Genomic DNA, 57,097 nt, shown 5'->3' with positions numbered 1-57,097 from the left:
CCTCCTGAAGTAGCTGGGACTTCGGGAGTGCTCCGCCGCACCCAGTTAATTTTTGTGTTTTTAGTAGAGACACCGTGTTTAATAGTTTCACCACGTTGGCCAGGCTGCACTCAAACTCCTGACCTCAGGTGATCTGCCTGCCTTGACCTCCCAAAGTCCAAAGTGCTGGCATTACAGCACCTTGTAAACCATCAGGCCTGGCCTACATTTTTTTTTGAGACAGAATCTTGCTCTGTTGCCAGGCTGGAGTGCAATGGCGTGATCTCAGCTCACTGCAACCTCCGCCTCCTGGGTTCAAGCGATTCTCCCGTCTCAGCCTCCTGAGTAGCTGGGATTACAGGCATCCGCCACTACGCCCGGCTAATTTTTGTATTTTTAGTAGAGACGGGGTTTCACCATGTTAGGCTAGTTTCGAACCCCAGACCTCAGGTGATCCGCCTGCATTGGCCTCCCAAAGTGCTTGGAATACAGATGTGAGCCACCATACCTGGCCTATATCTTTTAACTTTTTGAGACAGGGTCTCGCTCTGTGGCCCAGACTGGAGCTTGGTGGCGCGATCATGGCTCACTGTGGCCTCAACCTCTCAGACTTGAGCAGTGTTTCTGCTTCAGCCTCCCGAGTAGCTGAGACTACAGTTCCGCATCACCACGCCTCACTTTTTAATTTCTTGTAGAGATGGGGTCTTGCTATGTTGCCCAGGTTGGTCTTGAACTCCTGGCCTCAAATGATACTTCCCCTGCCTCGACCTCTCAGAGTGCTGGGATTACAGGCATGCGTCGCCTTTCCCACCTGGAAAATAATTTTTCTGATGCTTTTTTTTTTCAGACGGAGTTTCGCTCTCGTTGCCTAGGCTGGAGTGCAATGGCGTGATCTTGGCTCACTGCAACCTCCACCTCCTAGGTTCGAGAGCAATTCTCCAGCCTCAGCCTCCTGAATGGCTGGGACTACAGGCATGCGCCACCATGCCCTGCTAATTTTTGTATTTCTAGGAGAAACGGGGTTTCACCATGTTGGCCAGCATGGTCTCGATCTCTTGACCTTGTAATCTGCCTGCCTTGGCCTCCCAAAGTGCTGGGATTACATGCGTGAGTCACCAAGCCTGGCCCTAATTTTTAAGAGATGAGGTCTTGTTACATTGCCTAGGCGGGTCTTGAACCCCTGGCCTCAAGTGATCTTTCCTCCTTGGCATCCCCAAGTGCTGGGATTACAGGCTTAAGCCACCACACCTGGCCAATGATGTACTTTGTGAGCCTTTACAGAATTGTGAGCCTGGCCTTTACGAGCTCTTGCAAAATGGACTGGAAATCTTGGGATCTTCATGAGAAAAGCAGTCAGCAACAGAGTCTGTGGCTGTGTGGCGGGGTGGCTGTGTCTGTGGCCTGAGCTCCTCCCGGCGCTCAAGCAGGCACCCCTCAGAGCCCAACCCCTGGGCTTCACCTCTGACCCAGTTTCAGTGGCAAGAATTTCCTGGGAGCCTCTTGGTGGGGCACGTGGTCTAGGACCTCAGGTGACAGTGACTTGCTCAGATAAAGGCCCTGGCAGGGCGCCTCTGGGAGGGCTCCCTGTGCCAGTCCACCCTGGCGGGAAGGACACGGAGGACGCACGGGCTACAAATGCCTGCCAGACCCCAAGCAGTCTCAGGTCCCAGGGCGTTAATTAGCGACCCCATTGCTATAAGGTTTGTGATCCCATTTACGTAAAATGTCCAGGACTTGCCAATCCACAGGGGCAGGAAGGGGAGGACTGGGTGCCAGGGGCTGGGGTGGGTGGGTAGGGATGATTGTTGCTGCTAGGGACAGATTTACTTTTGGGGTAATGGAATATTCTAGAATTTGATAGAGGTGGTCTTTGCCAAACATTGTGAAGGTAGGAAGTACGGAAGAATGTACTCTTAAAAAGGGTTAATTTTGGCTGCATGTGGTGCTCACACCTGTAATCCCAGCACTGTGGCAGGCCGAGGCGGGCAGATCACGAGGTCAAGAGATCAAGACCATCCTGGTCAACATGGTGAAACCCTGTCTCCACTAAAAATACAAAAATTAGCTGGGCGTGGTGGCGCACACCTGTAGTCCCAGCTACTCGGGAGACTGAGGCAGGAGAATTGCTTGAACCTGGGAGGTTGTGGTGAGCCGAGATTGCGCCATTACACTCCAGCCTGGGTAACAAGAGCGAAACTCCATCTCAAAAGAAAGAAAAGAAAAAAGGTTAATTTTAGCTGGGTGCGGTGGCTCACGCCTGTAATCCCAGCACAATGGGAGGCCGAGGCAGGCGGATCACCTGAGGTCAGGAGTTTAAGACCAGCCTGACAAACATGGAGAAACCCCAACTCTATTAAAAAATATAAAATTAGCCAGGTGTGGTGGCGTAGGCCTGTGATCCCACCTAGTAGGGAAGCTGAGGCAGGAGACTCACTTGAACCCGGGAGCCAGAGGTTTTGATGAGCCGAGATCATGCCATTACACTGGGCAACTTCATCTCAGAAAAAAAAAAAAAAAAAAAAGATTAATTTTGTGTTAAGTGACTTTCATCTTGATTTAATAAAAAAGTGTTTGTTTGCAGTGGCTCACAACTGTCATGCCGGCAGCTTAGGAGGCCAAGGTGGGAGGATCAGTTGAGGCCAGGAGTTCAAGACCAGTCTGGGCAATGTTGTGAGAACTTTGCCTCCTCGCCCACAACTGTTTCTACAAAAATTAAAAAAAAAATAGCTTGGGAGGCTGAGGCAGGAGGATCTCTTATTTCTTTTTTCGAGTCTAACCAGTATTTATTAATCATCTACTAGGTACTAGGAACTGTGCCCTGAACATTGAAGGCTCTGAACAATCTCAGGTCTCAACTTGTTTCAGTTTTTAAATTTTTAAATTACATTTTTAATGTATAATTTAGATACAGTAAGATGCACAGATCCTAAGTGTACAGTTTGATGAGTGTTTTAACTTTACTTCAGGTGTATTCTGTATCCAGCGTTTCTCCCCATGTTATTCCTCCGTGCCCTCCCCACCGGGCAGGAGGATCTCTTGCGCCCAGGAGGCTGAGGCCTGCACTACAGAGGAAATCCCTGATTTTTTAAAAAACAAAAAAGGAGGATGGGCGCGGTGGCTCACGCCTGTAATCCCAGCACTTTGGGAGGCCAAGGAGGGTGGATCACGAGGTCAAAAGATCGAGACCATCCTGGTCAACATGGTGAAACCCCGTCTCTACTAAAAATACAAAAATTAGCTGGGCATGGTGGCGCGTGCCTGTAATCCCAGCTACTCAGGAGGCTGAGGCAGGAGAATTGCCTGAACCCAGGAGGGGGAGGTTGCGGTGAGCCGAGATTGCGCCATTGCACTCCAGCCTGGGTAACAAGAGTGAAACTCTGTCTCCAAAAAAAAAAAAAAAATACAAAAAGGGCCGGGCACAATAGCTCACGCCTGTAATCCCAGCACTTCGGGAGGCCAAAGCAGGAGGATCACTTGAGGTGAGGAGTTTGAGACCAGCCTGACCAACACGGTGAAACCCCTTCTCTGCTTAACACAAAACTTAGCCAGATGTGGTGGCAGATGTCTGCAATTACAGCCCCTCGGGAGGCCGAGGCAGGAGAACCGCTTGAACCCAGGAGGGGGAGGTTGCAGTGAGCCGAGATCGCACCATTGCACTCCAGCCTGGGCGACAGAGACTCCGTCTCAAAAACAAAGAACAAACAAAAACTTAATAAAAAGAAAGTGACCAGGTGACGGAGCCCTTAATTTAGTCCTGGGTTTTTCTGAAACACTGATGACAGCTGATCTGGCCGCTGGGTCCTCTCCGGCTGCCCAGCTCTGTCTGCCCCAGGCCTTGTCCCCGTGGGTCGTTCTGCTGGGGACACCCCTCCTTCCGCTGGCCTGGCTGATGGCTGATTGTGCGTTGTTCCTCTGATCATAAAGGCCCCTTCCTCCTGGTGCCATCAAGGCCCCAGGTCCCTGGGTTGAGCCCCTCCACTTGGGCTGGGAGTGGCATGAGGGACTAAACCCCCAGTGCCCCTAAATGAATGAAGGAGTGAATGAGTGAGGTTTTCTTTTCTTTTCTTTTTTGTTCTTTTGGAGACGGAGTCTCCCTCTTTTGCCCAGGCTGGAGTGCAGTGGCTCGATCTCGGCTCGCCACAACCTCCGCCCTCTGGGTTCCAGCAATTCTCCTGCCTCAGCCTCCCGAGTGGCTGGGATTACAGGTGTGCACCACCATGCCTGGCTAATTTCAGTATTTTTAATGGAGACGGGGTTCCGCCACGTTGGCCAAGCTAGTCTCAAACTCCTGACCTCAAGTGATCCACTCGCCTTCGCCTCCCAAAGCACTGGGATTACAGGCGTGAGCCACTGCGCCCGGCCTGCCACTAGAATTGAAAAAAGAGCAAACCTCCCTTCTCGATGATGGTTTATTTATTCCACATAAAAATTCCCCCAAAGCTCATGGAGACGATGTGTTCCCATCACGACAGTCATCAATCCCAATCCTAATCTCATTTCTGTTCTGAAAAACCACAAAACTCGTCGTCGTCGGAGGGACGGGCGTGCTGACCGCGCTTGGGGAGGGTTTACGATGCATCCCATGTGTCACCAGAGGAAAATCCAACGTCCTTTTACGAGGAGGGTCAGGGTCCGTTGCATTTTGGCCAAAACCACGGCCCCCACCCTGATACAAATCCATCGCCAAGCTGATCTGTGAATGGGGTGGGGGCTGCCGCCCAGCTGGGAACGGCGGCCCCGGGTGTTCGAGCCTCATCACGCCTGCCAACAGCTGGCCTCACCGGGGGGCCTCTTTTGCTCTGGAGGGTCCACTGGGACTGGGTTGGGGTCTTCAGTTTCGCCTGCCTGTTGTCTGTGACTGCTGGTGATCCAAAGGGGTGGGTGGGCCACAGCCTAATGGGCGGTCCCCCAGAGTTTCTGGTGGGGGCAGAATGTTCAGCCGGCAGGCGCCTTCCGGGTCAGCTGGGCCTCCCTTGTCACTTGGTTGCTGCCGTAGACACTGGATGATTCGTTTTCTGATCGGGTGGAACGAGTTCCTTCCTGTCCCTGTCTCCTGTCTGTGACTTGGAAGAGGCCCCAGTCTTCCATGAAGATGGAGGTCCGGGAGTTCCAGTCACTGCGGAGGGGGGAAGGGTTCATGCGGAAGTCACATGCCTTGGGTCACCGGGGACAAATCGTGGCAGCCGGGCCTGGCTGGCATCGATCTGCTGGAGCCTCTCCCCTCAGGGCAGTCTGACAATCAGGCTTCTGTCACTGTTTTTTGTTTGTTTGTTTGTTTTGAGTCGGAGTCTTGCCCTGTCGCCCAGGCTGGAGTGCAGTGGCGCAGTCTCTGCTCAATGCAACCTCCACCTCCTGGGTTCAAGCAATTCTCCTGCCTCAGCCTGCAGAGTAGCTGGGACTGCAGGCACGTACCACCACACCTGGCTAATTTTTGTATTTTTAGTAGAGACGGGGTTTCGCCACGTTGGCCAGGCTGGTTTCGAACTCCTGACCTCAGGTGATCCACACGCCTCAGCCTCCCACAGTGCTGGGATGACAGGCGTGAGCCCCCTCGCCCTGCTGAGACTTGACATTTGGGAAACGCAAATGATAAAACCCTACCACGTCCCTACCATGTCCCAGCCTCCCCAGGGCAATGCTGAGACCCAGAGAGGTCCCGTCACAGCCAGTGGCTTCACGGCAAGCTGCAGGCCTACGCCCGCTCTCGACAGGAGCTGCTGGCATAGGACCCTGTCCCATGGGACAAGTCTTTCTGCATCGCTGCCCCTCAGCACTGAATGCCACCAGGTCCGTCCCATCCATCACTGGAATAACCCAAAATGCACTTCTTTGCTGTCCCAGGTCAAGATGCACTGGACGCTTTCACGGAGGCTCAGTTCACTGTGGGTCCGGTTGGCCCAGCCTGGACTCTCAGGCAGGAAGGAGGGCCTGGAGAATGTGCCCTTTTACTCGACGTCTGCTCAGATTGATAGACGGGAAGACGCCTAGGATTAGAGGGAGCCTCGTCAGCAACTCTGCAAACACCGTCCAGCCTTTTCTTTTCTTTTTTGGGACAGAGTTTCCCTCTTGTCACCCAGGCTGGAGAGCAGTGGCATGACTTTGGCTCACCACAACCGGTGCCTCCTGGGTTCAAGCAATTCTGCCTCAGCCTCCCAAGTAGCTGGGATTACAGGCGCGCACCACCACACCCGGCTAATTTTTGTATTTTTAGTAGAGACAGGGTTTCACCATGTTGGCCAGGCTGGTCTCGAACTCCTGACCTCAGGTGATCCACTCACCTCAGCCTCCCAAAGTGCTGGGATTACAGGTGTGAGTCACCACGGCCGGCCTATTTTTGTTTCGTTTTGTTTTGAGACAGAGTCTTGCTCTGTCCTCCAGGCTGGAGTGCGATGGCATGATCTTGGCTCACTGCAACCTCCACCTCTCAGGTTTAAGTGACTCTTGTGCCTCAGTCTCCCAAGTAGTTGAGATCACAGGCACTTGCCACCACGCCCGGCTAATTTTTGTATTTTTAGTAGAGATGAGGTTTCACCACGTTGGCCAGGGTGGTCTCGAACTCTTGACTTCAGGTGATCTGCCCACCTCGGCCTCCCAAAGTGCTGGGATTACAGGGGTGAGCCACCACTCCCAGCCCAGCCTTTTCTTGAATGCCTCCAGAGACAGGGAGCTCGCTGCTTCCGGAGCCCGTCTGACCGGGGACAGGCGTTTGGACCGCATTAGAAAAGTCTTGTCTTTTTTTTTTTTTTTCCAAGTGAAATTTACCTCCTGAAGAAGAACCCGCGGGTCCAAGCTTTGAATGCAGGTGGCTGCAGCCAGCACCCTGGACTTATCTTCCCGAGTGACTTCTGAAACACTCCGGTGTCTGATCCCCGTATCTTCCTTTTGCTAGGTCTGCCTGTTTCAGAGCTGGCTTCTGAGCCTCTTCTGTTCCAACCTGGAACAGTGTTGCTGTGTCCCAGCCCGATGCTGGGTCGGGGAAGCAGTGAGGTCAGCATCTGTCTCTCTCTCTCTCTCTTTTTTTTTTTTTTTTTTTTTGAGACAAGAGTCTTGTTCTTGTGGCCCAGGCTGGAATGCCATGGCACTATATCAGCTCACTGCAACCTCCACCTCGTGGGTTCAAGCGATGCTCCGGCCTCAGCCTGCTGAGTAGCTGGGATTGCAGGCGCCTGCCACCACGCCCCGCTAATTTTTGTATATTTAGTAGATACAGGGTTTCGCCCTGTTGGCCAGGCTGGTCTCGAACTCCTGACCTTGTGATCCACCCGTCTCGGCCTCCCGCAGTGCTGGGAATACAAGCGTGAGCCACGGTGCCCGGCCAAGGTCAGCGTGTCTCATTCCTCAGTGGGACGTATTGACTGGGTTTGCCCTGTGGCTTGGCGTCTGAATTAAAGGGGCTTGAGAATGCTCTAGATGACTGGGGCGTCATTTTGCAATCGTAGGACGAGGATGGCTGGCAGCGGCCCTTCTTGTGAATGGGCTCTGAGCGTCTCAAAGAGCTGGGTGTCATTATGAGCGAGGGTAGACAGGTTCAATGAAAAACCACTGACGTGAATTTTGGATATAAGGTCGGAGCCCAGGAGGGAGCCCAGGTGGTACCCCAGGACGTGACTCTCCTATGGGGGTTGAGTTTCCAGGTCCAGGGCCGCGTTCTGGGGGGAAAGGCACAGGAAAGGACGCAGACCCAGCTGGGGTGGCGGTGGGTGTCTGTGGCTCTACCCTGGAGCAGGTGACAAGCAAGAGAAGGGTCTTGAATCTTGTATCTGGCTCTGACCGCAGGGGCTGGGAGCAGGAGCGGAGGCACCCCCTGCACTTCTTGCTCTTCTTGGCCGTGAGTTCATAGGTGTGGGAAGCTGCGGCGCTCGGAGGTGGGCCCTTTTCTGGAACGCACAAATACTGCATCATTAAAAAAAAATACAATGTTTTCAAGCAGCGAAAAAGGACGCTGGGTTTCAGAGATGAACGGAGGGGCTGGCACCCTTGGAAGAATTGGGACTCAGGAGGAGGCAGGATGAGATCTGGGGCCAGTGGGCGTCTGACAGCGGTTTCCTGGCATCTGGAATCTTCTTCCATGTCCTTCGTTACGCTCATGTCACCTCAGGACATGCTGGGGGGAAGACACACAGGCCAAGTTATTACTGTTAATGTTAAAAATGCAAAATGCTGTTCCACACGTATGGGAGCTGAAAGAATGATCCCACCCGGTGTGGGTGAGCTCCTAGCAGCAAGAGCGGCACTTACCCCTCAGGACTAGGCTCTCGCCACCCCACTTTCTAAGTGTGGCTCTGAGGGCCTCCTTCCTGGTGCCCACAGGCCTGGAGACTTGTAACCTCAGTCAGCCCGGAGGGAGGCTTCAACCCATCCCTTCACCCACCCATCCACCCACTCACCTACTCATCTATCCACCCACCCACCCCCCCTCCCACCCCTCCATTCATCCATCTGCCCACCCATCCAGCCACTGACTCATCCATCCAACCACCCATCTACCCACCCACTCACCCAGCCGTCCAACCCACCCATCCGTCTGTCATCCATCTGTTCATCCACTCACCTGCCCACTCATCCATTCGTCCATCTGTCCATCCATTTACTCACCCATTTATCTACCCCACCATTTATCCAACCAACCATTCATCTACCCGTTCACCCATCCACCTGTTCATCCATCCATCTTTCCATCCCTCCACCCATCATCCATCCATCCATCCATCCATCCATTCACCCCATCATCCATCTCTCCTCCCATCCATCCACTCATCCATCCATCCTTCCACCCATCCATTTATCCATCCGTCCACCTATCCACTCATCCATTCATCTGTTGCTCCTTACAATTCCTTCTTTTGTGTTTTTAATCTTTGAAAACACGCTTATTCTGTCTTCTCCACCTAAGCATCTCCAGGCAGGATCCAGTTCTGCCGTTTGCTGTGTGCTGTCTTTTGCTCATGGTGGATGATTTCCTCGTGTTTGCTGTGTGTGTATGTGAACTCATCTCCAGGTGGGTTCACAGAGCGTGGGGTGAGGTGGTCTTTCAGAACTGCACATCGAGAACTCGCTTTTACTCAGCGCCCCGAAGCGGCACTGGTCTATGACCGTTTTTGATGTTTGTCTCTTAGCTTGGAGCTTCCTGGGTCACATGGGTAGTAAGGCATGCGGCCAGCCCGTGTCATAGATTTGGATGAGACTGTGCGGTCAAGGATAAATCCCACACATTCTAAAGTCTTGGAGCATCCCGCCGGGACTGTCTTTGTTTACCTGGGGACCTTGGGTCATGCCGGGTAGTCTGTGCTAACTGGTGTGGTTGGGCTGTGTCCTTACCCGGAGCTCGTCTTGGATTGTAGTTCCCATAATACCCACGTGTTGTGGGAGGGACCCAGTGGGAGGTGAGTAAATCATGGGGGTGGTTTTTGAGATGGAGTCTCATTCTGTCGCCAGGCTGGAGTGCAGTGGCACGATCTCGGCTCACTGCGACTTCTGCCTCCCGGGTTCACGTGATTCTCCTGCCTCAGCCTCCCAAGTAGCTGGGACTACAGGTGCCCGCCACCGTACCCAGCTAATTTTTTGTATTTTTAGTAGAGACGGAGTTTCACTGTGTAAGCCAGGATAGTCTCGATCTCCTGACCTCGTGAGCCACCGCGCCCGGCCAAGATCTGGTGCTTTTCTAAGGGTCTTTTCCACTTTGCTCAGAGCTTCTCTCTTCTGCTGCCCTGTGAAGAGGTGTCTTGTGCCATGATTGTAAGTTTCCTGGGGCCTCCCAGCCATGCAGAACTGTGAGTCAATGAAACCTGTTTTCTCTTTAAATTACCCAGTCTCCGGTTTTTCTTCATAGCAGCATGAGAACGGATTAATATACTCACAATGTGACTTAGGGTGGGACGTGGGCCACGTGGGACCAGCTCGATCTGTGGAGGGGCTGGAGGCTAAGGGCGGCTATGAAGACGGTCAGCCAGGTGCATGTCGTTGACTCTCCGTGAACACCCTAGCCGCTATGTTAGTCTCTAACTAACAGCACGTTGTGTTTGGCCACACAGTCCCACTGGGAGAGGACACTTGGCAGCTTCGGCCCGGTCTCTCCTGGATCCTTATCTATGCACCTCTTCCTTTTGTTGATTTTTTTTTGGAGACAGAGTCTCGCTCCGTCGCCAGGCAGCAGGCTGGAGTGCAATGGCCCCATCTCGGCTCACTGCAATCTCCGTCTCCTGGGTTCAAGCGATTCTCCTGCCTCAGCCTCCTGAGTAGCTGGGATTACAGGCCCGCGCCACCACGCCCGGTTAATTTTTGTGTTTTTTAGTAGAGACGGGGTTTCACCATGTTGGCCAGGATGGTCTCGGTCTCTTGACCTCGTGATCTGCCTGCCTTGGCCTCCCAAAATGCTGTGCCCGGCCACAGGGTGGCTTTTCCTGGCATCCACAACCAAGTGGAGGATCTGAGGTGGATCATGGACAATCCACCATTCCGTGGGGTCACATCCTGGGCTTCAGGGAGCCTGGCTCTGAGCCAGTTTTTCCTTTAGGGGCGTCTACTGCATAGCTCTGCGGCATCGTTTGTGTCCTGGTTTTATGTCATGGCGCCCCCTGGAGTTGTGCAGGATGGCCTGACTGGTTAAGGGAACACACCTCCCTGCCTCCCCTGTGCCGTATCCCCCACTCGCAATAAGTCATGGGCCAGTTTTCCTGGGCTTAGGCTCTCTGCCTGCTTTGTATTCGCCGGCGGCTGATTCTGTTTTCCGTCCCTCTTGAGAACCCCAACCGATACAGGCTCCATGTGGGAGATCCTGAAAACAGCACCAAGACCCCCCTGCCCCACACCCACCTTGTTTCCTGATCTTCTTCTGTGACTGGAGCAGACCTGTGGAGGACAGATGGAGACGGGGCATTATTTGCCTATTTTGGGGAGCCTGGAAATTTTCCTTTTTTTCCTTTAACTTACTATATTTTTAAGATACAGGGTCCATTAAATGAAAGTTTCCAGGAAAAGAAATTTAAAATTAAAAAATAAAGAGTAATAATAAGATACAGGGTCTTGGAGGACGGTGGCTCACGCCCGTTATCCCAGCACTTTGGGAGGCTGAGGCGGGCGGATCACCTGAAGTCAAGAGTTTGAGACCAGCCTTGCCAACATGGCGAAACCACATCTCTACTAAAAATACAAAAATTAACTAGGCGTGGTGGCAGGTGCCTGTAGTCCCAGCTACTTGGGAGGCTGAGGCAGGAGAATCACTCGTACCCGGGAGGCGGAGGTTGCGGTGAGCGGGATCACGCCCCTGCACTCCAGTCCCTGGGCGACCAGAGTGAAACTCTGTCTCAAAACAAGTAAATAAATATATAAAAGATACAGGGTTTGTTATGTTGCCCAGGCTGGAGTGCATGGTGGGACGGTGGCTCACTGCAGCCTCCAGCTCCAGGGCTCAGGTGAGCCTCCCATCTCAGCCTCCCGAGTAGCTGGGACTCCAGGTACACACCATCATGCCTGGCTGATTTTTAAATTGTTTGTATCTCACTGTGTCACCCAAGCTGGTCTCGAACTCCTGGCCTCAGATGGTCCTCCTGCTCTGGCCTCCCAGAGTGCTGGGACTATAGGCGTGAACCACAGTGCCCACTCTTGGGCATTTTCTGCTTGTGGATGGAGGCTGTAAGCCGCATGAGGACCAGCACGGCTGTCTCGGGTAGAAAACAGAAGTCAGCCTGCATCTGCTGCGTAACAAATGAGCCTGAACAGACGGTTTTGAGGAGCTTGGCCAAAGTCTTTCACGAACACAAAATGAAAGCAGTCATATTGCTGAGGGTCTGCTGGACTTGGGGAGTCTGAATCTACCTGCCGGGACTTGGACACAGGTCACCTTTCATCACTATGATAACGTTGAGATTACCATAATATGAGAACATCAGGATAAGTTTTTTTTTTTTTTTTGAGACAGGGTCTTGCTCTGTTGCCCAGGCTGGAGTGCAGTCAGAGCTCACTGGTCTCCAGACATCTGCCTGCCTCACCCTTCTGAGTAGCTGGGACCACAGGTGTATATCACCATACCTGGATAATTTTTTTTTTTTTTTTTTGAGACGGAGCCTTGATCTTTTGCCAGGCTGGAATGCAGTGGCGCGATCTCGGCTCACTGAAACCTTCGCCTCCCGGGTTCAAGCAATTCTCCTGCCTCAGCCTCCTGAGTACCTGGGACTACAGGCATGCACCATCGTGCCCAGTTAATTTTTTTTTTTTGAGACAGAGTCTCGCACTGTCACCCAGGCTGTAGTGCAGTGGTGCGATCTCGGCTCACTGCAATCTCGACCGCCTGGGCTCAAGCAATTCTCCTGCCTCAGCCTCAGGATTAGCTGGGATTACAGGCACGCGCCACCACGCCCAGCTAATTTTTTTGTATTTTTAGGAGAGACGGGGTTTCACCATGTTGGCCAGGATGGTCTCGATCTCCTGACCTCGTGATCTGCCAGCCCTGGCCTCCCAAAGTGATTGGATTACAGGCTTGAGCAACCATGCCCGGCCTTTTTTTTTTTTTTTTGAGATGCAGTTTCACTCTTGTTGCCCAGGCTGGAGTGCAGTGGCATAGTCTTGGCTCACTGCAACCTCCGCCTCTCCAGTTCAAGCGATTCTCCTGCCTCAGCCTCCCAAGTAGCTGGGACTACAGGCATGCGCCACCACGTCCAGCTGGTTTTGTATTTTTAGTAGAGATGGGGTTCTCCATGTTGGTCAGGCTGGTCTCAAACTCCCGACCTCAAGTGATCTGCCTGCCTTGGCTTCCCAAAGTGTTGAGATTAAAGGTGTGAGCCACCGCACCCGGCCGATTTTGTATTTTTAGTAGAGACGGGGTTTCACCATATTGGCCAGGATGGTCTCCATCTCTTGACCTCGTGATCCACCCACCTCAGCCTCCCAAAGTGCTGAGATTACAGGCGTGAGCCACCGCGCCTGGTCCATACCTGGATAATTTTTATTTTTACGTTATGTTATTTATTTATTTGAGATGGAGTCTCACTTCTGTGTCGTGGGCTACTGCAACATCTGCCTCCCAGGTTCAAGTGAATCTCCGGCTTCAGCTTCCCAAGTAGTTGGGATGGGATTACAGATGTGTGACACCACGCCCGGCTAATTTTTGTATTTTTAGTAGAGATGAGATTTCGCCATGCTGGCCTGGCTGGTCTCGAACTACTGACCTCATGTGATTCGCCCGCTTCAGCCTCCCAAAATGCTGGGATTATAAGTGTGAGTCACTGTTCACACTTATAATCCCACTTAATTCAATTTTCTGTTCCTGAGTGAGGGCCCTCCCTCCTCCCCAGCCTCCCCCAAGGGACTAGGCAGCCTCCCATGGCTGCCAGCTCTCCGCCCCTGGTCCCCTGCATACCTACCTGTTTTCCACTGGGGCCTCCTCTGGCTTCTCTTCACACCTGGGCAGCAGGAACTCCGGCTGGGGCCTTGTGCTGTGGACAGAGAGAACAAGGTGACAAGGGCGACTGGCTGGGCCAGGCCAAGGGGCTCTCAGCTGCCACCGGCCTCTCTGCTTTCCTGTCCCTGGGACCTGTTTTCCAAACCAGTGAGACGTTCCCCACCGTTGCTATTTGAGAAAACTTCTGGGACCAAGACTCTGTCTTATTTGCCTCTGTTTCCCCACCTGGCAGGATGAAGCCCGTTCTTTTGTTTGTTTTGTTAGATAGGGTCTTGCTCTGTTGCTCAGGCTGGAGTGCAGCCGTGCAGTCATGGCTCACTGCAGCCTCGGCTTCCTGGGATCAAACCATCTCCTGGATTCAGTCTCCCCCTGCGTGCTGGGTGCATGCCAGCACAACTGGCTAACTTTGTTTTTTTTTGAGATGGAGTCTCACTCTGTCGCCCAGGCTTGAGTGCAGTGGTGCCATCTCGGCTCACTGCAGCCTCCGCCTCCCGGGTTCAACTGATTCTCCTGCCTCAGCCTCCCAAGTAGTTGGGCCTACAGGCGTGCACCACCACCCCCGGCTAATTTTTGTATTTTTGGTAAAGATAGGGTTTCGCCATGTTGCCCAGGCTGGTCCCAAACTCCTGACCTCAGGTGATCCTCCTGTCCTGGCCTCCCAAAGTGCTGGGATTACAGGCGTGAGCTCCCGAGCCCGGCCTGACTCTTATGCTTTGTGGAGCCTGAAGTACATGCTCATTCTTTCTGCCAAGGGTCCATCATCTTCCACAATAACCTCCAAGGCAGTTGTTAGCTTTTTTTTTTGAGTCGGAGTTTCGCTCCTGTTACCCAGGCTGGAGTGCAATGGCGCGATCTCGGCTCACCGCAACCTCCGCCTCCTGGGTTCAGGCAATTCTCCTGCCTCAGCCTCCCGAGTAGCTGGGATTACAGGCACGCGCCACCATGCCCAGCTAATTTTTTGTATTTTTAGTAGAGACGGGGTTTCACCATGTTGACCAGGATGGTCTCGATCTCTTGACCTCGTGATCCACCCGCCTCGGCCTCCCAAAGTGCTGGGATTACAGGCGTGAGCCACCGCGCCCGGCCAGTTGTTAACTTTTTATTTGCTTAATGTCACTCTGTAGCTGAACGTGGGAGCCGGGATTTGAATGCAGGTCTGAGTTTAATGTCCTTGGCAGAAGGGCAGCGTCTTGAGCCCTGCCAGGGACAGTGGTCCCTGCTCAGCGGAAGTCGCCAGGTTGCCCCAACCAAGAGGCAGGCTCAGCCCTGTTGCCCCGACCCAGCCCCAGCAGAGGCCACTCGGCACATACCTCTCCCTCCTGGCCTTCAGTCTTTCCTCTTCGTATCTGAAAGAAAGAAAAAGACGTCAGACGCAACCTTCCTTTCCCCTGAGATACACTTTCTGGGGGAATTCCCTTCCCTTTTCCTTTTTATTTTATTTATTTATTTGAGATGGAGTCTCACTCTGTCACCCAGGCTGGAGTGCAGTGGTGCGATCTTGGCTCACTGCAACCTCCGCTTCCCAGGTTCAAGCGATTCTCTGCCACAGCTTCCCCGAGTAGCTGGCGTGCACCATCATGCCTGGCTAATTTTTTTTTTTTTAAATTTTCTGTAGAGATGGGGTTTCCCTATCTTGGCCAGGCTGATCTTGAACTCCTGACCTCATGATTTACCCACCGAGGCCTCCCAAAGTGTTGGGATTACAGGCGTGAGCCACTGTACGTGGTATTCTTTTCCCTTATCAAGCAGAGAAACAAGCTCTCTTTTTTCCGTCTTTTCTCTCTCTCTCTTTTTAGACAGGATCTCATTCTGTCATACTCCAGGTTGGAGTGCGGAGGCGCAATCTCACCCGTAGCCTCCAACTCCTGGGCCCAAGCAATCCTCTGGCCTCAGCTTCCCAAAGTGCTGGGATTAAGGGTGTCAGCCACCGCACCTGGCCCACAGATGCATTTTTGATTATAAATGTTTGTGTCAGCTGGGCATGGTGGCTTGGACCTCTAATCCCAGAAATTTGGGGGGCGGAGGTGGGCAGATCACCTGAGCTCAGGAGTTCGAGACCAGCCTGGCCAATGTAGTGAAACCCCATCTCTACTAAAAATACAAAAAAGTAGCTGGGCGTGGTGGCGCACACCTGTAGTGCCAGCTCCTCCAGCGGCTGAGGCAGGAGAATGGCTTGAACCTGGGAGGCAGAGGTTGCAGTGAGCCGAGATAGCGCCATTGCACTCCAGCCTCAGTGACAGAGTGAGACTCCATCTCACAAAAGAAAAAAATTATTCAGCCATGAAAAGGAAGGAAATTCTGACACTGGCTACAGGGTGGATGCACCTTATACACCTTGAGGACACCACACTCAGTGAGAGACGTCAGACACAAAAAACAAATCCTGCGTGGTTCCACTCCCAGGAGGTCCCTAGAGCTGTCAGATTCCCAGTGCACAGACAGCATCTGCAGAGACAGAAAGTAGGATGGGGGGTGCCAGGGCCTGGGGAGTGAGTGTTTCATGGGGACAGAGTTTCAGTTTGAGAAGATGAGAAGGTTCTGGAGAGGGCCAGGCACAGTGGCTCATGCCTGTAATCCCAGCACTTTGGGAGCTTGGGGTAGGTGGATCACCTAAGGTCAGGAGTTTGAGACCAGCCTGGTCAACATGGTGAAACCCCGTCTCTACTAAAAATACAAAAAAATTAGCTGGGCACGGTGGCGCGTGCCTGTAGTCCCAGCTACTCGGGAGACTGAGGCAGGAGAATTGCCTGAACCCAGGAGGCGGAGGTAGCGGTGAGCCAAGGTCGCGCCATTGCACTCCAGCCTGGGTAACGAGTGAAACTCCGTCTCAAAAAAAAAAAAAAAAAAAAAAAAGAACAGGACTTGATGCTGTTCATCCTTCCTTCCCCAAGCTCCAGGTGGTCCCTGAGGGGCCCCAGGAAAGAAAATGGGTGTGTTCTAGTGCCCCTGTTCCAAGTCTGTGTTTCCCTTCTTTGCTGGCTCCTGGCAGCCAAGGGGACCAGGTTGTTGGGAGGGTTGGGGGTAATATGGTTTGGGTGTGTCTCCACCCAAAATTTTTTTTTTTTTTTGAAACGGAGTCTTGCTCTGTTGCCAGGCTGGAATGCAGTGACGTGATCTTGGGTCACTTCAATCTCTCCCTCCCGGGTTCAAGCAACTCCCCTGCCTCAGCCTCCTGAGTAGCTGGGATCACAAGCGTCCGCCACGACACCAAGCTAATTTTTTGTATTTTATTAGAGACTGGGTTGCACCGTTGGTTAGGATGGTCTGGCTCTCCTGACCTTGTGATCCACCCGCCTTGGCCTCCCAAAGTGCTGGGATTACAGGCCTGAGCCACTGTGCCCGGCCTTCTACCCAATTCTTTTTTTTTTTGAGACGGAGTTTCGCTCTTGTTACCCAGGCTGGAGTGCAATGGTGCCATCTCGGCTCACCGCAACCTCTGCCTCCTGGGTTCAGGCAATTCTGCCTCAGCCTCCCGAGTAGCTGGGATTACAGGCACGCGCCACCATGCCCAGCTAATTTTTTGTATTTTTAGTAGAGACAGGGTTTCACCATGTTGACCAGGATGGTCTCGATCTCCTGACCTCATGATCCACCCGCCTCGGTCTCCCAAAGTGCTGGGATTACAGGCTTGAGCCACCGCGCCCAGCCCCTTCTACCCAATTCTTATCTTCAATTGTATCCACCACAATTCCCACGTGTTGTGGGCGGGACCTGGTGGGAGGTCATTGAATCGTGGGGGCGGGTCTTTCTTGTGCTAGTCTCGTGATAGTGAGTAAGTCTCACGAGATCTGATGGCTTTAAAAAGGGGAATTTCCGGTCCCAACTTTCCTTCTCTTGTTGGCAGCCATGGGAGACGTGCCTTTTGCTTTCCGCTATGATCGTGAAGCCTCCCCAGCCACGTGGAATTGTGAGTCCCTGAAACCTCTTTCGTAAATTGCCCTGTCTCAGGTATGTCTTTATCAGCAGCCCGAGAATGGGCGAATCTGGCGGGGAGGGGTGCGGGGCCACTCACTGCAAGACGCAGTCTGGGATCTGGACGTGTTCCATGGGGATGAGCTGTTCCAGGTCTTCCAAGCTGTGCACGTACTGGATCTTGTTGATGAACTTGACGCTGGCAGTGGGAGAAGGAGGGAGAGGTCTGAAAAGCAGCCCGTGGGTTGGGGGTGGGGGTTACCCAGGTCCAGACGGAGCCGTGGCGACAGGGATGCCCACAGGACCTCACTCCAGGATGCCCCAGTGCAGACGGCCTCATCTCCCTCCCACCCAATGCCAGCCTAATTCTCCTGCACCTGTGGGTGGGGTGGAGACCCCGGCTCTGCCCCGAAGCCTTTACAAGAAGGGCGGTGCACCTGACATGGGTCCCTGCAGTGACGATCTGGTTGGAAGGACGTCAGGAGGGGAGGAGATATTCTCCTGCCTCAGCTTCCCGAGTAGCTGGGATTACAGGTGCCCGCTACCATGCCCGGCTAATTTTTTATATATTTAGTAGAGACGGGGTTTCACTATGTTGGTCAGGCCAGTCTTGAACTCCTGACCTCAGGCAATCCACCGGCCTCTGCCTCCGAAAGTGCTGGGATTACAGGCATGAGCCACCGCACCCGGCCTGTTGGTTTTTTTGTTGAGACAGAGTCTTGCTCTCTCACCCAGGCTGGAGTGCAGTAGTGCAGTCTCAGCTCACTCCAACCTCCCCTTCCTGGGATCAAGTGATTTTCCCTGCCTCAGTCTCCGGAATAGCTGGGATTACAGGCATGCACCACCACTCCCGGCTAATTTTGTATTTTTAGTGGAGATGGAGTTTCACCATGTTGGCCAGACTGGTCTTGAAGTCCTGACCTCAAGTGATCTGCCCACCTCGACCTCTCAAAGTGCTGGGATTTACAGGTGTGACCCACCACGCCTGGCCTCATCCCATGTTAGCCAGGCTGGTCTTGAACTCCTGACCTCAAGTGATCTGCCTGCTTTGGCCTCCCAAAATGCTAGGATTACAGGCGTGAGTCACCACACCCGGCTGTATTTCTTTCTTTTTTTTTTTTTTTGTAGAGACAGGGTCTCATTGTGTTGCCCAGGCTGGTCTTACACTCCTGGGCTCAAGCGATCCTCTCCTCTTGATCTTCCAAACTGTTGGGATTACAGGTGTGAGCTGGGGCGCCGGGTGAAGGGGGACGGAATTATTGGGTTGGTGCAAAAGGAATTGTGGTTTTTGTACTGAAAAGTATGGCAAGAACCTCGATTCCTTTTGTACCATCCTAACAGCTGCATTAGAGGCCAAGGTGATCTGTGCTACTGAATCCTGCAACATGGAGGAGAAAATGCGAGACTCTTAGACTGAAATGCGAGACTCTTAGACTGAAATGCGAGACCCTTAGACTGAAATGCGAGACTCTCTTAGACTGAAATGCGAGACTCTTAGACTGAAATGCGAGACCCTTAGACTGAAATGCGAGACTCTCTTAGACTGAAATGCGAGACTCTTAGACTGAAATGCGAGACTCTTAGACTGAAATGCGAGACCCTCAGACTGAAATTCGAGACCCTCAGACTGAAATGCGAGACCCTCAGACTGAAATGCGAGACTTAGACTGAAATGCGAGACTCTTAGACTGAAATGCGAGACTCTTAGACTGAAATGCGAGACTCTCTTAGACTGAAATGCGAGACTCTCTTAGACTGAAATGCGAGACCCTCAGACTGAAATGCGAGACTGTCTTAGACTGAAATGCGAGACCCTTAGACTGAAATGCGAGACTCTCTTAGACTGAAATGCGAGACTCTTAGACTGAAATGCGAGACTCTTAGACTGAAATGCGAGACCCTTAGACTGAAATGTGAGACCCTTAGACTGAAATGCGAGACTCTTAGACTGAAATGTGAGACTCTCTTAGACTGAAATGCGAGACCCTCAGACTGAAATGCGAGACCCTCAGACTGAAATGCGAGACCCTTAGACTGAAATGCGAGACTCTCTTAGACTGAAATGCGAGACTCTCTTAGACTGAAATGCGACACTCTTAGACTGAAATGCGAGACCCTCAGACTGAAATGCGAGACCCTCAGACTGAAATGCGAGACCCTCAGACTGAAATGTGAGACCCTTAGACTGAAATGCGAGACTCTCTTAGACTGAAATGCGAGACCCTCAGACTGAAATGTGAGACCCTTAGACTGAAATGCGAGACCCTCAGACTGAAATGCGAGACTCTCTTAGACTGAAATGCGAGACTCTTAGACTGAAATGCGAGACCCTCAGACTGAAATGTGAGACCCTTAGACTGAAATGCGAGACCCTCAGACTGAAATGCGAGACTCTCTTAGACTGAAATGTGAGACCCTTAGACTGAAATGCGAGACCCTCAGACTGAAATGCGAGACTCTCTTAGACTGAAATGCGAGACTCTTAGACTGAAATGCGAGACCCTCAGACTGAAATACGAGACCCTCAGACTGAAATGCGAGACTCTCTTAGACTGAAATGCGAGACTCTCTTAGACTGAAATGCGAGACCCTCAGACTGAAATGCGAGACCCTCAGACTGAAATGCGAGACCCTCAGACTGAAATGCGAGACCCTCAGACTGAAATGCGAGACCCTCAGACTGAAATGCGAGACCCTCAGACTGAAATGCGAGACTCTCTTAGACTGAAATGCGAGACTCTCTTAGACTGAAATGCGAGACCCTCAGACTGAAATGCGAGACCCTCAGACTGAAATGTGAGACCCTTAGACTGAAATGCGAGACTCTCTTAGACTGAAATGCGAGACTCTCTTAGACTGAAATGCGAGACCCTCTTAGACTGAAATGCGAGACCCTCTTAGACTGAAATGCGAGACCCTCAGACTGAAATGCGAGACCCTCAGACTGAAATGCGAGACCCTCAGACTGAAATGCGAGACCCTCAGACTGAAATGCGAGACTCTCTTAGACTGAAATGCGAGACCCTCAGACTGAAATGCGAGACACTCAGACTGAAATGCGAGACACTCAGACTGAAATGCGAGACTCTCTTAGACTGAAATGCGAGACTCTCAGACTGAAATGCGAGACTCTCTTAGACAGAAATGCGAGACCCTCAGACTGAAATGCGAGACCCTCAGACTGAAATGCGAGACCCTCAGACTGAAATGCGAGACCCTCAGACAGAAATGCGAGACCCTCAGACTGAAATGCGAGACCCTCAGACTGAAATGCGACACTCTTAGACTGAAATGCGAGACCCTCAGACTGAAATGCGAGACCCTTAGACTGAAATGCGAGACTCTTAGACTGAAATGCGAGACCCTTAGACTGAAATGCGAGACTCTTAGACTGAAATGCGAGACTCTTAGACTGAAATGCGAGACTCTCTTAGACTGAAATGCGAGACTCTTAGACTGAAATGCGAGACTCTCTTAGACTGAAATGCGAGACTCTTAGACTGAAATGCGAGACTCTTAGACTGAAATGCGACACTCAGACTGAAATGCGAGACCCTCAGACTGAAATGCGAGACCCTCAGACTGAAATGCGAGACCCTCAGACTGAAATGCGAGACCCTCAGACTGAAATGCGAGACTCTCTTAGACTGAAATGCGAGACTCTTAGACTGAAATGCGAGACCCTCAGACTGAAATACGAGACCCTCAGACTGAAATGCGAGACCCTCAGACTGAAATGCGAGACTCTCTTAGACTGAAATGCGAGACTCTCTTAGACTGAAATGCGAGACCCTCAGACTGAAATGCGAGACCCTCAGACTGAAATGCGAGACCCTCAGACTGAAATGCGAGACCCTCAGACTGAAATGCGAGACCCTCAGACTGAAATGCGAGACTCTCTTAGACTGAAATGCGAGACTCTCTTAGACTGAAATGCGAGACCCTCAGACTGAAATGCGAGACCCTCAGACTGAAATGTGAGACCCTTAGACTGAAATGCGAGACTCTCTTAGACTGAAATGCGAGACTCTCTTAGACTGAAATGCGAGACCCTCTTAGACTGAAATGCGAGACCCTCTTAGACTGAAATGCGAGACCCTCAGACTGAAATGCGAGACCCTCAGACTGAAATGCGAGACCCTCAGACTGAAATGCGAGACCCTCAGACTGAAATGCGAGACCCTCAGACTGAAATGCGAGACCCTCAGACTGAAATGCGACACTCTTAGACTGAAATGCGAGACCCTCAGACTGAAATGCGAGACCCTTAGACTGAAATGCGAGACTCTTAGACTGAAATGCGAGACCCTTAGACTGAAATGCGAGACTCTTAGACTGAAATGCGAGACTCTTAGACTGAAATGAGAGACTCTCTTAGACTGAAATGCGAGACTCTTAGACTGAAATGCGAGACTCTCTTAGACTGAAATGCGAGACTCTTAGACTGAAATGCGAGACTCTTAGACTGAAATGCGACACTCAGACTGAAATGCGAGACCCTCAGACTGAAATGCGAGACCCTCAGACTGAAATGCGAGACCCTCAGACTGAAATGCGAGACTCTCTTAGACTGAAATGCGAGACCCTCAGACTGAAATGCGAGACCCTCAGACTGAAATGCGAGACTCTCTTAGACTGAAATGCGAGACCCTCAGACTGAAATGCGAGACCCTCAGACTGAAATGCGAGACCCTCAGACTGAAATGCGAGACTCTTAGACTGAAATGCGAGACCCTTAGACTGAAATGCGAGACTCTCAGACTGAAATGCGAGACCCTTAGACTGAAATGCGAGACCCTTAGACTGAAATGCGACACTCTTAGACTGAAATGCGACACTCTTAGACTGAAATGCGACACTCTTAGACTGAAATGCGACACTCTTAGACTGAAATGCGAGACTCTCTTAGACTGAAATGCGAGACCCTTAGACTGAAATGCGAGACTCTCTTAGACTGAAATGCGAGACTCTTAGACTGAAATGCGAGACTCTTAGACTGAAATGCGACACTCAGACTGAAATGCGAGACACTCAGACTGAAATGCGAGACCCTCAGACTGAAATGCGAGACCCTCAGACTGAAATGCGAGACTCTCTTAGACTGAAATGCGAGACCCTCAGACTGAAATGCGAGACCCTCAGACTGAAATGCGAGACCCTCAGACTGAAATGCGAGACTCTCTTAGACTGAAATGCGAGACCCTCAGACTGAAATGCGAGACCCTCAGACTGAAATGCGAGACCCTCAGACTGAAATGCGAGACCCTCAGACTGAAATGCGAGACTCTCTTAGACTGAAATGCGAGACCCTTAGACTGAAATGCGAGACTCTTAGACTGAAATGCGAGACCCTTAGACTGAAATGCGAGACCCTTAGACTGAAATGCGAGACTCTTAGACTGAAATGCGAGACCCTTAGACTGAAATGCGAGACTCAGACTGAAATGCGAGACTCTTAGACTGAAATGCGAGACTCTTAGACTGAAATGCGAGACTCTTAGACTGAAATGCGCGTTTCCCGTTTTGCCCATGTGATTCATTATTAGCTCAAATGATATATAATTATCTTTCTCTTCATCTCATTTCACTAATATGTAAATAACCCCTTCAGGGTACTCGGGAGTCCTTGAAAACAGCAAGTCGAAAGTGTCTTCCTTGAAAATCATGCCTGGTGTGAATGTGAACTGTCATTGAAGGGAAAGTGAAGCCCTCGTCTCTCACCATCCCGGATTTTAACTGGGAATCTGAAAATTAGGGATCTTTATTTAATTCAATGTTTTGTGTTAGATTAAATTAAATTTGTATGACATTTTATTGGGTTGAATACGGCATGGGCCAGGCATGGTGGCTCACACCTGTAATCCCAGCACTTTGGGAGGCCGAGGCGGGTGGATCACGAGGTCAAGAGATCGAGACCATCCTGGTCAACATGGTGAAACCCCGTCTCTACTAAAAATACAAAAAATTAGCTGGGCATGGTGGCACGTGCCTGTAATCCCAGCTACTCAGGAGGCTGAGGCAGGAGAATTGCCTGAACCCAGGAGGCGGAGGTTGCGGTGAGCCGAGATGGCGCCATTGCACTCCAGCCTGGGTAAGGAGCGAAACTCCGTCTCAAAAAAAAAAAAAAAAAAAAAAAAGAATAGGGCATTTAACATGCCTTTCTTTCTTTTTCTTTTCTTTTTTCTTTTTTTTTTAAGATGGAGTCTTACTCTGTCACCCAGGCTAGAATGTAGTGGAGCACTCTCCGCTCACCGCAACCTCTGCCTCCGGGTTCAAGCAATTCCCCTGCCTCAGCCTCCTGAGTAGCCGGGATTACAGGCACATGCCACCATGCCCAGCTGGATTTTGCATTTTTAGTAGAGATGGGTTTTACCATGTTGGTCAGGGTGGTCTCAAACTGCTGACCTCGTGATCCACCTGCCTTGGCCTCCCAAAGTGCTGGGATTACAGGCGTGAGCCACCGCACCCGGCCTCTATATTTTATTTTTAGAGACAGGGTCTTGCTCTGTTTCCCAGGCTGGAGTGCAATGAAGTGCCATAGCTCACTGCAGCCCTGACCTCTTGGCTCAAGTGATCCTCCTGCCTCAGCCTTCTGAGTAGCTGGGACTACACGTGTGTGCTGCCATGCATAGCCGATTTTTTTGTTTTCTTTTTTCTTGGCCGGAGCTGGGCTGGGACATAGCTGATTTTTTTTTGAGACAGAGTCTCACTCTGTCACCCAGGCTGGAGTAAGTGGTACAATCATGGCTCATTGCAGCCTTGATCTTCTGGCTCAAGCCATCCTCCCATGTCAGCCTCCACCCTGAGCCTCCCTGATAGCTGAAACTACAGGTGTGCATCACCGCGTCCTGCTAATTTTTTTTTTTTTTTGAGATGGAGTTTCGCTCTTGTTACCCGGGCTGGAGTGCAATGGCGCGATCTCGGCTCACCGCAACCTCCGCCTCCTGGGTTCAGGCAATTCTCCTGCCTCAGCCTCCTGAGTAGCTGGGATTACAGGCACGCGCCACCGTGCCCAGCTAATTTTTTGTATTTTTAGTAGAGACGGGGTTTCACCATGTTGACCAGGATGGTCTCGATCTCTTGACCTCGTGATCCACCCGCCTCGGCCTCCCAAAGTGCTGGGATTACAGGCGTGAGCCACTGTGCCTCACAATTTTTGTATTTTTTTTGTAGAGTTGGGGGTTTTGCTACGTTGCCCAGGCTGGCCTCAAACTCATGGGCTCAAGTGATCCTCCCACCTCAGCCTTCTGAGTAGCTGGGATTACAGGTATGAGCCACTGTGCCTGGCTTTGTGTAATTTAAAACCGTTTAAGGGCTGGGTGCAGTGGCTCGAACCTGTAATCCCAGCACTTTGGGAGGCCGAGGTGGGTGGATCACCTGAGATTGGGAGTTCGAGACCAGCCTGGCCAACATGGAGAAAACCTCATCTCTATTAAAAACACAAAATTAGCCGGGCGTGGTGGTGCATGCCTGTAATCCCAGTTACTTGGGAGGCTGAGGCAGGAGAATCTCTTGAGCCTGGGAGGCGGAGGTTTTGGTGAACTGAGATTGTGCCACTGCACTCCAGCCTGGGCAACAAGAGTGAAACTCCGTCTCAAAAATAAATAAGTAAATAAAACCATTTAAAGCAGTAATATGTGCTTAATATATGCTATCATAGAGAAGCTGGAACATGCAGATCAAACATGCACGTGCACACACACGCACACACAGATGTACACACAAATGCATGCATACATGCACACACAGGCGAGTGTGCACAGATGCGCGTATGCGTGCGTGCACGCACGCACACTCAGACACACACACACACACTCGGGCACCTCAGGGTGCAGCCTCCCGTCTCACCTGATGAAAGGGCGGGAGATGGCCAGCACAGTCCGAATGAACCACGAGGGGTGGACGATGATCAAGGACTTCAGGTTTTTCCGCAATCTGTGTGGGGCAGCAAACGAAGCAAGATGGGCTCCTGGGGTGAGCCCTGGGGAGGGAGGAGTTGGGCGGGCACGGGAGAGCCCAAGCAAGCATTCTGCTCATGCCACACGTGGTCTCCAGGCACCTGTCAGATCCCCGTCCCCATCCAAGACCTGGGGGTCCCGTGGCAGGATAAAGACACACCCTTGGGGTCCCTCAGACCCTAAGGTGGATGAGGTAGGTAGAGACCCTGTGGTGTGGAGGAGGTGAAGCAGGTGGGCGGTTATTTGAGCAGCTGAGATTGTATTTTCACCACCTAGTGCCCAAGGAGGGACCAGCCTGCCTTAGGGCCTCCTGCTAACCTGGGTGCAAGGTTGCATTGCCTGGGTTAATTATTTTCTATTTGTTTTTATTTGAGATGGAGTCTCACTCTGTCACCAGGCTGGAGGGCAGTGACGTGATCTTGGCTCATTCCAACCTCCGCCTCCCGGGTTCAAGGGGTTCTCCTGCCTCAGCCTTCCAAGTAGTTGGGACTACAGGCTTACGCCACCACGCCTGGCTTTTTTTTTTTTTTTTTGCATTTTTAGTAGAGACAGGGTTTCACTGTGATGGCCAGGATAGTCTTGATCTCCTGACCTCGTGATCTGCCTGCCTCGGCCTCCCAAAGTGCTGAGGCGTGAGCCACTGTACCTGGCCTGGCTGGGTCAATTTTAACATCACTCTGTGGCTATTCACGATAACCCAGAGGTGGAAGCAGCCCGTGTCCATAAACGGATGGATGGAATGGACAAACCAAATGTGGCATGTCCATACAATGGAATATTATGCAGCCATGAAAAGGAGGCTGGCTCTGACCCAGGCATCAATGTGGAGGCACCCTGAAGACACCATACTTAGTGAGAAAAGCCAGACGCAAAGCACAAATCCTGTGTGTTTCCAGACCTAGGAGTCCCTCGAGTCATCAGATTCACAGAGGTCGAAAGTGGGATGGGGTGGTGGTGCCAGGGCCCAGGAGAAGGAATAGGAGTGAGCGTTTCATGGGGACAGAGTCTGGCTCTGTCGCCCAGGCGGGAGTGCAGTGCTGTGATCTCAGCTTACTGCCACCTCCTCCCTCTGGGTTCCAGTGATTCTCCTGCCTCAGCTTCCCAAGTATCTGGGATCACAGGCAGGTACCACCGTGCCCGGCCAATTTTTGCATTTTTAAAGTATAGATGGGATTTCACTGTATGTTGGGCAGGCTGGTCTTCGACTCCCAATCTCAGGGGATCTGCCCACCTCATCCTCCCAAAGTGCTGGGATTGCAGGCATGAGCCCCTGCGCCCAGCCCCCCGTGTGGTTTTCATGCCCCCACTTGCACTTCCTGAGGCATCCCGCACCTCCGGTCAATCATCTGGTAGCACTTCTTCAGCCAGCCGATGCCAGGCATCCTCCGCCGGGGCGTGGCGCCGTTCAGGTACACGATCATGTAGTCCTCGGCTACCAGGAGCTCCAAGCTGCTGATGACATACCTGCTCACGGGGCACAGAAGGCAGGGACCCAACATGAAGGGGGCCAGTGTCAGGACACCTGTGGTGCCCACCCTGCCTGCCTCCGCCCCTGCCCCACCGGTCCAGGTGTTGTCTCCTGTCAATGGGGGACTGCAGGGGACATTGGGCGTGGATGATTCCCGCACACCCCACACGACTGTCAGTGGGTACCTTCCTGGGGCGGTTAACCTTTTGTTAGAGTCTTTTTTTTTTTTTTGGTGGGGGGGATGGAGTTTTGCTCTTGTTGCCCAGGTAGGAGTACAATGGCGCCATCTCAGGTCACCGCAACCTCTGCCTCCCGGGTTCAAGTGATTCTCCTGCCTCAGCCTCCCGAGTAGCTGGGACTACAGGCAGGCACCACCACGCCCAGCTAATTTTGTATTTTTAGTAGAGACGGGGGTTTCAGTCAGGCTGGAATAGAACTCCTGACCTCATGATCCACCCACCTCAGCCTCCCAATGTGCTGACCACCCTCACAAACCCCGTCTCTACTAAAAATACAAAAATTAGCTGGGCCTGGTGGTGCCTGCCTGTAGTCCCATCTACTTGGGAGGCTGAGGCAGGAGAATCGCTTGAGCCTGGGAGGTGCAGGTTGTGGTGAGCCGAGATCGTGCCATTGCACTCCAGCCTGGGCGACAAGAGCAAAACTCTGCCTCAAAAAGAAAAAAAAAACTTTTCCCAGAAGGATTACAGGCGTGAGCCACCACGATCGGCTTTTTTGTTTTTTTTTAAATTTTCAGACAGTCTTGCTCTGTCACCCAGGCTGGAGTGCGGTGACGCCATCTCAGGTCACTGCCACCTCTGCCTCCCAGGTTCAAGTGATTCTCCCACCTCAGCCTCCCGAGTAGCTGGGGCCACAGGCGCCCGAGACTATGCCCGGCTAATTTTTGTATTTTTAGTAGAGACGGGGTTTCACCATGTTGGCCAGGCTGGTCTCAAATTCCTGGGCTCAAGCCACCCTTCCAGCTCAGCCTCCCAAAGTGCTGGGATTGCAGGCGTGAGCCACCGCGCCAGGCATGGGGCTGGGAACGTTACTCATGACGCTGGTAAGAGCTGTCATGACGATGGGCTCTGCCTATCAGCTCTCGGGTGCTGTGTGTACATCTCCTGTACCTGTCATAATAAAACGACACCTGTGTGTCTTTGGGCAGGTGACTCAACCTCTCTGTATTCCCATGCCTGGGTCTACAGGTGTCCCCCACCTCACCCAGCTCATTCTGTATTTTTTGTAGAGATGGGCTTGCGCTATATCGCCAAGTATAAACAGGCTGCTCCCAGACTCCTGGCCTTGAGCCGTCCTCCTGCCCTGGCCCGTCCTGCGGGTCCTTACCCATAGAATGGGAGGCAATGGTATCTACCCCATAGGGTTATGGTCAGGGTGGGGTGTGAGAGCAGACGGGGAGCACTCAGCTATAGATGATAGAGGAACAGAAGGAGGAAGAGGAGAAAGGTAGAGGGAGGACGGAGAAGGAAGAGGAGGAGGAGAGGGAGGAAGGGGAGAAGGAAGAGGAGGAGGAGAGGGAGGAAGGGGAGAAGGAAGAGGAGAGGGAGGAAGGGGAGAAGGAAGAGGAGGAGGAGAGGGAGGAAGGGGAGAAGGAAGAGGAGGAGAGGGAGGAAGGGGAGAAGGAAGAGGAGGAGGAGAGGGAGGAAGGGGAGAAGGAAGAGGAGGAGGAGAGGGAGGAAGGGGAGAAGGAAGAGGAGAGGGAGGAAGGGGAGAAGGAAGAGGAGGAGGAGAGGGAGGAAGGGGAGAAGGAAGAGGAGGAGGAGAGGGAGGAAGGGGAGAAGGAAGAGGAGGAGGAGAGGGAGGAAGAGGAGAAGGAAGAGGAGGAAGGGGAAAAGGAAGAGGAGGGTTAGGAAGGGGAGGAGGGGGAAGGAGGAGGATTGGGAGGAGGAAGGGAAGGGGAGGAAGTGGGGAGGAGGAGGGGGAGGAGGGAGAGAAGGAGGAGAAAGAGGAGGAGGAGGGGGAGGTGGAGAAAGTGGGGAGGGGGAGGCGGAGGAGGAAAGGGAGAACAGGTGGCCCAGAAGGAAGGCCACTGTGAGCCTGGGGCCAGCAGGGACAGATCCAGGTCTGCGGCCACCACGCCCTTCCCTGGTGCCAGGCAGGCTTCCCAGAGCCACACACGGTGCAGTCCTTGCAGCCTGGTGCCCCTGTGTCCAGGGAGGCGCCGGGACGGGCGGACACTCACAGGAAGAGGTTCTCCATGATGTAGTGGTAGTCGGGGAGGCCGCTGTCCGGGAGGAAGCAGGCCGCGAAGACGATGATGGCGTTGAGGCCTTCACCGTAGTACCCTGCGGGGGGGCGGCAGCTCAGCAACGTCCGACTCCTCCCCCAGCCCTGAGCCACCTCGCACGTGCCACCCACCACGTCCCGGTGCCCACATGCTCTGCAGGGTGTGGCTTTGAGCCACGGCAGCCAGCGACCCCTTCGGTGGGGAGCGACAGCGACCATCAGGGACCCCCACCGCCGCCTGCCCGGCCATGCACGCCTCGCCCGCAGCCCGTCCACCCCACGCAGGTTGATGGCCTAACATCCACATGCGTGACATGAAGAGTCCAAGATGCAGAGAGGGGCACCCACGAGCCTCCTCCTGGGTCTCACCTCCATGGGTGACCACCTTCATGTAAGGCCGGATCATGTGCAGGTCTATGCGGTGCTCCTGCTCCCCGATGATCACCGTCCGCCACAGGCGCCCGTTGGCGGCGCTGCCGTCCTCCGTCGCGCCGTCCCCAAATAGATCCGCGCTGTCCCCGGGCATGTTCTTGGCGGTGGCCACGGGGGTGTCATCTAGAAGCAGGCCGGGGACAGCCGCATGGACGGCTGAGTGCAGACAGCTCCCGCCCCCCAGCTCCGCCTTCCTTCCCCTTTCCCAGCTCCACGTGTCCTTTGCTTCTCCGTCACCTGTCACCTGGCTGCCCTTCTCCATCACCTGGCTGCCCTTCTCCATCACCTGGCTGCCCTTCTCCGTCACCTGGCTGCCCTTCTCCGTCACCTGGCTGCCCTGCTGACCCATTTCCTCTCCTACTCCCTCTTCAAGGCCTGGCTCACATGCTGCCTCCTCCTCTGCTACGTTGTTCGATAGCACAATAGGAGGGGTGCCAGGAGGGTCCATCTGCCATTCGCCCCTGCAACTTTTTTTTGAGACAGGGTCTCCGTCTGTCACCCAGGCTGGAACGCTGTGGTGCTGTCTCAGCTCACTGCATCCTTCACCTCCTGGGTTCCAGCAATTCTCCTGCCTTAGCCTCCCAAGTAGCTGAGACTACAGTCATGTGCCACCACACCCGGCTAATTTTTGTATTTTTAGTAGAGACAGAGCTTCACCATGTTGGCCAGGCTGGTCTTGAACTCCTGACCTCAGGTGATCTGCCCGCCTCCCAGAGTACTGGGATTACAGGTGTGAGCCACCATGCCTGGCCTTTTGTGGTCTGTCTTTCTGATTATCTGTGTGTGCAGATAGGGACCAGAACTGTCTTTTTTTTGAGACAGAGTTTCGCTCTTTCACCCAAGCTGCAGTGCAATGGTGCAGTCTCAGCTCACTGCACCCTCTGCCTTCTGGTTTCAAGCAATTCTCCTGCCTCGGCCTCCCGAGTAGCTGGGATTACAGGCACCCGCCACCGTGCCCAGCTAATTTTTGTATTTTTAGTAGAGATGGGGTTTCACCACGTTGGCCAGGCTGGTCTCGAACTCCTGACCTTGTGATCCGCCCGCCTCGGCCTCCCAAAGTGCTGGGATTACAGGCTTGAGCCACCGCGCCCGGCCTGACCGTCTCTTCTTATCACAGCCCTGCCATATCCGCTGCACCTGAATCAGGACGTGCCCGGAAGCAAATGCTCTGAAAGTATTTGTTGCATGCACTGAAGACAGCTCGCCGGGGTCTTGGTCGCCTTTGAGAGTCTGATGAAAACCACGTTCCACAGGAAACTTCACAAGCTCACAAGAAAAATGTGTATCAAATTTCAGGGGCAAGCTCACAGCTGTGATCCCAGCACTTTGGGAGGCCGGGGTGGGTGGATCACTTGAAGCCAGGAATTTGAGACCAGCCTGGGCTACATGGGGAAACCTTGTCTCTACTAAAAATAGAAACATTAGCCAGCTATGGTGGTGCACCCCTGTAATCCTGGCTACTTGGGAGGCTGAGGCGGGAGAATGGCTTGAACCCGGGAGGTGGAGGATGCAGTGAGCCGAGATAGCGCCATTGCACTCCAGCCTGGGCTGTAATCCTGGCTACTTGGGAGGCTGAGGCGGGAGAATGGCTTGAACCCGGGAGGTGGAGGATGCAGTGAACCGAGATAGCGCCATTGCACTCCAGCCTGGGCGACAGAGGGAGACCCTGTCTCAAAAACAAAAAAACCCAGAGGGGTGAATGGCGGATGGACCCTCCTCCTGACACCCCTCCTATTCTGCTGTCAGACAACAGACCTTATTCCTTCTGTCTAATTGTATGTTGGTGCCCATTCACCAACCCCTCTCTCTCTTTTTTTTTAAGACGGGAGTCTCGCTCTGTGGCCCAGGCTGGGACCACTGCAACCTCCAACTCCCGGGTCCTGGTTCAAGTGATTCTCCTGCCTCTGCCCCCTGAGTAGCTGGGATTACAGGCGCCCGCCACCACGCCCGGCTAATTTTGGTGTTTTTAGTAGAGACGGGGTTTCACCATGTTGGCCAGTCTGCTGGAACTCCTCACCTGGTGATCCGCCCGCCTCAGCCTCCCAAAATGATCGCAGGTGTGAGCCACCGCGCCTGGCCTTACCCTCTCTCTCTCTTTTTTTTTAACTTTGATTTTTGACACAGGGTCTCACTCTGGTGTCCATGTTGGATGCAGTGGTGCAAAATCACATCGCACGGCAGCCTTGACCTCCTGCGCTCAAGGCTAGACAGCTTAGAGCCCCTGCCCCGCCTGTGACTCTCTGAGCCTTTGAGAATCCAGAGGTGGAAAGCCAGGGGGGCGGGGCGGGGGGGTCCAGCAGGTGCCACAGGGACCCTGCCCATTACCTTCCCACTCCAGTTCATTGCCATTCCCCAGGAACTCCAGGGAGTCGGTCTCATCGGGGGTCTCGATGTCATCCACGTTAATATCCAGGTCATCGGGGGTGTCCAAGAAGTCATCGGACAGCAGGGACCCCTCGCTCTGATCCAGGGAAATGTTGATCTCCGGCGCCACCAGCGTCTTCTTCTTACGATGCGCTCCGCTGAAGTTTAGAGTGCTGGGAGGTGCTGCAGGGAGACGGGAGAGCAGAGACAAGCCTCGCTTTCTCTCTTTTACCGCCTCCCCATGTTCCTACCTGGCGGAAGCTGTTTTACCGCACAGGAAGAGGGAGGAGGGGGCAGGCTCCCTCCTGTGTGCGTGCCATGGTCCGGGGCTGGGAAGCAGACATCAGCTCCCGACAGCGGCCAATGTTATAACCGCTGTCCTGTGGGTGGGGGCGGGGCACCTGCCTCAGAGATTAAGGCTGGATGCTTGGACGTTGGGTAGACCTGGGTTCAAAGCTTGGCTTTGGGCTGGGTGCGGTGGCTCAGGCCTGTCATCCCAGCACTTTGGGAGGCCGAGGCTGGCAGATCACCTGAGGTCAGGAGTTTGAGACCAGCCTGGCCAACATGTCAAAACACCATTTCTACTAAAAATACAAAAATGAGCCGGGTGTGGTGGCGCGTGCCTGTAATCCCAGCTACTCAGGTGGCTGAGGCAGGAGAACAGCTTGAACCCGGGAGGCAGAGGTCGCAGTGAGCAGAAATCCAGCCACTGCACTCCAGCCTGGGCAACAAGAGCAAAACTCTGGCTGGGCCCAGTGGTTTATGTCTGTAATCCCCGTACTTTGGGAGGCTGAGGCAGGTGGATCACGAGGTCAGGAGTTCGAGACCAGCCAGACCCATGTGGTGAAACCCTGTCTCTACTAAAAATACAAAAATTAGCCAGGCATGGTGGTGGGCACCTGTAATCCCAGCTACTCGGGAGGCTGAGGCAGGAGAATGGCTTGAACCTGGGAAGTGTAGGTTGCAGTGAGCCGAGATCGTGCCACTGCACTCCAGCCTGGGCTACAGAGCAAGATTCCGTCAAAAAAAAAAAAAAAAGCAAAACTCCATCTCAAAACATGAGTAAATAAATACATAAGCAAGAAGAGACCATCTCCTGCGCAGACAAATTGTGAAGGCACTGCGTCCTCTTCCAGCCTCTCCCTGACTCCCACCCTCCTGTCTCCACTCGTGACGGTCCTGTGAGGACATCAGGCCACCTGGAGAACGTAGGATCCGGGAGCATCTGCTATTTTAGAGTTCTCCAGGGAAACAAATCCAATAGAGGTGTGTGGTATGTGTGTCTGTGTGTGTGTGTGTGTGTGTGTCTGTGTGTATGTATTTTTTCTGTACATATGGAAGAAAAAGGAAGAAATGTATTTTAAGGAATTAGCTCACGTGATCACAGAGACTGACAAGATCTAAATCTGCAGGGCGGGCCAGCGGGTGGGATGCCGAGGGAAGGGCTGATGTTGCCTGTGTGTCCGCAGGCAGAATTGTCTCTGCCTGGGGGAACCTCGGTCTTCTTCTCTTAAAACCTTCAACTGATTAGATGAGGCCCACCCACATCACAGACAGCTGCCTGCTTGAAGTCCACAAAATTTTTTTATTTTTATGTTTATTTTTTGGTGGAATCTCACTCTGTCACCCAGGCTGGAGTGCAGTGGTGCAATCTCGGCCCACCGCAACCTCCGCCTTCTGGGCTCAAGCAATTCTCCTGCCTCAGCCTCCCAAGTAGCTGGGATTACAGGCATGTGCCATCATTCCCAGCTAATTTTTTTGTATTTTTAGTAGAGATGGGGTTTCACCGTGTTAGCCAGGATGGTCTCGGTCTCCTGACCTCGTGATCCGCCCGCCTCGGCCTCCCTAAGTGCTGGGATTACAGGCGTGAGCCACCGCGCCGGGCCAGCCGCTGACATTTCTAGTTATAGCCCCAGGCAGGGCTGAAACCCATAAACAGTGGGCCTGTTTCTGCCCTTCTGTGGACAGGGAAACTTACAGGATGTGTCTCCCACTGGGCTGCCAAGCAGTTCCACCCCGGTCTCTTCTGGGAGCAGCCTGCGGAGCCATCCAGGGCATCAGTCGCCGGGCACCGGAGATTCAGCCAGAGGAGTGTGGAATGACCCAGACAGGTCCGGCCAGGCCAGTCAGTCAAGACAGTAACAAAAGGAAAACACGTTTAGTTCCGGGGACTCACTGGACCCACATATCTACATTTGTTTTGGAGACAGGACTTCAGTCTGTCATCCAGGCTGGAGTGCAGTGTGGTGATCATGTAACCCCCCCCCCGCCTCCTGGACGAGAGATCCTCCTGCCTCAGCCTCCTGGGTAGCTGGGACTGCAGGTGCACACCACCATGGCTGGCTAATTTTTGTAGTTTTTTGTAGAGATGGGGTCTCGCTATGTTGCCCTGGCTGCTCTTGAACTCCTGGGGTCAAGTGTCTCCCCATCTTGGCCTCCCAAAGTGCTGGGATTACAGGCGTGAGCCACCACGCTCTATATGTTTTTTCTCTTTTTTTTGGGGGTGGGGGACGGAGTCTCGCTCTGTTGCTCAGGCTTGTGTGAAGTGGTGCGATCTTGGCTCAGTGCAACCTCTGCCTCCCAGGTTCAAGCAATTCTCCTGCCTCCGCCTCCCAAGTAGCTGGGATTGCAGGCGCACACCACCACGCCTGGCTAATTTTAGTAGAGACAGGGTTTCACCGTGTTGGCCAAGCTGGTCTTGAACTCCTGAGCTCATGCAATCCACCCCCCTCGGCCTCCCAAAGTGCTGGGATTACAGGCGTGAGCCACCACGCCCCGCCGGTTTTCTCTTTAACAGAGGAAAGAAATCACAATGCATGAGGGCTGAGGGCTCCTTTCAGAGCATAAAATTAACATTGAGCCTTGCGGAGTTTTTTTGAGACAGAGTTTCGCTCTTGTTACCCAGGCTGGAGTGCAATGGCGCGATCTCGGCTCACCACAACCTCCGCCTCCCGGGTTCAGGCAATTCTCCTGCCTCAGCCTCCTGAGTAGCTGGGATTACAGGGACACACCAGCATGCCCAGCTAATTTTTTGCATTTTTAGTAGAGACGGGGTTTCACCATGTTGACCAGGATGGTCTCGATCTCTTGACCTCGTGATCCACCCGCCTCGGCCTCCCAAAGTGCTGGGATTACAGGCTTGAGCCACTGCACCCGGCCGAGTTTTTGACTCTTAAATGCAGCAAGAAGTATTTTTAAAAAATTAAAAATTAAATAAATAAACCGACCGGGCGTGGTGGCTCACGTCTGTAATCCCAGCACTTTGGGAGGCTGAGGTGCGCGGTTCATGAGATAAGGAGTTTGAGACCAGCCTGGCCAACACGGCGAAACCCCATCTCTACTAAGAATACAAAAATTAGCTGGGTGTGGCGGCGGGCACCTGTAATCCCAGCTACACAGGAGGCCGAGGCAGGGGAATCGCTTGAACCTGGGGGCGGAGGCTGCAGTGAGCCGAGACTGTGTCATTGTACCCCAGCCTGGGCAACAGAGCAAGACTCTATCTCAAATAAAACAAAATAAAAAAAGAAAAAATTAAATAACCCGAGTCAGCCAGAAGAGATCTCTACACCAATGCTGGAACAGTTCGTGCAACCAAATAAATAAGGAAATATTGAATTATAACCCAAGATACAAAATAAATGTCTGTGACTCTGTATAGATACAAATGTCAGAACAGATAAACAGGAGAGAAGAGACACATTTTTTGGTGCAGAAGAATTGCAAATAATTTATGTACATATCTGCCCTCAAGGAAAAGAAGGATAACTGGATAACTCTCTGTAGGCCGTGTGGAGTGAGGTCATTCTAAAAAATAGAGGATGGAGGGCCGGGCGCAGTGGCTTAAGCCTGTAATCCCAGCACTTTGGGAGGCCGAGGCAGGTGCATCACGAGGTCAAGAGATCGAGACCAGCCTGGTCAACACGGTGAAACCCCGTCTCTACTAAAAATACAAAAAATTAGCTGGGCATGGTGGCACGTGCCTGTAATCCCAGCTACTTGGGAGGCTGAGGTAGGAGAATTGCCTGAGCCCAGGAGGCGGAGGTTGCGGTGAGCCGAGATCACGCCATTGCACTCCAGCCTGGGTGACAAGAGCGAAACTCTGTCTCAAAAAAAAAAAAAAAAAAAGAGAAAAGAAAAGAGGACATTAGGAAAAACTAGGAAAATCTAAAACAGCGTGGACTTTGGTAACTAATAATGTGTCAATACCGATTAATTAATGGGGACATATAAAATATACACAACTAATACCAGATGTTAATTTTGGGAGAAATTAGGGACCGAGTCTACAGGAATTCTCCATGCTAACTTTGCAACTTTTCCTTTCCTTTTTTTTTTTTTTTGAGACAGAGCCTCACTCTGTTACCCAGGCTGGAGTGCAATGGCGCGATCTCGGCTCACTGAAACCTCCGCCTCCCGGGTTCAAGCGATTCTCATGTCTTAGCCTCCCGAGTAGCTGGGACTACAGCCATGCACCACCACGGCTGGCTAATTTTTACATTTTTAGTAGATGGGGTTTTGCCATGTTGGCCAGGCTCGTCTCGAACTCCCGGCCTCATGTGATCCACCCTCCTCATCCTCCCAAAGTGCTGGGATTACAGGTGAGAGCCACGGCGCCGAGCCCCGGACCTCTTGAAGCCACAGCTTGTGCTGCCCAAGTTTAATCCGGGTGTTCTGTGTCCTTGGCTGCCCGAGGAAATATTCCATTCCGGGCAGAAGGTTTTGCATGGGGCTGCGAGAGGTCCCAGCGACAGGGCGTGCTGACTCAGGACTGCCTGGCTGCAGCCCCATTCACGTGTGTGACGCGGCACTCCTGGCTCAGCTGCAAGGCAAGCTGTTTAGACAGGAAGGGTGGTGGAGCGCATCTTCCTTTCCTTTAAAAAAATGACTTACTGGCCGGGTGCCGTAGCTCATGCCTGTAATCCCAGCACTTTGGGAGGCCTAGGCGGGCAAATCACCTGAGGTCAGGAGTTCGATACCAGCCTGGCTAACATGGCGAAACCCCGTCTCTACTAAAAAAATACAAAAAGCAGCTGGGCGTGGTGGTGCGTGCCTGTAATCCCAGCTACCTGGGAGGCCGAGGCAGGAGAATTGCTTGAACCCGGGAGGCTGAAGCTGCAGTGAGCTGAGATTGTGCCCCTGCACTCCAGCCTGGGCAACAGAGTGAGTCTCTGTCTCAAAAAAAAAAAAAGAGATTTATTCCCTCATTTCTGTTCCACTTAGGGCACGAGTCGGTAGCCTTTTGGGGGCAGAATCTATGCTTTTTCACTCTCTCTTTCCCTCCCTCTCTCTTTTCTTTATTCACCCATTCATCAAATGTTCTTTGAGTAACCACTGTGTCTTCAGTGCATCTACGGGGCTTGGAGGTAAAGGATAAATCACATGTCACCCTCCTATGCACAGCAAAGATCAAAATGGGGTGGATGTCCAAAGAAAACCCATACTTCAATGTTCATAGCAGCGTAATTCATAAACGCCAGAAAGTGGAAACAGACAGATGACCGGATCAACACAGGTGGTATATCCATTCAGTGGAATACTATTCAGCCCTGAAAAGGAACGAGGTTCTGACACAGGCCACAGTGTGGATGCACCTTGAGGACATCATGTTCAGGGAGAGACACCAGACACAAAAGGCCACATAGCACTCCAGCCTAGGCAAGAGTGACACTCTGATCAAAAAAATAAAAAAAAGAAATGTCTTGAATAGGTAAATGCTACGTGGGAAGTAGATACGGGGATTGGCGGGGAGGATGAAGATGGGGGTTGACTTAATGGAATAGGATTTTCTCTCAGGGTGATGAAAATGTCTTCAAATTAGATAGAGGTGGGGTTGTGTAACATGAATGGACTCACTGCCACCATATGGTGCACTTTGAAACAATAAATTCAAGTTTTGTGAATTTCCCCTCAATTTTTATGTTATTTTACGTTTTCTCGCTGTCACCCAGGCTGGAGTGCAGTGGCACAATCTTGGCTCACTGCAACGTCCGCCTCCCAGGTTCAAGCAGTTCTTCTGCCTCAGCCTCCCAAGTAGCTGGGATTACAGGCACCTGCCACCACGCCCAGCTAATTTTTGTATTTTTAGTAGAGACAGGGTTTCACCACGTTGGCCAGGCTGCTCTTGAACTCCTGACCTCAGGGGATCCACCTGCCTCTGCCTCCCAAAGTGCTGGGATTACAGGTGTGAGCCACCGTACCTGGCCTCACCTCATTTTTGTTTTTTTTTTTTTTGAGATGGAGTTTTGGTCTTGTTGCCCAGGCTGGAGTGCAGTGTTGCAATCTCAGCTCACCACAATCTCCGCTTCCTGGGTTCAAGCAATTCTGCCTCAGCTTCCCGAGTAGCTGGGACAGCAGGTGCGTCATCACGCCCAGCTAATTTTTGTATTTTAGTAGAGACGGGGTTTCACCATGTTGACCAGGATGGTCTCGATATCTTGACCTCATGATCCGCCCACCTTGGCTTCCCAATGTGCTGGGATTACAGGCGTGAGCCACCATGCCCAGCCTTTTTTTTTTTTAAAGCAAGCTTTGGCCAGGCACAAGGTGGCCCACGGCTATAATCCCAGCACTTTGGAAAGCTGACGTGGGAGGGTCCCTTGAGCCCAGGAGTTTGAGATCGGCCTGGGCAACACAGTGAGACTCCATTTCTACAAAAAATAAAACACCAGGCATGCTGGCATGTGCCTGCAGTCCCAGCTATTCGGAGGCCAAGGTGGGAGGATCTGTTGAGCCCAGGAGGTGAGGGCTGCAGTGAGCTGTGATGGAGCCACTGCACTCCAGCCTGGGAGACAAAGGAACGAAGAATGAACTCACATGCCCATTCACGAGGTTGATGCAAACCAGTGCTGCAGAATTGCAGGCTGATGGCTGACGCGCCAAGCCTGGTTGTGTCCTGCCCACACAGCGTTTAAAACACATTTCCCATTTGCTGTCAAGGAAGAGATGTGATGCAAAAACTCTCGAGTTCTGGCTGGGCTCGGGGGCTCGCCCTGTAATCCCAGCACTTTGGGAGGCCTCGGCGGGCAGATCACCAGAGGTCAGGAGTTCAAGACCAGCCCGGCCAACACGGTGAAACCCCGTCTTTACTAAAAGTACAAAAAAGAGTTAGCTGGACGTGGTGGCTCATGCTTGTTATCTCAGCTACTTGGGAGGCCGAAGAGGGCAGATAACCTGAGGTCAGGAGTTCAAGACCAGCCTAGCCAACGTGGCAAAACCCCATCTCTACCAAAAATACAAAAATTAGCCGGGCGTGGTGGTGCATGTCTGTAACCCCAGCTACTCGGGAGGTTGAGGCAGGAGAATTGCTTGAATCTGGGAGGCAGAGGTTGCAGTGAGCCGAGATCGAGCCACTGCACTCCAGCCTGGGCAACAGCGCGAGACTCCATCTCAAAAAAAAAAAAAAAAGTCTAGATATCTATGATTTCTTGAATCTGAAGACCTCTCCTTCCAAACTGGTACCGATCAGCAGGAAGTGTCCTCCGATGCCCTCCTGGGTGTTAGAATTTCCCTCTAGCTCCTTCTTTGCCTCCCCAGCACCCACCGGCATCTGAGTCTACGATTCCCGCTGTTGTAGAATCTTCTAGAATCATAACTTACACCATGGACAGAGTACCCACCGTGTGCCAGGCATGGCACTGGGATGTTCACAGCATAATCCTACTTATTTCTTAGAGCCCATTTCACAGAGGAGGAAATAGCTGGGCCAGCGGCCCCTGCCCAAGGTGGCAGAGCTGAGAGATTCCATCCATGCCAGCCTGACTACGCCAGCCTGGGGTGCTTGGTCACTGCCCCCTTGTGCCCAGTTGGACACATGCACAAACCCCAGTGGGGACTTAAAAAAAGGCACAGTGGCTCAGCCTGTAACCCCAGCACTTTGGGAGACTGAGGCGGGCAGATCACCTGAGGTCAGGAGTTCGAGACCAGCCTGGCCAACGTGGTGAAACCCCATCTCTACTAAAAATACAAAAATTAGCCGGGCGTGGTGGCACCTGTAATCCCAGCTACTTGGAAGACTGAGGCAGGAGAATCGCTTGAACCTGGGAGGCGGAGGTTGCAGTGAGCCGAGATTGTGTCCCTGCACTCCAGCCTGGGCGACAGAGTTAGACACCATCTCAAAACAAGAACAAGTAAAATGGGAAGAGCTCCGGACCTACTTTTCATTCATCTAACAAATATAGCCACATGCCACATAGCAAGGAGGCTACATTCTGAGAGACGGCTCATTAGGTGACTTTGTTGTGCGAACGTCTCAGAATGTCCATACACAGATCTTCATGTGGCATAGCCCACTACACCCCTAGGTGCAGCACTGTGTACCCTCGTGTTTCTAGGCTACAAACCTGCCCAGCACGAGACCGCACCCATCCCTGTAGGTGACTGTAACACAATGATATTTGTGTGTCTATGCATATCTAAACATAGAAAAGGAACAGTAAAAATATTGTATAAAAGGTTAAAAAAAAAAAATGCTGCTGGGCACGGTAGCTCACGTCTGTCATCCCAGCACCTTGGGAGGCCGAGATGCGCGGATCACCTGAGGTCAGGGGTTCGACGCCAGCCTGGCCAACGTGGCAAAACCCCGTCCCTACTAAAAATACAAAAACTGGCTGGGCGTGGTGATGCGCGTCTGTAACCTCAGATGCTCAGGAGGCTGAGGCAGCAGAATCATTTGAACCCGGGAGGCACAGGTTGCAGTGAGCTGAGGTCGCGCCATTGCACTCCAGCCTGGGCGACAGAGCGAGACTCCATCTCAAAAACAAAAACGAAACTGCAGCGTGAGCTCTCACCTGATACCTGCCAGCCTGCCCGGTGGATTTTGGACTTGGTGGTTCCCAGGATTGCGCAAGCCAATTCCTGGCACAAGACCATGTATGTAAAGGAAGACGGTGCACACAAGTGAACGAGGCAGATGGTGACGCTCGTGGCACAGAAAATGAATGAAATAAAGGAGGGGAGGAGACAGAATTCACTGGGGTGGTCAGGGAAGCCCTCATTGAGGAGGCGGCTTTTATTTATTTATTTTGAGACAGGATCTTGCTCTGTTGCCCAGCCTGGAGCACAGTGGTACCATCATAGCTCACTATAGCCTCAAATGCCTGGACTCAGGGATCCTCCTATCTCAGCCTTCTGAGTAGCTGGACGCTTGGTGTGCACCACCACATTTGACGAATTTAAAAATTTTTTGTTAGTGAAACTCCGTCTCAAAAAAAAAAATTAAAAAAAAAAATAAAATTTTTTGTAGAGACAGGGTTTCACTATGGTGGCTAGGCTGGTCTTGAACTTCAAGCTGAGCCTCCCAAAGTGCTGGGATTACAGGTGCAAACCACCACACTTAGTTAATTTTTCAATTTTTTTTTTTTTTTTTTTTGAGACACAGGGTCTCACCATGTTGCCCAGGCTGGTCTCAAACCCTTGGGCTCAAGCGATCCTCCTGCCTCAGCCTGATGAGTAGCTGGGACTACCGGCACACCCACTATGCCCCAGCTAATTTTTTTTTTTTCTGGGGATTGGGTCTCGCAGTCTCTCTTGAACTTTTGGGCTCAAGCGATCCTCCCACTTCAGCCTCCCAAAGTGCTGGGATTACAGGCGTGAGTCACTGTGCCCGTCTGGAAGTGACTTTTTTTTGAGACAGTCTCTCGCTCTGTCACTCAGGCTGGAGTTGCAATGGTGCAATCTTGGCTCACTGCAACCTCCGCCTCCCGGGTTCAAGTGATTCTCCTGCCTCGGCCTCCTGAGTAGCTGGGATTACAAGTGCCTGCCAGCACATCTGGCTAATACTTGTATTTTTAGTAGAGACTCGGCTTCACCACGTTGGCCAGGATGGTCTCAAACTCCCGACCTCAGGTCACTTACCCACCTAGTCCTCCCAAAGTGCTGGGATTACAGGTGTGAGCCACCACGCCTGGCCCCAAAGGCTGACTTTTGATAATAAAAGGAGCAAAATGTTAACAATTGTATAATCCCACTGAGGCTGTGCAGAGAGTCCTTAAATCATTCTTGCAATTCTTTTCCAAGTCTAGAAGTGTATCATCATAGGCCAGGTGCAGTGGCTCAAGCCTGTAATCCCAGCATTTTGGGAGGCTGAGGTGGGAGGATCATTTGAACCCAGGAGTTTGAGACCAGCTTGAGCAACCCAGAGAGACCCCATCTCTACAGAAAATAAAAAATTAGCTGCTGGTATATGCCTGTGATTCAAGATATTCAGGAGGCTCCAGGGGGAGGATCTCCAGAGCCTGGGACGTGGAGAGGTGGCAGTGAGCTATGATTGCACCACTGCACTCCAGCCTGGGTGACAGATCAAGACCGTGTACCCCCACAAAAAAGAAAATTAATCAAAATTAAAAGTTACAGGTGGCCAGGCATGGTGGCTCATGCCTGTAATCCCAGTAGTTTGGGAGGCTGAGGCAGGTGGATTACTCGAGGTCAAGAGTTCAAGACCAGCCACGGCCAATATGGTGAAACCCCATCTCTATTAAAAATACAAAAGTTAGTCAGGCGTGGTGGTGGGCGCGTGTAATCCCTGCTACACGCTGGGAGGCTGAGGCAGGAGAATCGCTTGAACCCGGGAGGTGGAGGTTGCAGTGAGCTGAGATCGTGCCCCTGCACTCCAGCCTGGGCGACAGAGTGACAGAGCGAGACTCCGTCTCAAAAATAAATAAATAAATAAATTAAAATAAAATAAAACAAACCCTCAAACAAAAAGTTACAAGACAGCAAACAACTCGCAGCCACTCAGCTGTGAGGGAAATAGAGTTGAGGAAGCTGAGTGATGTATCTCACCCCGCACCTGACTCTCCCCAGCTGTGATGTCCTGGGCAAGCTCCTTTCCCAAGCCCTCAGTTTCCCCTTGCAGCCTTCCTCAGTCCCTCAACCTGCCTCCACTGGGCCCAGGGCCTTTGCACATTCTGCCCTCGATGTTCAGAATGCGGGGCCCTTATGGCCACCTCCTTCCCCGGCTCATCCCTCCTCACCCTTCACAGCCAGGAAGCTCCCTTTCCCTCCCTGACCTGGTCAGAATCGCCATGAACCCAGCTGCCACCTTGATCGGGTTGTGAGGCTACAAGCAGCTGGCATAGTCAGCGCACAGCATCAGAATGAATGAGTGGAGAAACTGAGGCAGCGAGGAATCTCCGGGCTGCCTTCAGCTCTAGCTCCATAGCACGCTGCAGAAGGGTGGGTGTGAAGGAAAATGCTAGAAAGAGGCCGGGCGTGGTGGCTCATGCCTGTAATCCCAGCACTTTGGGAGGCCGACACAGGTGAATCACCTGAGGTCAGGAGTTCAAGACCAGCCTGGACAATATGGTGAAACCCTGTCTCTACTAAAAATATAAAAATGAGCCGGACATACAAAAATGCGCACCTGTAATCCCAGCTACTTGGGAGGCTGAGGCATGAGAATTGCTTGAACCTGGGAGGCAGGGGTTGCAGTGAGGTGAGATTGCACCACTGTGCTCCAGCCTGGGTGATAGAGTGAGCCTCTGTCTCCAAAAAAAAAAGGGGCTAGAAGGGCAGAGGGCATGCAGTGCTGTGTCTGACATCCTTAGGGGAAGTACGGAGACCACCCCTGCAGTCCCCAGGGGAGTCAGTGGATGCCTGGGCTGGAAGAAACATAAATGAAGGCCAGGTGTGGTGGCTCATGCCTGTAATCCCAGCACTTTGGGAGGCCAGGGCAGGTGGATCACCTGAGGTCAGGAGTTTGAGACCAGCCAACAAGGTGAAATCCCATCTCTACTAGAAATACAAAAATCAGCCGGGCACGGTGGCACGTGCCTGTAATCCCAGCTACTCAGGAGGCTGAGGCAGGAGAATTGCCTGAACCTGGGAGGCGGAGGTTGCTGTGAGTTGAGCTCGCCTCCTTCATACTCCAGCCTGGGCAGCAAGAGCAAAACTCTCCCTCAAAAAAAATAAAACAGAAACAGAACTGTGAGTTGTTTTGCAGCAGAATGAGGTGCTGTGTGCGTCTGCAGCTGGATCCGCACCAAGGAGCTGCCCTCAGTCCTTCCACGGACAAGAAGACAGAGGCCTCGTGGAGGAAGTGTGCTGTTGGCAAAGGCGTAGCTCGTGGGGCCCAGGCTGGCACAGCGAGGCCACTGTCCTGCAGACGCAGAGCTGCTGAGCGGGCGAGCTGAAATTCACGGGAAGCACAGCCTCCTCCTGCTCCTCCTGGCCTCGCCCCTTCCAGACCAGCCTCCAGCTGCCATTTGCAGCTGCGCTCAGGCCCAGTTTTTGTCTCAGGAACGTTTGGGTGAGACGAGAGAGCTTTAAAAATTATTGGTGGAGGCTGGGCATGGGGCTCGTGGCTGGAATCCCAGCACTTTGGGAGGCTGAGGTGGGTGGACCATGAAGTCAGGAGTTCAAGACCAGCCTGGCCAATATGGTGAAACCCTGTCTCTACTAAAAATACAAAAATTAGCCAGGTGTGGTGGCGGGAGCCTGTAATCCCAGCTACTCGGGGGCTGAGGCAGGAGAATTGCTTGAACCTGGGAGGTGGAGCTTGCAGTGAGCAGAGATTGTGCCACTGTGCTCCAGCCTGGGCAACAGAGGGAGACTCCATCTCAAAAAAAAAATTATTGGTGGAGGCTGGGCGGGGCGGCTCACACCTGTAATTTCAGCACTTTGGGGAGGCCGAGATGGGGGGATCACTTGAGGTCGGGAGTCCAAGACTATTCCTGGCCGGGCACAGTGGCTCACGTCTATAATCCCAGCACTTTGGGAGGCCGAGGCGGGCAGATCACGAGGTCAAGAGATCGAGACCATCCTGGTCAACATGGTGAAACCCCGATTCTACTAAAAATACAAAAAATTAGCTGGGCATGGTGGCGCGTGCCTGTAATCCCAGCTACTCGGGAGGCTGAGGCAGGAGAATTGCCTGAACCCAGGAGGCGGAGGTTGCGGTGAGCCGAGATCGCGCCATTGCACTCCAGCCTGGGTGACAAGAGCGAAACTCCATCTCAAAAAAAAAAAACAAAAAAAAAACAAAACCAGAAAACACCAATTTCTTCCCCATTCCAGGGTACTCCTAACTAGACCACAAGTTCCCTGCTGAAAGAAGATCGTCCTTACATTGCCCCAGTTGCTAAGTGTATGTACCATGATTTGACGGCCCTTTTCTATCCCTTTAGGTATCAGTGGTATTTATATCAAATGAAGAGAAAGATCACAGAAGAAACCGAGGAAGGGAGAAGGAAGGCTCGCAGGTGAGCAGACGGGAGCTCCCTGCCGACCAAGAGGCTGCGTCTCTGAAATGCTGGGAAACCCATGGACACAAACTCCCACAGACGTTGGTACCCAGCAGACGCGAGATTCCTGGCTATACTTAAAAAAAACAGAGGCCGGGCCCAGTGGCTCACGCCTGAAATCCCAGCACTTTGGGAGCCTGAGGCGGGCAGGTCATGAGGTCAAAAGATGGAGACCATCCTGGTCAACATGGTAAAACCCTGTCTCTACTGAAAAAATAAAAAAAAAATACAAAAATTAGCCAGGCGTGGTGGCACATGCCTGTAGTCCCAGCTACTCGGGAGGCTGAGGCAGGAGAATCGCTTGAACCTGGGAGGCGGAGGTCGTGGTGAGCTGAGATTGCGCCATTGCACTCCAGCCTGGTGACAGAGAGAGACTCTGTCTAAAAAAAAATATATATATATATATATCCCCACAGCAGACAATATCATTGAGTATTCTGCCTGTTGTGGTATGAATTATGCAATGTCTCTGTGAAGAAAAAAAAGCAAAAATAAAAATAAACATTTCTTTCTTTTCTATAGACAGGGTCTCATAAGTGCAATGGTGCCATCAGAGCTTACCACAAGGCCGGGCGTGGTGGCTCACGCCTGTAATCCCAGCACTTGGGAGGCCGAGCGGGCGTATCACCTGAGGTCGGGAGTTCGAGACCAGCCTGACAACATGAAGAAACCCCGTCTCTACTAAAAATACGAAATTAGCCAGACATGGTGGCGCGTGCCTGTAATCCCAGCTACTCAGGGGGCCAAGGCAGGAGTATCGCTTGAACCCAGGAGGTGGAGGTTGCGGTGAGCTGAGATGGCGCCATTGCACTCCAGCCTGGGCAACAAGAGTGAAACTGTCTCCCAAAAAAAAAAAAAAACCACTTCCTGCAGTCTCGACCTCCTGGGCTTAAGCGATCTTCCTGCCTCAGCCTCCTGAGTGGGGCCACACCACCGCCACGCCCTGCATTTTTCTTGTTGTTGTTTTTTGTTTTTTTGAGACAGAGTCTCACTGTGTCGTCCAGGCTGGAGTGCAGTGGAGTGATCTCGGCTCACTGCAACCTCCACCTCCTGGGTTTGAGCAGTTCTCCTGCCTCAGCCTCCCAAGCAGCTGGGATTACAGCTGCAGCTACCATGCCTGGCTAATTTTTGTACTTTTAATAGAGACGGGGTTTCACCATGTTGGCCAGGCTGGTCTTGAACTCCTGACCTCCGGTGATCTGCCTGCCTCGGCCTCCCAAAGTGCTGGGATTGCAGGCATGAGCCAGCATGCCTGGCCAGTTTTTCTTTCTCTTTTTGTTTTTTTAAGAGATGGGGGTCTCAGTATGTTGCCCAGGCTAATCTCAACTCTTGGGGTCAAGTAATCCTCCCGCCTTGGCCTCCCAAAAAGCTGGGATTACAGGTGTCAGCCTCTGCTCCCAGCTGTGATTCTTGGCTATTCTGAGAACAGGCACCTCTTACTACAGAGAAACACATAGGAATACCTTATTATTTTTTTATCTTGCTGTCTCCAGGCTGGAGCGCAGTGGCGCGATCTCGGCTCACTGCAACCTCCACCTCCCGGGTTCAAGCGATTCTCCGGCCTCAGCTGCCCAAGTAGCTGGGATTACCGTTGTTCGCCACCACGCGCAGCTAATTTTTGTATTTTTAGTAGAGACAAGATTTCACCGTGTTGGTCAGGCTGGTCTCGAACTCCTGACCTCAGGTGATCCACCCGCCTCGGCCTCCCAACGTGCTGGGGTTACAGGCGGGAGCCGCCGTGCCTGGCTGAGGTTCTGGAATATTGAGGTGCCGGCTTCAGCAGTCCTCTGCCCGCCTGGACGTGGAGGGAAAGGAGGCTCTCCACCTCCCACGCCAGCCTGACTCATTTTCAAGGAGACCGACTGCTTCAAGGCGTTCTCTCTCTCCCTCAAGCCCCACGCTCTTTTCCGTTCATTCTTTTAGCCTCATGCTGGCTTCCAGAACGCTCTCAGATTGAGATTTTTCTGGAACTGCAGATTCTTTTTTTTTTTTTTTTTTTTTTTTAAGACAGTCTCACTCACTCCATTACTCAGGCTGGAGTGCAGTGGTGCAATCTCGGCTCACCGCAGCCTCCCCCTCCCGGGTTCAAGTGATTCTCCTGCCTCAGCCTCCCGAGTAGCTGGGACTACAGGTGTGTGCCACCACGCCCGGCTAATTTTTGTATCTTTAATAGAGATGGGGTTTTGCCATGTTGTCCGGGCTGGCCTCAAACTCCCGACCTCAAGTGATTCACCCACCTTGGCCTCCCAAAGTGCTGGGACTATAGACGTGAACCACTGCGTCCAGCCTGGAGATGCTTTTCAGGTGGAACAGGTCTGGTCTTTCTGACTGAGCCTCACCCGTTAGTTTCTGTAACTGACACTTGGGCATTGTGTCTGGGAGGCGGGTGAAGTCCTTGCTGTGAACGGGAGAGGGATGAGCAGCTATCTCTAGCCAACAAATCAGTCACATATGTCAGCAAATTCCCACAGCTTCCTTTCCATGTAGTTTTTTTTTTTTTTTTGAGACGGATTCCAGCACTGTCACCCAGGGGGAGTGCAGTGGCGTGATCTCAGCTCACTGCAACTTCCACCTCCCAGGTCAAGTGATTCTCCTGCCTCGGCCTCCTGAGTAGCTCGGATTATAGGCATCCGCCACCACCCTAGCTAATTTTTTTTAAAAATATTTTTAGTAGAGACCGGGTTTCACTACGTTGGTCAGACTGCTCTCAAACTCCTGACCTCGTGATCCACCTGCCTCGGCCTCCCAAAGCGCTGGGATTACAGGCGGGAGCCACCGCGCCTGGCCTTTCGTCTTCTTTTTAAATAGAGACAGGGTCTCCCTCTGTCTCCCGGGCTGGAGTGCAGTGGAGTGATCCTGGCTCACTGCCACCTCCGCCTTCTGGGCTCAAGGAATCCTCCTGCCTCAGCCTGCCAAGTAGCTGAGACTACAGGTGCACACCACCATGCCCAGCTAATTTTTTTTTTTTTTAGAGAGAGGGGTCTCACTATCTTGCCCAGGCTGGTTTTGAACTCTTGGGCTCAAGCAATCCACCCAGCCTCAACCTCTGAAAGTGCTGGTATTGTAGGTGTGAGCCACCACACCTTGCCCCTGAGATTTCTTATTCCATCTGGTGACCAGCACTCATACCCCAGTATTTATTAGGCGCTGACTGTATGCCAGGCACTGTCGTTAGGTTGGGATACAGCAACGAGCTATAACTAAAGACCCCTGCCCTGTGGGGAGACAGTGTAGACAACATGTCCCCACTGCAAACATTGAGCATAAGGGCCGGGCATGGCTCCTGCCTATACTTCCAGCACTTTGGGAGGCCGAGGCAGGAGGATCACCTGAGGTCAGGAGTTTGAGACCAGCCTGGCCAACATGGTGAAACCCCATCTCTTCTAAAAATATAAAAATTCGTGTGGTGGCATGTGCTGGTAATCCTGGCTAGTCTGGGCACTGAGGCAGGAGAATCATTTGAACCTGGGAGGCGGAGGTTGCAGTGAGCCAAGATTGCGGGACTCTGTCTCAAAAACAAAAAAAAAAAAAAATTCAGCATATTAGGGGGAGGTGGGTGTCTCCTAAAGGCTGCTGATAAATCACCATTCTGGCTCAGCCTCCCGAGTAGCTGGAATCACAGGCATGTGCCACCATGCCCAGCTGATTGTAGGTTTAGTAGAGACGGGGTTTTGCCAAGTTGACCAGGCTGCTCTCGAACTCCTGACGTCAAGTGCTCCATCGGCTTTGGCCTCCCAAAGTGTTGACGTGAGCCACCACACCTGGCCAGAATATTTAGAACTCTTAAAATAGTGTAGGGGGCCAGGCGCGGTGGCTCACACCTGCAATCCCTGCGCTCTGGGAGGCCGAGGCAGGCGGACCACCTGAGGTTGGGAGTTTAAGACCAGCCTGACCAACATGGAGAAAGCCTGTCTCTACTGAAAATACAAAATTAGCCTGGCATGGTGGTGCACGCCTGTAATCCCAGCTACTAGGGAGACGGAGTCTGGAGAATTGCTTGAACCCGGGAGGCGGAGGTTGCTGTGAGCCGAGATTGTGCCACTGCACTCCAGCCTGGGCAACAGAGGGAGACTCCATCAAAAAACAAAACAAATAGGGTAGGGGTGGGCTTCCTTTGGAGGTTCGGGGCAGGGAGGACAGAAACGAATCTTTGCAATTGAGCAAATACCCACGCTGTGGCTGGCCTGGACTATCCACTGTGAGGCCACAGAGCAGACTCGCACACAGGGCCTCAGCCCTCTCAGAGGGTGTGGCAGGTGAGGACGCGCAGGATGGAAGCAGGCGGCCTCGGGCCGTTCCCACTCAGAGACGGTCCGGCTCCTGCGTCCACCTGGAGACTCCGGGCCTGCTCCCACTACGGTTGGCGCAGGGATGGGGAAGTCCTACCTGGGAAGATCTTCGTCCTGCCATTCCTCCTTCACGTCCACGTTTTCCATCCGGAGTGTGGCTTCGGTGGTCCCCATGGGAGCTGGGAAGAGGCGCCGGCTTGAAGCAGGGATGAGCCCTGAAGGGAAGCCACAGAGGAATGGGTTTTACTGGTCAGTAATCCTAATGGCAGTGCCCTGCCTTATTCCTTGTTACTTCCTCCTCCTCCCCCTCCCCCCCTCCTCCCCTGCCCCCTCCTCCCCCTCCTCCTCCCCCTCCTCTCCCTCCTCCCCCTTCCCCCTCCCCTCCTCCTCCCCCTCCCCCTCCTCTCACTCCTCCCCTTCCCCCTTCCCCTCCTCCTCCCCCTCCCCTCCTCCTCCCCCTCTCCCTTCCCCCCTCCCCTCCTCCTCCTCATCCTCCTCCCCCTCCTCCTCCTCCTTTCCCTCCTCATCCTCCCCCTCCTCCCCCTCCCCCTCCTCCCCCTCCCCCTCCTCCCCCTCCGCCTCCCCCTCCTCTTCCCCCTCCCCCTCCTCCTCCTCCCCCTCCTCCCTCCTCCTCCCCTCCTCCCCCTCCCCTCCTCCTCCTATTCCTCCTCATCCTCCTCCCCCTCCCCCTCCTCCTCCTCCCACTCCTCCTCCTCTTCCCCCTCCTCCTCCCCCTCCTTCTCTTCCTCCTCCTCCTCCTCCTTGTCTTCTTTTTTGAGACAGAGTCTCACTCTGTCACCCAGGCTGGAGTGCAGTGACATGATCTCAACTCACTGCAGCTTCCACCTTCCAGGCTCAAGCAATTCTCCCACCTCAGCCTCCCAAGTAGCTGGGATTACAGGCACCTGTCACCACGCTTGGCTAATTTTTGTATTTTTAGTAGACACGGGGTTTCACCATGTTGGCCAGGCTGGTCTCAAACTCCTGACCTCAAATGATCCACCTGTCTTGACCTCCCAAAGTGCTGGGGTTAAAGTCGTAGCCACTGCGCCCAGCCTCAGTTCCAGTGTTTTTTTTTTTGAGACGGAGTTTCGCTCTTGTTACCCAGGCCGGAGTGCAATGGTGTGATCTCGGCTCACCGCAACCTCCGCCTCCTGGGTTCAGGCAATTCTCCTGCCTCAGCCTCCCGAGTAGCTGGGATTACAGGCACGCGCCACCGTGCCCAGCTGATTTTTTGTATTTTTAGTAGAGACGGGGTTTCCCCATGTTGACCAGGATGGTCTCGATCTCTTGACCTCGTGATCCACCCGCCTTGGCCTCCCAAAGTACTGGGATTACAGGCGTGAGCCACCGCGCCCAGCCTCAGTTCCACTTTTTAAAGCACCTAGGGGCCAGGTGCAGTGTGCTTGCCTGGAATCTCAGCGCTTTGGGCAGATTGCTTGAGACCAGGGGTTCGAGACCAGCCTGGGCAACATAGCAAGACCCCAGCTCTCAAAAAAAAAAAAAATGCAACTAACCAAGCATGATGGTGGGTGCCTGAGGTCCTAACGATTCAGGAGGCTGAGGTGGGAGGATCACTTGAGCCCAGGAGATCAAGGCTGCAGTGAGCTATAATTGTGCCACTGCATTCCAGCCTGAGCAACGGAGACCCTATTTCAAAGAATAAAATACAAAATAAAGCATCTGGCCGGGGGGCAGTGGGTCACACGTGTAATCCCAGCACTTTGGGAGGATCGCTTGAGCACAGGAGATCAAGACCAGCCAGGGCAAGATAGCAAGACCCTGTCTCAAAAAAATAAATGAATAAAGCAACGAAGGCCCCCGATTCACAGCCCCCGGGCTGCCCCTCTGGAGTAGGTCACCCGCAGCGCCCCCAGCGTGGATGTCAAGTTTGCATCGGGCACCTTGGCTCCGGAAGGGAGGACCTAGAGGCAGATGAGGAAGTGGGGGGAGGGGACGGCTAAAACTAGACCCTCCCCCGTGCAGGGTGAGAATTTCTCACTCGATTCTCTGTCCTCGATGTCGTCATTCATTCTTGGAGGAGGGACAGTAACACGCAGCATGGGGGGAAAAAAAAATCCCTCCTGCCTGCCACGCGGTGGGGGCGGGGGTGGCGGCAGGCAGCCAGGCCCTTCCCGAGAGGGTAAGTTCTCCACGGCCGTGGAAACGCATTTGCTCTCTGGAGGGAGGGGTCTTCGCCTCTGCCTTCCTCTTTCTGAGCTGGGTGTGACCGCAGCCCCCAGGAACACTGCCCCGGCCCCGCCCTCGGCCCCCAATCCTCTGGCAGCTGCAGCCACAGGCGTTGACTCCACAACCTTCTAAACATGGGGTGTGGTGGGTCCCCAGTGGGTGTCCCGAGTGGGCCCGGGACACTCCTGCATTCAGACCCTGGCTTCGGATTTGGGGATGGCAAAGAAGGCAGTGACATCAAGGAACACGAGTGATGCGCTCATTTGAGCCCTGATGTCTCATTATCAGCAAATCACATAGCAGTTTCAATGAAGGAGGAGGCATCTGTGTCTTACACCACAAAGCACCCCTTCCTCCCCACCCCACAGGCGAGCCTTGATGGAGACACTTAGAGAATATATATATATATATTTCCCCCACCCCCACCCCCCAGATCGGCTGCTGGTGGCCTTCCCAGCGTTCTAAACAGGAAACAGGGCTGGGATGGGTCTGTGTCAGCGTCCCAGAGAGAAGCTGAGCTCTGCATCCTCCCCAGCTGTCAGGGAGACCTGGAAATGGTGCACATCTCTGCCTTCCAAGGCAACGGGGCGCGCGGAAGGTAAACTGCGCTGCTGGGTGCCGGTCAGCGAACGGGTATCCCTGGGTCCCGGGAAAATGGATGTGGGGGCCTTGAAGGAGTCCCCAGACCGTGGCTCTCCGCTCCCACACGCCCCATCTGCTGGAAAGGGGACTTGGAGGCGGCAAAGGCTGCCGGATAAACCTTCCCGGGAGACGGTTTGGCCCGGGAGGGGAGGGGACGGGAGGGGAGACGCGCGCACTCACCTCTGCTGCTGAGACAGCCTCTCCTCCTCACTGGCAGACAAAGGCGAGTCCTGCCCGGGTGCGGCCGGGCATCCCTCAGGCTCCCCAGGCCTGCAGCGCATCGGAGGGAGAGGCTGCTGGCAGGGGCGGGTTTTGCATCCGAGGAAGGTCACCCAGGGCGACGTGGCCAGCGCCCCTCCGAAGCTCTTTCGTGTGTGCAGGGCTGCGGGGTGCGGGCTTAGCGGTGGGCTCCCCCGCGCGCGGCTGCGGCTGCGCCCCCTGTCATCGCCGCCCGCCCGCCCGCGCGCCCTGCCTGCCTCCGAGGTGTCCGTCTGCTGCTTCCCAGCTCGCGGCTGGCACAGGCTCGGCTTCCCGGAGACAGTTAATGTATGCTGCTCCCGTGTGCAGCGGGGAGGGGGTGGGGGCAGGCCTGACCGAAAAGCACAGCCCCCCCCCACCCGCCCCCACCCCCCCCGCCAGAATCCGGTCCTCTCCATTGGCTGAAAGACAAGCCTCTCCCAAAGCCACTGCAGAAGCACAGGAAGAAATGATTTTCTGATGGCGTATCACAGATTTAAAAAACAAAACAACCGCCGGGCGCGGTGGCTCAGGCCTGTGATCCCAGCACTTTGGGAGGCCGAGGCGGGTGGATCACGAGGTCAAGAGATCGAGACCATCTTGGTCAACATGGTGAAACCCCGTCTCTACTAAAATTACAAAAAAATTAGCTGGACATGGTGGCGCGCGCCTGTAATCCCAGCACTCTGGGAGGCTGAGGCGGGTGGATCACGTGAGGTCAGCAGTTCGAGACCAGCCTCACCAATAGGGTGAAACCCCTAAAAATACAAAAATTAGCTGGGCATGGTGGCGCGTGCCTGTAATCCCAGCTACTCGGGAGGCTGAGGCAGGAGAATTGCCTGAACCCAGGAGGCGGAGGTTGCGGTGAGCCGAGATCGCGCCATTGCACTCCAGCCTGGGGAACAAGAGCGAAACTCCGTCTCAAAAAAAAAAAAACAACCGACAGATAAATACAGGCGTGGCGAGGTGGCCTCGTTCCTTAGAGAACGGGGAAGGTCTTCTTGGCACTTCTCCTTGCAGAGGGAACAGGGGTGAGGGGTGGCGTCCCCCAAAAAGTCTGAGCAGGCAAAGAAATGACTGTCCCCAGGCCAGGTGTGGTGGCTCATGCCTGTAATCCCAGCACTTTGGGAGGCAGAGGTGGGAGGAGCACCGTAGGTCAGGAGTTCGAGCCCAGCCTGGCCAACATCCTGAAACCCCGTCTCTGCTAAAAATACAAAAATTAGCTGGGCCTGGTGGCTGGCGCCTGTAATCTCAGCTACTCAGGAGGCTGAGGCAGGAGGATCACTGCAATCCGGGAGGCGGAGGTTGCAGTGAGCCGAGATGACGCCACTGTATTCCAGCCTGGGCAACAGAGGGGGACCCCCATCTCAAAAAAAGAAATGACGGTCCAGGGCACTGTGTCGTGGGTCCATGAGGTGGTCACTTAACGTTGATGGAGCCTCGTGCTCTGAACGGGGTGGGTGCAGGGGAGACAGGAATTTCTCAGGCACACTTGCTCTGCAGGGTTGCTGTGGGAAGGGCGCCCCCTGGAGTTGTGCAACGGCGTGGCCTCGCCCTGGAGGAATTCAAGGAGACAGTGGAAGATGGTAGGTGGGGGCCCTGCAGTTGGACTGGAAGTGGGTTTGAACTCCAGCCCAGCCGCTCCCCAGCTGGGGGGCCAGTGAGTGGGAGTGATCTCACCCGTCAGCCTCAGTTTTCCTCACCTGTGAAATGGAGTCACTAGGCCTTTCCCACATGTCATGAGATGATGCATAGACAGCACTCAACCCGGCGCTAGAGCACAGGAAACCCTCTATCTGTGTATGGGTTTCTTTTTTTTGAAGTGGAGTCTCCAGCTCTGTCGCCCAGGCTGGAGTACAGTGGTGTGATCTCGGCTCAGCGCAACCTCCGCGTCCCCGGTTCAAGTGATTCTCCTGCCTCAGCCTCCCAAGTAGCTGGGATTACAGGCACGTGCCACCATAGCAGACTAATTTTGTATTTTTAGTAAGACGGGGTTTCAACACGTTGGCCGGGCTGGTCTCGAGCTTCTGATCTCAGCTGATCCGCCCGCCTCAGCCTCCCAAAATGCTGGGATTACCCGTGTGAGTCTGTCTAGAGGCGACTTTGGAGTGGTGCAGGGTGGGGGACCCTAGGGGAGCCTTCCTGGTGGGGCACAGGGGTGATGACTGCATGCTTGAGACCCCCGAGGAGTGAATGGACTTAGGTGAATTTTAAAAAAGAGGGAGGAAGGTGTATTCTGGACAGACGGGCCCGCCTAGACTGGCATTTCAACAGCCACAGCTTCTCCCCAGTACACGAGGGCCCTGGAGCTGTCCATGGTGCTACAACCACCACCAAGGAGACACGGCATGTGACCTGAGCTCGGTCCCTGTCTGTTTTTTTTTCTTTGAGGCAGAATCTTGCTATGTTGCCTGGGCTGGAGTGCAATAGCATGATCTCGGCTCACTGCAACCTCCACCTCCTGGTTCAAGTGATTCTTCTGCCTCAGCCTCCCAAGTAGCTGGAATTACAGGCACCCACCGCAGTGCCTGGCTAATTTTTGTATTTTTAGTAGAGACGGGGTTTCCCCATGTTGGCCAGGCTGGTCTCAAACTCCTGACCTCAGGTGATCCGCCCACCTCGGCCTCCTAAAGTGCTGGTATTACAGGTGTGAGCCACTTTACCTGGCCCCTGTTTTCATTTCATTTTGTTTTAATTTAAAAAGTAAAAAATTTTAATTTAATTTAATTCTTTGGAGACAGGGTCTTGCTCTGCAGCCCAGGGTGCAGTGCAGGGGTGCGATCATGGCCCACTGCAGCCTCAACTTCTTGGGCTCAAGTGATCCTCCTATCTCAGCCTCCCTGGTAGCTTGGACTACAGGTGTATGCCATCCATCACGCTTGGTTAATTTTTTAATTTTTTTTTGTAGAGATGGGGTCTTGCTATTTTGCCCAGGCACACATACCATACCTAGTGGGTGTGAATGTGTTTGGGGGCCATTATTCCGCTGGCCATCCCTGAGGAATTAGCTTGGAAAGGCACTTAAGGGCTTCATTTTGTAGGATCTTGAAACTTTTCTGAAGGTGAGCTTATAGGAAATTTTCTTGTGGGCCAAGTGCAGTGGGTGACGCCTGTAATCCCAGCACTTTGGGAGGCCAAGACAGGTGGATCACTTGAGGCCAGGAGTTCGAGACCAGGCTGGCCAACATGGTGAAACCACATCTCTACTAAAAATACAAAAATTAGCCAGGTGGGCCCCTGTAATCCCAGCTACTCGGGAGGCTGAGGCAGGAGAATCACTTGAACCTGGAAAGTGAGCCAAGATTGCTTTTGCTTTACTGCACTCCAGCCTTAGCGATGGAGCAAAGCTCCAAGTTGAAAAAAAAAAAATGTGTGTGTGTGTGTGTGTAGTCTGCAAACAGTCTTGCGACTTCCTTTTCGTTCTTTCAACATAACTTAACTATATATATAACTTTTTTTTGAGACGGAGTTTTGCTCCTGTTGCCCAGGCTGGAGCGCAATGGCACGATCTCGGCTCACAGCAACCTCTGCCTCCCCACGTCAAGTGATTCTCCTGTCTCAGCCTCCCGAGTAGCTGGGATTACCGGCACCTGCCACCATGCCCAGTTAAGTCTGTATTTTTAGTAGAGATGGGGTTTCTCCATGTTGGCCAGGGTGGTCTTGAACCCCTGACCTCAGGTGATCTGCCTGCCTTTGCTTCCGAAAGTGCTGGGATTGCAGGGGTGAGCCACCTCGCCCATTGTATATATCATATTTTTATAACAATGCCCACGTACACCCCGCCCACCGCCCACCCACACACACTCACGCACTACACACTTTTCTTTACCTAGTTGTTAATACATTCGGAAAATAGCACATCAAACAGCATCTAGGGCTTTTCCTCATTCTGTGTGACAGCTGCATCTACTCAATTCTGCGGTTTCTTCCGCCAGCCCCTCTTATGAGTGGAGCTTGTGATGTTTCCAGCGTTTTTTGTTGCCCTGTCTGGTTTCAAACTCCTGGCCTCCAGCAATCCTTCCACCTTGGCCTCCCAAAGTACTGCAATTACAGGCACGACCCATGGAGGCCGTCCTCAGCTTTCATCTTTGTTTCTTTTCTTTTCTTTTCTTTTTCTTCTTCTTTTTTTTTTTTGAGACAAGGTGCTGCTTTGTTGCCCAGGCTGCACTGCGGTGGCACGATCCCAGCTCACTGCAGCCTTAACCTCTTGGGTTTAAGTGATCCTCCCACCTCAGCCTCCCATGTAGCTGGGGCCACAGACGCACAGCAACACACTCAGCTAATTTATTGTCTATCTTTCTTTCTTTCTCTCTCTCTCTCCCTCTCTTTCTTTTTCTCTCTTCCTCTCTTTCTTTCCTTTCTCTCTCTCCATTTTCCTTCCTTCCTTTCTTTCCTTCTTTCTCTCTCTCCCTCTTTCTTTTCTTTCTCTTTCTCTCTCTCCCTCTCTTTCTTTTTCTCTTCCTTTCTTTCCTTTCTTTCTTTCTCTCTCCATATTCCTTCCTTTCTTTCCTTTCTCTTTCTCTCTCTCCCTTTCTTTCTTTCCTTTTTCTCTGTCTTCCTCTTTCCTCTTTCTCTCTCTCTCCCCCTATTTTCCTTCCTTCCTTTCTCTCTCTCCCTTTCTCTCTCTCCCTCTTTCTTTCTCTCTTTCCCTCTTTCTTTCTCTCTCCCCCTTTTTCTTTTTCTCTCTTCCTCTGTTTCTTTCCCTCTTTCTTTCCTTTCTCTTTCTCTCTCTCTCCATCTCTTTCTCT

At 52.9% G+C, this 57,097-nt stretch overlaps 1 protein-coding gene across 1 annotated transcript; it reads right to left on the bottom strand.

The window, feature by feature from the left end:
• Positions 1 to 4,374: 4,374 nt before the first annotated feature.
• ATCAY (ATCAY kinesin light chain interacting caytaxin) lies at positions 4,375 to 52,631 on the bottom strand. The gene is made up of 13 exons (XM_035286244.3): positions 52,293 to 52,631; positions 49,378 to 49,495; positions 33,732 to 33,790; positions 31,715 to 31,936; positions 29,327 to 29,512; positions 28,914 to 29,016; positions 26,578 to 26,709; positions 25,136 to 25,222; positions 17,388 to 17,486; positions 14,686 to 14,721; positions 13,338 to 13,409; positions 10,792 to 10,827; positions 4,375 to 8,083 (listed from the first exon to the last, which is right to left on the bottom strand). The coding sequence occupies exons 2-13, from the start codon at positions 49,452 to 49,454 to the stop codon at positions 8,074 to 8,076; spliced, it is 1,119 nt and encodes a 372-aa protein (XP_035142135.1). The 5' UTR covers positions 49,455 to 49,495; positions 52,293 to 52,631; the 3' UTR covers positions 4,375 to 8,073.
• Between the last annotated feature and the right edge of the window lie 4,466 nt (positions 52,632 to 57,097).

This window comes from Callithrix jacchus, chromosome 22 (assembly GCF_049354715.1).
Source record: "Callithrix jacchus isolate 240 chromosome 22, calJac240_pri, whole genome shotgun sequence".
Classification (NCBI taxonomy): domain Eukaryota; kingdom Metazoa; phylum Chordata; class Mammalia; order Primates; family Cebidae; genus Callithrix; species Callithrix jacchus.
Note: the sequence above shows the minus strand (reverse complement) of the source record. Positions and strands in the feature narration are given on the sequence as shown.

Bases quoted from the DNA above. Each gene is read 5' to 3' on its own strand.
- ATCAY (XM_035286244.3), bottom strand. From the start codon at position 49,454: ATGGGGACCACCGAAGCCACACTCCGGATGGAAAACGTGGACGTGAAG. The intron at 26,710-28,913 runs GTGAGTGTCCGC...CCCCGTGAGCAG, and splicing joins ATCATGGAGAACCTCTTCCT to GTATGTCATCAGCAGCTTGG. The intron at 25,223-26,577 runs GTGCGGGATGCC...TGCCCCACACAG, and splicing joins TACCAGATGATTGACCGGAG to ATTGCGGAAAAACCTGAAGT.